The sequence below is a fragment of a genome, unplaced genomic scaffold, assembly GCF_019419815.1.
Source record: "Pyrus x bretschneideri cultivar Hongxiangsu unplaced genomic scaffold, Pyrus_bretschneideri_v1 Contig2, whole genome shotgun sequence".
In the NCBI taxonomy this organism is placed as follows: Eukaryota; Viridiplantae; Streptophyta; class Magnoliopsida; order Rosales; family Rosaceae; genus Pyrus; species Pyrus x bretschneideri.
In genome coordinates, this window is record NW_025999501.1 from 14,062,765 (window position 1) to 14,123,917 (window position 61,153).

The 61,153-nt window shown below is 37.7% G+C and overlaps 5 protein-coding genes, 1 long non-coding RNA gene and 1 other non-coding gene across 8 annotated transcripts; 4 read left to right on the forward strand and 3 right to left on the reverse strand.

Moving 5' to 3' along the window:
• Window positions 1–8,529: 8,529 nt before the first annotated feature.
• On the forward strand, window positions 8,530–11,065 carry LOC103963575. 2 transcript variants are annotated; one of them, XM_009376406.2, is made up of 2 exons: window positions 8,530–8,833; window positions 9,258–11,065. In XM_009376406.2, the coding sequence occupies exon 2, from the start codon at window positions 9,388–9,390 to the stop codon at window positions 10,891–10,893; it is 1,506 nt and encodes a 501-aa protein (XP_009374681.2). In that variant the 5' UTR covers window positions 8,530–8,833; window positions 9,258–9,387; the 3' UTR covers window positions 10,894–11,065. The 2 variants fall into 2 exon arrangements, with proteins under 2 accessions (XP_009374681.2, XP_009374680.2); XM_009376405.3 differs by having other exon boundaries at window positions 8,695–8,833; window positions 9,372–11,065.
• A 4,797-nt stretch (window positions 11,066–15,862) lies between these two features.
• Window positions 15,863–18,683, reverse strand: LOC103963573 (heat shock 70 kDa protein 1). The gene is made up of 2 exons (XM_009376403.3): window positions 18,392–18,683; window positions 15,863–17,783 (listed from the first exon to the last, which is right to left on the reverse strand). Exons 1-2 carry the CDS (start codon window positions 18,603–18,605, stop codon window positions 16,054–16,056), a joined length of 1,944 nt encoding a protein of 647 aa, XP_009374678.1. The 5' UTR covers window positions 18,606–18,683; the 3' UTR covers window positions 15,863–16,053.
• An 18,730-nt stretch (window positions 18,684–37,413) lies between these two features.
• LOC103963596 lies at window positions 37,414–41,284 on the forward strand. The gene is made up of 3 exons (XM_009376427.2): window positions 37,414–38,137; window positions 39,001–39,168; window positions 39,370–41,284. Exons 1-3 carry the CDS (start codon window positions 37,607–37,609, stop codon window positions 40,999–41,001), a joined length of 2,331 nt encoding a protein of 776 aa, XP_009374702.2. The 5' UTR covers window positions 37,414–37,606; the 3' UTR covers window positions 41,002–41,284.
• A 589-nt stretch (window positions 41,285–41,873) lies between these two features.
• On the reverse strand, window positions 41,874–42,142 carry LOC103963572 (dolichyl-diphosphooligosaccharide--protein glycosyltransferase subunit 4A). The gene has a single exon (XM_018651473.2). The coding sequence runs from the start codon at window positions 42,140–42,142 to the stop codon at window positions 42,020–42,022; it is 123 nt and encodes a 40-aa protein (XP_018506989.1). The 3' UTR covers window positions 41,874–42,019.
• Window positions 42,143–43,361: 1,219 nt separating this feature from the next.
• Window positions 43,362–43,433, reverse strand: TRNAH-GUG. The gene has a single exon. It is a non-coding gene; the product is annotated as a tRNA-His (tRNA).
• Window positions 43,434–43,578: 145 nt separating this feature from the next.
• LOC103963570 lies at window positions 43,579–45,898 on the forward strand. The gene is made up of 2 exons (XR_669749.3): window positions 43,579–43,934; window positions 45,632–45,898. It is a non-coding gene; the product is annotated as an uncharacterized LOC103963570 (long non-coding RNA).
• A 2,271-nt stretch (window positions 45,899–48,169) lies between these two features.
• LOC103963569 (histone H4) lies at window positions 48,170–48,669 on the forward strand. Its single transcript, XM_009376400.3, has one exon. It carries the CDS (start codon window positions 48,243–48,245, stop codon window positions 48,552–48,554), a length of 312 nt encoding a protein of 103 aa, XP_009374675.1. The 5' UTR covers window positions 48,170–48,242; the 3' UTR covers window positions 48,555–48,669.
• Window positions 48,670–61,153: the final 12,484 nt, after the last annotated feature.

Sequence of the window (61,153 nt, forward strand, 5' to 3'; positions counted from 1 at the left end):
GACAAATGATGTTCGAGTCTAATAATACAATGTTATATGATAATTTCTCCTCACATGACATTATATGGTTGATTAAAACATTATATAAAGGTATTGGGTGACAAATGATGTTCGAGTCTAATAATACAATGTTATATGATAATTTCTCCTCACATGACATTATATGGTTGATTGAAACATTATATAAAGGTATTGGGTTTGATGTACAAAGTTGGTAAAAATACGGGTGTTTCCTCAATTAAAAACTTCTGAAAGACGTGTGCCATTGAACTATGGCTAGGGGTAGGCTAAAATATTTTTAGCCTTTTTGGGCCCCACTAAGGATTACTTTCAAAGTGTGGGATACCTCAGACTTTAGAGAACACACACATCCCCACAACAAAAACAACACCACCACATATGTAATGGGTTACTTGTACTTAGGGTTGGGTTGGATTCTGTAACCGAACCAAAATTCTTATTCTAAAAAACGAATCGAAATTTTCAATTCAATCAAATTGTATACTGATACCAAACCAAAATTTTTAGGATTATGAAATTTGGTAATACCAAAAAAAAAAAATTCGGTTTTGAGGAAATTCTGACCCCGATTCGACCATCAAAAACTTAATTTCAACTTTTACAATTTCTAAGACATTGAATTGAAAGTGGAAAATGGAGTTGAGGTGAGGTTCCTCCCAAATTTGTTTCGTTAGGAAGGTGGAGGAAGAGGTTGGAGATTGAGAGAGAAATAGAAGTGTGCCAGTGGGGCACCGGTGGTGTTATCTAACAATGTAGTAGACGAATGGTGATGGTTGGCTGTTGTTTAGAACGAGAGGAGAAAGGTGACGAAGTAGTGGTGGTGGTTAGTAAGGTATTGTCTAAGTCTGATTCGATTTCACATCGAAAAGATGAGAGACTCGAGAGAGAAGACTCATCTTCAGACTGATAGTTGAGATTTAATCTTAACCAATCCGACAAATATTATTATTTAGAATAATCTATATTGTATAACAAAAATTTAAATAAATATATTTAATTTTTGGTTCGGTTCAAGATAACTGCAAATATAGCCAGAAGGTCCTGATCTCCGTACCGAATTTTCGAAAAATTTTCGGTATCAATTCCCGAACAGTTCAACTGGTTTAGATATTCAATTTGGGATTTTACAGGTCGGATTCGTATTCCGGTACAACAATCCGGGCCCTACTTGTACAAGTTGTAGTACGTAAATCCTTCTCTGACCACGTGGGATGTAATTATTATAAGCTGTACATTATTGCACTTGCACAACTGATGTATTGGCTTGCGTCTTTGATTTTGACTCCAAAAGAGAAGCTGAGAAAAAGAAAAGGAAAAAAAAGAAAGAAGAAAAGAGTGCAGATGAGCTGTACGATAATTCGACGCGAGTATCAAAATTTTAGACCCTAAAGAAATGAAAATGTAGAGGACTATCCTGTTTTAATACTATATACTATATAAAATATATAGTTTATGTGGTGAGCATATGAGGAAACTGTGTTTGCTTGTCACCATTAGCTTTTTACACTTGGGACTTAATGGACCAAGTCATTATTGCTCATGTGGGACAAATGCAATTGTCGAATATTTGTTTTATCAAATGTGATCCCATCAGTAAGATCGACTTACATGACTGTATACATAATTATTATAACGTTTTACTTTTATATCATTGATACGACATTAACAAATAATAATATTTACACTAAGATGGTAGGGAGTGTGCTAAGTTTTACAATATGGGCTGTCATAATAATGTGGTTCAACTCTGCTTTTGGCACAAATCAAACCTAAGATTTCTCACTTATAAATCATTTGACATTATGCAAAGAGAAATTTACATATGTCGTTTTATTATTGAGATGTCACAATAACAACGTAACACGTGTTGTGTCAGTTGTGCTGCACACTAAAACGATTTATACAAAAGACATTGAATTGCTTCACATAACGAATCACATAATGAACATTTTAAAATGCTAATAACAGTCCATTTTAAATGTATAAACTGCAATAGAGATATTAGAGGGAGAAGCTATATCTTTTGTTCTATTAAGCACAACAAAAGCTGAAAATTATTGAATGTGTGCACAAACCACAACATTGAACATTAAATAAAGAAGCAATACCGCTTTGTTGATTTTTTTTTGTTGGGGGGGGGGGGGGGGGGGGGGGGCGGTGGAAGCAATACCACTTTGTTGATTTTTTTTTTTTTTTGGGGGGTGGGGGGGCGCGGAGAAGGAGTGGGGAGGGATGATAGATTTTTGGGCGTTTAGGGAGTGCGGGGAGGTCCCTCAAAGACTAAATGAGTCAAGAGCTTTAATAATATAACAACGAGTGCATTTTTGCTCCATCATTTTGTGTGGGATATGCTAATGAGAGTGAACTTTATTTCTCCACATTTACTAGGAATCTGCTCATAGATTAGTAAAACTAGTGCTCTTCTTAACATACATACATGTTACGGTATTTGAATTCTAAACTCGCAATTGAAATCGTTCATTACGTAAATAACATAATATTTAGTACAAAGACATTTAATTATGCAAATAATAGGAATTCTTATGCGGGGGACAAATCTTGTGTGGTGTGCGAGATAAATCTTGTGTGATTTGAGTGTGATGTTAGTGGATGGTCGATCAATTGTATTGTGTTAGCCACCCAATGTATAGTGCACGTTCTAGTTTATTCATGTTTAAAAGATTAGTTATCTTGGAATTTATTTTTCTATGTAATTGGGGGAATGATTAGTTAAATGTTGTTTTAACTAGGAGGTGATTAAGTGAAAGGCAATTTACATGGAACGAGTATAATGACAAATGATGTTCGAGTCTAATAATACAATGTTATATGAATATTTCTCCTCACATGATGTTATATTGTTGATTAAAACATTATATAATGCTATTGGGTTTGATGTACAAAGTTGGCAAAAATACGGGTGATTTCCTGGTTAAAAACTTCTGAAAGACGTGTGCCATATGACTATGGCTAAGGGGTAGGCTAAAATATTTTTAGCATTTTCGGGCCCCACTAAAGATTACTTTTCAAAGTGTGGAATACCTCAAACTTCGGAGAACACACACACCCCACAACAACAATAACAACAAAAACAACAACACCACATATGTAATGGGGAGCTTGTACTTAGGGTTGGGTTGGATTCTGTAACCAAACCAAAATTCTTATTCTAATAACCGAATCAAAATTTTAAATTCAATCAAATTGTATACCGATACCAAACCAAAATTTTTAGGATTCTGAAATTTGGTAATACCAAAAAAATTAATTTGGTTTTGAGGAAATTCTAACCCCGATTCGACCATCAAAAACCTAATTTCAAATTTTACAATTTCTAATACATATTGAATTGAAAGTGGAAAATGGAGTTGAGGTGAGGTTCCTCCCAAACCCAAATTTGTTTCGTTAGGAAGGTGGAGGAAGAGGTTGGAGATTGAGAGAGAAACAGAGGTGTGCCAGTGGTGCACCGGTGGTGTTCTATCTAACAATGGAGTAGATGAGTGGTGATGGTTGGCCGTTGTTTAGAACGAGAGGAGAAATGCGATCCAATAGTGGTGGTGGCTAATAAGGTATCGTTTCAGTCTGGTTCGATTCCACATTGAAAAGATGAGATACTCGAGAGAGAAAACTCATCTTCAAACTTTAAGATAAGACTTCAAAGTAATAGTTGAGATTTAATCCCAATCAATCCAATGACTATTATTATTTAAAATTATCTATATTGTTTAACAAAAATTTTTATATATATATATATATATTAATTTTCGGCTCGGTTCAGGATAATTGCAAATATGGCGAGGAGGTCGTCATCTCCGGACCGAAACAGTTCAATTGGCTTAGATATTCAATTTGGGATTTTACAAGTCGGATTCGTATTCCGGTACAAAAATCCGGGCCCTACTTGTACAAATTGTAGTACGTAAATCCTTCTCTGACAAAGTGGGATGTAATTATTAATTTATTATGAGCTTTACATTATTGCACTTGCTCAACCAATGTATTGGCTTGCGTCTTTGATTTTGACTCCAAAAGAGAAGCTGAGAAAAAGAAAAAGAAAAATATATATAAAAAAAAAAAAAAAGAAGAAAAGGTGCAGATGAGGTGTATGATAACTGGACGCGAGTAAATAAATAAAAATGTAGAGGACTATCCTGTACTAATACTATATACGATGAAAATATATAGTTTATGTGGTAAGCATATGAGGAAACCGTGTTTGCTTGTCGCCATTAGCTTTTTACACTTTGGACTTAATGGACCAAAGTCATTATTGTTCATGTGGGACAATGCAATTGTCGAATATTTGTTTTATCAAATGTGATTCTATCAGTAAAATCGACTTACATGACATGTATATATAATTATTATAACGTTTTACTTTTATATCACTGATACGACATTAACAAGTAATAATATTTACATTAAGGCTTTAGGGAGTGTGCTAAGTTTTACAATAGGGGTGGTCATAATAATATGGTTCAACTCTGCCTTTGGCACAAATCGAATCTAAAACTTCTCACTTACAAGTCATTCGACATTATGCAAAGGGAAATTTACATATGTCGTTTTATTATTGAGATGTCACAACGATAATGTAACACGTGTTGTGTCAGTTGTGCTGCCTACTAAAACGATTTATACAAGAGACATTGAATTGCTTCACATAATGAACATTTTAAAATGTTAATAACTGTCCATTTTTTTTAAATGTGAATAATTGAAGAAACCTTATCCATTTTAAACTGCACTAGAGATATTAGAGAGAGAAGCTATATCTTTTGTTCCATTAAGATCATCTCCAATGGTTGACCTAAAAGCCAAATTTTTTGGTCCGAAAAATTTAGCTTTTAGCCCAGAAACAACTTTTTTGCTCCAACCGTTCTAGCCTAAAATTTTAGCCCGGGATTATTAAATAATGAACTTATGCTATTTTTTTTGTTAAATTAATTCTTAAAAAAAAAAAATGTAGACTATCGTAAATTAATTTTATGAACATTTTAATCTAAAAAAAATTAAATTCCGATAAATATTGGATGGAGTCCACTCCAATTTCTGGGCTAAATTTTGGGGGGAATTTGGCATTGGTTTAGCATTTAGCATTTAGCTCAAAATTTCCCCTTGGATTGGAGTGGGTTTGGGGGGAAATTTTGGGAGGTAACTTGACTTTTAGCCTACCATTAGAGTTGGTTTAAGCACAACAAAAGCTGAAAATTATTGAATGTGCGCACAAACCACAACATTGAACATTATATAAAGAAGCAATACCACTTTATTGATTGGGTGGGAATGGGATGATGGATTTTTGGGCGTTTAGGGAGTGCGGGGAGGTCCCTCAAAGACTAAATGAGTCGAGAGCTTTAATAATATAACAAGGAGTACATTTTTGCTCATTACCATTTAGTGTGGTGTATGCTCACTATTCTATTTATCACCGTTAGATGAGTTTGAATTTTGAGATTTGTACTTATCCACTACACGAATCTCGAAATTCAAACTTATCTAACGGTGATAAATAGAATAGTGAGCATACATTATACTAAATAGTGGTGAGCAAAAATGCTCTCATATAACAAGAGAGAGCAGCCATAGCCACAGTTTACTCAGCTACCCAGTAAATTAATTACTCATCATTTCCATCTCTTGACAAACGTACAGAGTGTTTGGTACAACTACAACATCATCAACAAATTTTAATTTATTTTGAATAAAGAGCATTATAATATATATATATATATATATATATATATATATATATATTAAAATTAAGAGAGTTCTTTCAAACTAGCTTTAAATAAGAAAATGTCCTTTTACTACAATGGTGGGAAGGGGTTGGGCCTTTACATGATGGTGTAAGTTTGAATTCCTTCGGTGACTAATCTAATATCTAATCTAACAAAATCTATCATTTGACCACAAAAAAAAAAAAACCTAGATTTAAAGAAAAAATAGAATAAAGCATGACTGATTGCAAAACAATGAGCATATATACCACAAGCAATTCGTTGAAAGTCGAGTTTAATGGGAATTACAAGATTAAAGGGATCAATAGAGTTGTTAAATTTCGTGTGACACAAAGATCATTTAAAAAAAAAACTAATAAAAAGGACTTAAAAACTTTGAGTTTTAACGATAAGGACAAAATGGGGGTGTGATATCCAGACACCCCATTTTACTTTTCACACACATTTTTAAGTTTCGACCGTCGGATCGGATGAATTGAAAAAGATAAGCGGACAAAAATTATCAAGGGGTGTGTGAATAGCACACCCCGACAAAATAAAAAGTAAAGTGAATAGTATTATGATTGACTTTTTAGTGTAAAAATATGTTTTTTCGTTAAAATAAACAGTACCGGAAGTTTTTCGTTAAAATTTCCTTTAAAAAATTATTAAACAAAGTCAAGCTAATAGAACATGACAGTGTTGCCCTTATGCATTCCAAAGAGAACCATATCATCATACCAACTAAACTCATAGTCCCTTACTGACTAAACCAGAAACTGGCACAATCCTAGAGCTTTCTTGCCTTGCAGCTTAAAACTCATATCAAAGGTGACAATTGGAGCCAAAACCTTTGGCTACTTTCATGACGACAATTATGAACCAAAATAAATTAAGATGAAGGGTAGAGATTTAATCATAAAACGTCAACAACCAAGTATTGTATGGTTATACACTTTTTATTTTCTCCAATCATAATTTTTGGTTTTGGATGTGGATGTTTTAAGGTTAGGTTCTCCATTCATAATTTTTTTAATTCATGAATTCTTTTTAATGTTGCTTGACATCATCTAATCAAAGATTTGTTTAATTAATTATAAGAAAATAAAAAAGTATTTATTGATGAAATGGATAAATCTTCAATTAATGGGACTTCGTTACTTAATGGTTTGGTTATGGGAATACCCAATGGTAAATTGGAGATTATAAATAGATATGTATTATTTTTCATGGTTGTGGCTTTATGGGAATGTATATGACATGTTCCTATCCGATATGAACAGTTGGCTAGTCAGGAGGTACTATGTTTTTCTTTTTCAAAACTGCATTTGCTGTCATGTAATAATAAATATTTGTGAACAAAAAAAAAATAGTAAATGTTTGATAAATTATAGTGCTAAAAGTATTTTTAGTAAAAAAAAAAAAAAAGGGGGTAAGATTGGCAGCATGAAAGTTTCATTAATTGATACTGTTTACCTGCCTCTAAAGAAAAAAGCGTTTTTTTGAGAAGCATGTGTTGAGCTGTATCTTATTTTTGCTGTTTTGGACCCATAATTTTGGGAAAGAAATTTTTTTTTTTTTTTTTCATTTACTTAACACAATTAGAACCTCAACTTTTTAAAAAGCTGCTTTTAAAAAAAAATTTAATTAATCCCAAACAGGCTGTTTTCATTTGCTAACAATTGTAATCCTTAATTTAAATGAAAATAACTTTCAAAATAAAATGGGTAGTATTGTAAATTAGTTAAAAGCAAGTGTCAAAAGAGAAAGATAGAGATAAGAATTGAATGATGAGAAGGGGGAATAATACAAGTCAAGTCAACACTTGCTTTTGTGAAATTTAGTGTTTCTTATTATGACAGCATGCTTAATTTATTTTTTTATTTGGTAAAAGTTATCTTACTAAACTGGTGCAATTATACAAGCATATGAAATTGGTCTATTCCATCAAGTTGTTTGGATTGACCAATAAACATGGATGTTGCCAAAATTTGTTAGACCAATGTGCTCGTTTTCTGCACCTAAATGTAGATTCTTCTTTTTGCGGTTTAACTTGTAAATTAAATACAAACCTTTTATAAGCAATAGGATAATTTAACCCACAAAGGAAGATTCAAACACCGGTGCAAAAATACGCTACTGTAACTAACTTTACTAAATGTAAGTAGCTTGTAACTTAGTTGGGTAATAGCATTCATTCATACACCCGAGGTTCATTTTGTCAAAAAAAAAAAAAAAAAAAACTTAACTTGACTAAACTCAAAATACTGAATAAATAATAATAAAAGAATAATACTGGGTCAGCTAAATTTGTACTCTAATGAATGTGTCACCACTCAATTTTACACTAAATCAAGTGGCTTTTTACCACAATAAAAAAAGTGTTGAGTTATTACATGACGACCTAGATTTAAACTTCGTCGAAAACTAATCTAATATCTAATTTAACAAAATTTATCGTTTAATAAAAAATTAATTATAATAAAAATTTATATAATGTACATAGCACCACCCCAAAATATTTGAGTTAACTAACAAAAAATAGAACATAATAAAATTAGGTCAATAGTTGGATTCTTTGGTAGATAATAACAAAAATTATAAATTCTGATTTAATTCGGTGAATTCACAGTCCAAACCAAAGGTACAAAATTCGGACCCCAAAAAAAAAAAAAAGAAAAAAAAATCCCGGAGGGTACAAACAAACACCTTCACGGCGGTAACGGCAGCCCAAACGGGTGACAGCTAGTGGGGGCGTTAACCCACCACCTCGTATAAGTAGACGCTCCGGCACGTTTCTGATTTCGCTTTCTAACTCTCAAATCCCATTTCCCACCCCCAAACCCTAAATCCCAAATCCAATTTTAGCCCTCTTTCTTTCACCCTCCACGCATGTCTCTGTATTTTCGGACGCCAAATTAACCCAAAATTTTAATTAAATTTTCAATTAAAAATTAGAGAGAAATTAAAGATAATTAAAACTGGAATAAGGAAAGAGCAAACATGGTAGTTGATGATATGCTGGAGATGAGCATCATGGTCGCCTCTGGAGGTTCCACTTGCTTCCGCTTCCCCGATGCTTATCCCAAAAGGTAATCTCTTTCAAGATCCCTCCTTCGATTTTCTGCTTCTGGGTTTTCTGGATTTGTAGCTTTTTGGGGATACAATTTGTGCTTTTTAGGTGGGTTTTTGCTTTTTTAGATTTTTTTTTATTTTAAAAATTCATGGATTTGATGGTTATGATTCAGTGTCTCCCACCTGGGTCTGGTGGAATTCAGGAGATTCTTGGGCTAGAGTTGGGTACAGTTTTTCTATAGCGTTTTTAGAAATATCTCTCCCTCCATAGTTAGTGATTGAAATAAATTATCTACTGTAATTTCTTCTGATTGATTTTTTCTTCAGAAATTTTATTTATTTTTATAAATGATTTATTGGGGGATATTGAATCTTGTTTTATATTGTTGAACATTTGATGTGGGTGTGTGAGGAATTTCTTATCTGGTTTGATAAATCTAGGGTTTTGATGGAGGGGAGATATAGTGGGGATTGATTGATGTGATGAAGTTCTTTCTTTGAATTGTTTTTGGAAAAATGGAAATATTCAATCCACCAGCAACAATCCCCACCCAGGAGTTGTTCAGCTGAAATGGGAGATTCTCTGCTCACGGCCCTGTCAATGGAGAATCACCACCCGTCCACGTTATTGTCCATGGATTCCAGCGCTTCCTCTCACGACGAATTGGATTTGGAGATGAATCGACAGATCATACTTTCCCGCCCCCCTGATATCAACTTGCCCCTGTCAGCCGAGCGCAGCCCACCTCCGCCTTCGTGGAATTCAGACGCTTGTGATATTCTAGATGTTGGGCTTGGTCCCCAGGTGTATGAGACCGAGACTTTGCTGACGATCCCCAAGGCTGGACGGAAATGCGCCAAGCGAGTAGACAGCATATGGGGCGCTTGGTTCTTCTTCAGTTTTTACTTCAAGCCCGCATTGAATGAGAAGTCAAAGGCCAAAATTGTCCGGGACAGCAACGGGGTTTCTGGGTTTGATAAATCTGATCTCAAGCTCGATGTTTTCATGGTGCAGCATGACATGGAGAACATGTACATGTGGGTTTTCAAGGAGAGGCCTGAGAATGCGTTGGGGAAGATGCAGCTAAGGAGCTACATGAATGGGCATTCCCGCCAAGGGGAGCGTCCATTTCCATTTAGTGTCGACAAGGGTTTTGTTCGATCTCACAGGATGCAGCGGAAGCATTATCGGGGTCTTTCAAACCCCCAGTGTGTGCATGGGATTGAGCTTGTTCGGACACCTAATTTGATTGCTCTTGATGAAGAAGACCGTAAAAGGTGGATGGAGCTGACTGGGAGGGATGTGAACTTCACAATTCCTACAGAAGCGGGCGATTTTAGTTCGTGGAGAAACCTTCCGAATACAGATTTTGAGCTTGAGAGGCCACCAGCTCCAATAAAGAGCGCGCCCAATTCCCACTCAAAGAAACTTCTGAATGGATCTGGGCTCAATTTGTCTACCCAGTCATCTAACAGCAACAATTCTGATGGAATGGACCTATCTCCTGTCAGCAAGAGGAGGAAGGAGTTATTCCCCCACGGGAATGATGATGATTGCTACCTGGCTGTTAATCCTCTGTCTGATCGAATCCCGGATACGGAAACCCACCCAAATGAGGTGCAATGGCCAAATCAATTTAGTGGCGTAATGAAGAATGTCTACGGGCCTGTTACAGCTTCCAAAACAATCTACGAGGATGATGCAGGTTATTTAATCATCATCAGCTTACCCTTTGTGGATCTTCAGAGGGTGAAAGTTTCTTGGAGGAATACTCTTACTCAAGGCATCATTAAGGTATCTTGTATAAGCACGTCCCGCTTGCCGTACATCAAGAGACATGATCGGACTTTCATGCTTACGGATCCAGCCTCTGAGCATTGTCCCCCAGGAGAGTTTGTCAGAGAGATCCCGCTTGCCACCCGCATTCCTGAAGACGCTAACATAGAAGCTTACTACGACGGGCCAGGTTCTGTGCTTGAGATTATGGTTCCAAAACTCCGCGCCGGGCCAGAAGAACACGAGGTTCGTGTTTGCCTCCGCCCTCACCTCGGGGGCAACGATCTTATGTTGACTTGAGATTAGGCATTCATAGAGATCTGTAAGGGTTTATTGTCATGGTTGGTGCATTGTTCTACTAACTTTTGTACCGTAAAGTGTATTGCATGAAGGAAAACAAAAATGTGCTTCTCACATTTGTCTTTTCAGTTTTTGCTACTAATCTATGCATCTGGTTATGGATTGACTCTCATTATTTTCTTAATTTGTATACATGTGTCACAAAATTCTTGATTTTGATTTAAACTGTAGATAAATTTGCCTTGTGGATACATTAAATATGATTTGTTTTCTTCCTTCTCACCTTCGTAGCTTGTGGCAGCGGCTTGTAACACTCAGTGTGGTTGTATGAGCTGGTTCTTTATTGAAAGGGCATGATGCCAGTGATTAGATCACATAATTCAATTTATATCGAGAAATTGGATGAAACGATCATTTTTTTTTTTTTTTAATTCTAGTTGTCTAAATATTCAATTATTAGGACGATGTTGATATTATATATGATTAGTTCAATAATTGAAATTTAATTTATGATTATTTTTTCAGATATTTCATTTATTTTTATGAACCGAAGCGGGGCAGGGTTGAATCTCAAAAAATAGAGATCAATTCGTTCATACTGCCGTGGTTGGATCTTAGAGTAATGTTATGCCAAGAGTGGTTTGAACAGTCATACTTGGGAGAATAGATTATGCAATTTTGTCATATTTAATTGATAAAAATCCACTAGCTGAGTAGCAGTTGGCAACAACTACACAAGGGATTCTTACGTCTTTGGCCCTTAACTTTTTCCTCGTTTGTTTAATCAACACTTGCATAAAAACAAAAAACAAAAAAAAAAACTTTGAAGCAGGACATGTGTCATGGTTACAAGAGTCGGACTTATTGTTAGAGGGAAAGAATGAAATACTCGATATACACTCTTAATAACTTAAGTTACAAATTATTTTTTGTAAAATTTAACGACCTGAATTACAAACCGTTCTTAACAAAGTCGAAACTCGAAACGGAAGGACGTATTAAGGTTTTAACTCCTTCACGCCAGTGGGACTGTAGTGGAATTTGGAAAGACTAAAAGCTACTCCATCTCTAGTGTCTTTGCGAGTGTGTGGCAATGGCTTTTGCTTTATGATTAGAATAAAAATTGTGGAAGTCGTAATCTGGTTGGGACAAAATATCTAAGAAGCTGGTAATTGAGCATGTCATAAGAGAGGAGATATTTTGAGGAAGGCGACGTGGCATTAGGGTTTATGATTCATTGGATATTTCCAAAAAGATGTCGGTTGTGGGAATATTCCACTTTATTCGCCAAAAGCACAAGGGATTTGTGTTCTTTTCGGTTCACGGTGGTGGTGTTGTTAGAGAAATTGGGTCAAAGGTGATTAACCAGGAACAAAATAGTTACTGTCAAATAAGTAGGCATCGAATCTTGCAATTCGATGATAGTATTAAGTAACCAAACTCGTCAATTAGCTCACAATTTAGTACTACGTTTTTTTCAATATTAGAAGAGATTTTAAGTTTGAATTTCAATCCTATGACTTTATTCGGACCCTTATCTTTTTTATTCTAGTACAATGAAAGAAAAAATAAAATCAAGCACACCATTTTTAAGAGTTTATTGGATCGTATAAGATGCAAATCGTATTAATAATCATGCGTACTTTAATAAACTGTCTATCAACCTCAAAGTGTTACATTACATTACGTGCAATATCGTCATGTCACTTGTATTTTCACCATAAATTCGTAACCTTTTTTTTTCCGTTATTGAGTTCCAAATTAAGCAGTAAATTCATATTGTTTGAGAGGGTTGCATTTGATTATTACAAAAATTGCTGAAGGGCCAGTCAGTCAAAGGGGAGTCGGCGCCTCGGCGGAGGGAAGGAATAGGAAAGGGTGGAGGCAGAGAAGGAGAAGAGGTCAATGTTGGCGTCTGGCCTTTTTGAAGCGCCACCTTGGCGGTTGTTGCTTGTTGCTTCAAATGTCGTTCATGCCAATTTTGATGAGCTGATATTTATATGAATAATGTTAGATAAATTAAATTTGTAGATAAAAATTTATAAATTAAATGACTTAGAAGTTGATGATTAGATTATTATTTAAACGTTGATAAATATACTCATTTTTTATTGATGATATGTCATTTAGAGCATCTGTAAATAAGGTGTCAAAAGATAAATGACAAATGTAAATTTGATGGCTGACATGATAATGTCAAATTTTCTATTTTTCCAACCAATATATTTTTTTTGTTATAAATGATATTTCATTTGCTCTAAAAAAAATGATATTTCTAGAACCCATTTTAAAAAGAAATCAATTAAAATAAGTTTTCAAGATCTATAATTAGTGCATTATTGAGATCCACACAATAAAATAATTAAATTATTTGACATTACATTTTCTCATATATCAAATTTGACATATGAAAATTAATATCTCAATCCTATATGGATTGACATATCAGTTAGAGCTTACATCTACCTTCAAATTTGATTACATAGCATTCCACTTATGATTTGACATTTCCTTTGAAGATTGTCTTAGTTTGCAAAGTTTGTCTACAAATTTAGTCTCTTTGACGTTACTCAATTTATATTTCCACTTTTCCAAGTTCAGACAGAGTATCCTCACTTTGCTTAACACGTAAATATTCCATGTCATCTGGTTCAGTAAGGAATAATCACCTACTTTATCCTTGCAAAGGGATGGAGAAAGTCTCTCTCCATCTTCATGTGGGAAGATTGATTATTTGAGGCCATAGTAAGGACATCTTCGGCGGCGAAGGCTAAAGAGCGCGGAAGGCCATGTTGTGGTTTACCAATATATCATTCACAACGTATAATCTCGGCTATAGTTTTTCTAATCTCTAGCAGTGCAAAATTATGCACCAAATTTTTTTTTTTTTTTTGTCAAACAAGATTACTTTCGTTAAAAACTAGCATACGGCTCAAAAAGAGCTAGCTAAACAACAACAGATAAAGTAAAAAGCCCAAGCAAAAGAAGAGCAGCAACCCAAGATACATCATGAAGCACACACAAACATAGGCACCGAAGGCAGAAAAAACAAACAATAGAGAAACCCTAATCTGAAACCAAGCCTCGGAGAAAGTTAAACTCCAAACTGAGAAAGTAGACACCAGATTTAAGTCCCCTTCACGAGCTCCTGCAAATATATATATATATATAAACAAAGTACCTTATGGTTAGAAAGTGAAGCTAAGGGCTATGTAAAATACCTTTACTGTGGCGGAGGCTGCAAAACGCTTTGGTCTCGATGAGGATCCGGCATGCCGGTTGGGGGAGGAAGTATGGAAGAGAAATGGATCTGATGTCCAATTTCTGTTTGAAGTTGCAGATCTGAGCGCAGGATCGGGTGGGGATGGAATTACTAATGGGGAAGAAGGAAGAAAAAGTAAATAACATAAAGCAATAAAAGGAGGTGAAAAACGCTGGATAAGTGACATTAAGCCAAAATATGAGACAAGATTAGGGGTAATTGAGACCAAACACAAAGAAAATTGAGATAAAACTTAGAGGAGAATCGAAATAAAAGAAAAAGGAAGAAAATTGCAAAGGGGGAAGGAAGAGAGGGTGGGATGTTGTGAAGGGGAAGGGAAAAAGGAGATGAGAGGGGGAGGAAAATAGGGTAAGGGCAGAGGAGAAGGGTGGGAAAGGTGGGAAGGAAGAGGAAAAGAGCGAGGGAGTAGCGGGTTGCCGACTACCCTGAGCAAGAGTAAAGGGCGGTGATTGAAATTTTAATCTAGGTTGGGTTTTTGCAGTAGCACAGAAAGGGTTTAGGTTCTTGTTATTTGTTCAATGTAGCATTCTAGTTATATATTAATAATTGTTGTATTTAGAGAGAGAGATGGAAGAAAGAGATAGGAAGTTCGTGTAGGATCCACAAAATACTTTTGTTCGAGGTTAAATGTAGCCCACTGAGTGGTACAAGTAATAAGTCTTGTATGCTGATTAGGATAAGGAGTTTACCTGAAACAAAGGAGTCACGAATTTAAACAATTTGAAGAAAGCTAAGGTTTCACTTTAAAATTAATTGATACTCAATTCTCAGATGTAGGGTTCTCCACACGTCGACGTAGTTATTTAATCCCAATGCGTGAGGCATATTAAGTTATGTGGGAGGACGTTACTTGGTTGGGCTCAACATAAGGACAATATGCACACACAAAAATAGGCTTCACCTTGAAACTAATCAATAATAACATCTTCAACAATATTAGTTAGTTTTTTTGTTATTGTAACTAGCTAAATGACCAAAATGTTAATTTGGCTAGCCATCATTCCCAAAAATACTCGTTATTTTAGGTTAAGTTGAAACATTTTAATATTATTTTTTCTAAACTTACCAACCCAAGCCCTTTTTTCTCTTGAAGCCACAAACAGTGCATTTTTATACCATTTTTTTTATGTTTAGCAAAAAATAACTTTCTCCATCTTCCTAGCCAAATCTAACCGGTTGTTGTTTACAAAGTTAAAATAACCAATCATTTAGCTAGCTTGCTAGAGCTTGATTTTCTAAATTTTTCGATCAAATAACCAAAATATCTCATTTAATTAAGTGACTCGACTCTTTAATCTTTAAAGTCAATCAAAAGTTTGTGTCTATATAAAATTCAAACTCTTAACAAAATTATGAAGAAGCAATACAACTAACTAATGGGGCCGGAAATCATTTTGCTACGTGAAATAAGAAATCGAAGTGCTGGCAAAGGGCCCCACTCCAGGCACGACACACTTACACACCCCAACCCCACGTGGATTGCTGTCCTTAACATGCTGCCGTTGACTCACCTCTCCTAGTCTATTTCCATATCTTGTTCCTAACTTTCTAGATAACACTCTCACGCCGTGACAGACGGTTTAGAAAACTTTCTGGATTCGAGGATCCAAAAACCGTTTTCCGTTTTCAAAAACAGCAATCTTGTTACTAGAAAATACCTCAAAGATTAGGAAAACAAAGAGCGTGTTAGGCAAATGAAAACTTCTTTAAAACTGGCTAAAAAATATAGTTTAGGCCCGGGTGCCTATATAAATTGAAATTTGAAAAAGGGCTTGATCTATAATTTCAAGGCCCAAATAAAAACATTAATAAAAAAAAAGTGTCCAAAACACCTAAATAATCCCAATAAACGACATGAGAACCCTTGCAGCAGAAACTTAGTCGACCTCCTCGATCTTGGGGCCTGGGCCGCTGGCACTGGGAGGAGCATCATCGTCAACTGGACCGGCACCGTCGCCTCCAGCTCCCTGGTACATCTTCGCAATGATTGGGTTGCAGATGCTCTCCAACTCCTTCATCTTGTCTTCGAACTCATCCGCTTCCGCCAGCTGGTTGCTGTCCAACCACTGGATGGCAGTCTCGATCGAGTCCTCTATCTTCTTCTTGTCGGCCGGCGGCAGCTTGGCGCCAATCTTCTCGTCCTTGATGGTGTTCCTCATGTTGTAGGCGTAATTCTCCAAGGCATTCTTGGCCTCCACCTTCTTCTTGTGCTCTTCGTCCTCCGACTTGTACTTCTCCGCCTCCTGAACCATCTTCTCAATCTCCTCCTTGGACAGCCTGCCCTTGTCGTTTGTGATTGTGATCTTGTTCTTCTGTCCGGTGGTCTTGTCCTCCGCAGAGACATTCAAGATACCGTTAGCGTCAATGTCGAAGCAGACGGTGATCTGGGGTACTCCTCTGGGTGCAGGTGGGATTCCGGAGAGCTCGAATTTTCCGAGCAAGTTGTTGTCCCTGGTTCTGGTTCTCTCTCCTTCGTACACCTGGATCAAGACTCCGGGCTGGTTGTCGGAGTAGGTTGAGAAGACCTGTTCCTTCTTGGTGGGGATGGTGGTGTTTCTCGGGATCAAAACAGTCATGACACCTCCGGCGGTTTCCAATCCTTGGGAAAGAGGGGTGACATCCAACAGAAGAAGGTCCTGAACCTTCTCGTTGCCCTCTCCGCTGAGAATGGCAGCCTGGACGGCAGCACCATAGGCGACGGCCTCATCAGGGTTGATGCTCTTGCAGAGCTCCTTGCCGTTGAAGAAGTCCTGGAGAAGCTGCTGCACCTTGGGAATACGGGTGGATCCTCCGACAAGCACAACATCATGGACGCTGCTCTTATCCATCTTGGCATCTCTCAAACACTTCTCGACTGGCTCCATACACTTCCTGAAGAGATCCATGTTCAACTCCTCGAATCTGGCACGGGTGATGGTGGAGTAGAAATCAATACCCTCATAAAGGGAGTCGATTTCGATGGTGGTCTGCGCGGTGGAAGAAAGGGTTCTCTTCGCCCTTTCACAGGATGTCCTCAACCTCCTGAGTGCTCTGGGGTTGCCACTGATATCCTTCTTGTTCTTCCTCTTGAACTCCTGAACGAAGTGGTTCACCATTCTGTTGTCAAAATCTTCACCTCCCAAATGGGTGTCACCGGCTGTGGCCTTGACCTCGAAGATACCCTCCTCAATGGTGAGAAGAGACACATCGAAGGTACCACCTCCAAGATCGAAGATCAAGACATTCTTCTCACCAACGCTGGTGGCCTTCTTGTCAAGACCATAAGCAATGGCGGCAGCGGTGGGCTCATTGATGATACGAAGGACATTGATTCCGGCAATAACTCCGGCATCCTTGGTGGCCTGACGCTGGGAGTCGTTAAAGTAGGCAGGGACTGTGACAACGGCGTTCTTGATGGTGCTGCCAAGGTAGGCCTCGGCGATCTCACGCATCTTGATGAGGACCATGGAGGAGATTTCCTCAGCGGCGAAGAGCTTGTCTTCTCCCTTGTAGGAGACTCCAATCATGGGCTTCTCACCGGGGCCAGAGGTAACCTTGAATGGCCACAACTTCATGTCGCTCTGGACAGAGGCATCGGTAACTCTACGACCAATCAACCGCTTAGCATCTGCAATTTTAACAAATCAAAGATTAGCAAATCATATCAGCCACAAAATACTTATTTCACAATCAACATACACATGTTATTTAAAAACAAATCACTGTAATCATACAATTAAAACAATTATTCAAAAAGTTAATCCATACAATACTAATCCATGTTTTAACAGATCAATCATATTACAATGAAAATATTTGCACATAAACCCAATTTACATTAATCAAAACTTGCTTGAGCATCACAAAGAACTACAATTTTCAAATAAAATTCAAATTTTCGAGAAAATAATCATTGTAATCATACTTATACAGAACTAAGATGCTGTTTCATAAGATCTAACATGCAAATTACAAAATTTCCAATTCGCAGATCCAAATCGTTAGCTACAGATCCAATCTAAATCAGCAACCATAAACCTCTACCACAAATCAAATCTATGCATTTTACAAAGCCAATGAACGAAAAGGAATCCAATGACATCCACAGATCTAAATACTGGAAAAAAATACAGATCTATATGCTAATATATAAAATACAGATCCAGGAACTAGCCAACAAAACAATACAGATCTATAATCTACTGAAAGAGACACAACAAGGAGCTCAGATCTTACCGAAGACGGTGTTAATGGGGTTCATGGCGACTTGATTCTTGGCGGCATCTCCGATCAACCGCTCGGTATCAGTGAAAGCGACGTACGACGGGGTGGTTCTGTTACCCTGGTCGTTGGCAATGATCTCAACACGGTCGTGTTGCCAGACACCGACGCATGAGTAAGTGGTACCAAGATCGATTCCGATGGCCGGACCTTCTCCTTTGCCGGCCATTGTAGCTATCTAGGGTTTGTTTGGATCGAAAAAATGAAGAGAGCTAGAATAATGCGGCCCTTACGGTTCTGCAGTGTGAATGAGAGGAAGTGGAGCATCCACAAGGTTTATATAGAGTTGTGGGGTTCGAATTCCAGAATGTTCTATAACCCTACAGTTTTGGAGCCGTGGGATGTGAGGACGATGGACGGCTGGGATTGTTTTCCCGTTGAGATTGAAGACTCGTGGTCAACTTTGATTGAGCTTGCGCTCCCCAAATACGCGTGGCTGCGGTGGGTTAATCGGCTGCCTCTTATTGGGCTCTTTGTGTTCCCACACTGCTCCAAGCCTCCAACCTTCGCCTTCACGTTTACGCTTAGGAGGTTCCCACTCTGATTTTTCTTAGTCTAGAAACAAAGAATCTCAATGAATGAAAAAGACCCAATACAATAACATCAAACTAGCCCAATAGTGTGGAATAGACAAAGTTCATCCAATAAAAAGGTGGAAAATAAAAAAGAAACCCTAATCCTCAACCCGAAAAGACCAACTATTCAACAAGCAACAAGAAAAAAGCCGCAATCAAATTTTACCACCAAAACTACCACACCAAAGAAAAAGCCAAAAGATCTAAAGCACCAAGCAGAACCAAACACGAAGGCAAACGAGAAGGGGATGTACTAATGGGGCATCTAAAACTCCATCGCTTTGGACAAGCCACAACACGCTTGGCCCTACTCCACATTTGAACCTGATTAGCGGTGGTGATTAATTGCATCGGCACCAAAAAAATCTTTTAACCCCTGAATTATCGATTCTCCAATCACTTTTCTTAATTAAATGACGTTTCCTTCTTTTAAGTCTCCCGCATCTAAAATAACATCAAATTCGCCCTTCCGTTATTCACCTCTTGTTGGAAAGAACTCAACCTCGAGTTCTTTTCAAATAGAAGTTCATCTTAAACAAACATTTTATCTTGTGTGCTATGGGCATAAACGTCACCATGGATGGACAAAAAATAACTTGGACTTGAATTCTCTATGAATAAAAATTGATCACCCATGAAAACCAAATCGTATACCTTTGTGCTATGGAACCAAGAATCCTTGTATTTTGGTGGTATAATCAAGAATATAACTCCATAAATAAGTTTGGCATGAGCATCCTGGTACCTGTTTTCTAACTTGGTTGAACCTTCATGGCTTTGGAACTCGCTTTCTTTAGTTACTATAGGATGTTGGTCCGTTTGATCTGACGCAGGCTACACTACCCTTCAATTTCCAAGCCACTACCTTCACTTGACGGGCTTTAGCGATCTCTGCATTGGCAAAGAACTTTTCACACTCAGCAAACCAATCCAAGAAATCTTGAATGGACAAATTCTCATTGAAGTTGGAAATTTCAATTTTCTTGATCTCGTCTCATTCGTTTACGGGTGGATGGGGAACTTCTTCATTTTTGAAATCTGAATCTCGCCCATTAGGATTAAGAGGATCTTCAGAGGCTACACACTCTTATCTTCGAACCAGCCTACATACACCAAGTTGAATAACTCGTCGCTCGCCTTGTACAACAGGCCAACGATCATCTACTTGATTTCATCAACGGAAATCCTCAACTTATAATGTGCTGCTCCAGTGGGTTATAATGTACTGCAATCCTCAGCTTATGTGATAATTATGTTTTACATTACATGTTATGCCTTTTGCATGCAAAAAGCCATTCTGTTAATTGAGTTCACGTCCCAACATCATGACGACTAGGCACTCAGAGCGAGAAACTCACATAGGGTTTTTTGTAGAGGGGTTAAAAGGTAACCAACCCTTCTCACTATTTCATATTTTTGATGAATCAGGCTTCTTGTTGCAATATCTCGTCCTGGATATCTTTTTTAAATTGTTTAAAGAAAATTATCTCCATAAGTGATCTCTATCAACTGTTTACAATAACATATCTCTTGCATTTGCACAACCTGGAATGCCCTTCTTAAGTTGAATTAGCCGAAAATGGCGGTTGCAAATTGATGAGCAGTAGATGGACTTCACCTAGTGTATGATCCATGCCGTATGTATAGTTGGGTAAACGTACTCCCTCCTTTTCCTCACCCCCTCCAGCTCTCATCATGAAAATGAGATTGACATCAATGTTAAGGCTGAAGGCTGATACAGAGGAGTTATTCTTGCAAGATTTAACTGCTTGATACCTGAGTATACTGGAGGTGACTCTATTTAAACTAAAAACTTTTCTTACTTAGTTCCCTACTCTATTTCTTTCCTACAAGTTTTTAACTTCCATTTACTCTTAAAAGGCCGATACACAAAAATGAGGGGAAAATTCTCTCTGCAACGTCTCTTCCACCCTAGCCTACGCCGGTGTGTTGGCCATGGTGGTCATTTTGAATGTTTAGCCTGTTGAAGTTTCAAAAGAAATTATGAAAACAAGAAAAGAAAGAGAGAATGAGGAGATAGATAAGTGGTTTCAAACAAAGAACTTAGGGGGTGCAAGCTCAACAGTTTTCTTTTGGTTTTACATTCAAATCTCCCTTCAAAATTAAATACATAGTTACATATGCATTGCTACAAACATTTAGATTATTCCTGGCCCTACATGTAGCTGATAACAAGGGACATTTTTTACTTAACACTGTTGCTGCATCCGAAAAATGCAGTTTCTCATGAGCAAGATCAATCAAAAGTACTGCTCAGAGTTTTATTGAATATACGAAGTAAATATAGAAGATGAGGGTCCACAAGCCCCTCACTCATCCATACAAGAAGAGCATTCAGAATACAAGTCCCGCCATAGTCCTCTTGGCGCTCGGGCAACTCTGGCTTTATTAGTATCAAGTAGTCACAAGCATATTGATATAGGTGGGACTGAACTTTTCAAATCTTGTGATAGTGACAATATGTCTATTAAAGATACTAATGCTCATATGAATGAAACAAGACTTCAGATGCTAGAAAAACTAGTTCAGCGGTTCTGAGAGGTTTTGAAATTCGAAATAGTGATACTTAAAAGATGATATCTTCATAATCTCTCATGATTGTTTCCTGTTTCATCATGATTTCCAGATTTCCCTGTATTATTAAAACATTCCCTTTATGTATTACTTGTATATTAATTATATTTGTAAATCAAGTCATTGTACACTATTTAAATCAATGATAATGCACCCTCCAGATTATCGAGGGATTGAGCCAAATTACCTTCTCTTACTTTTGCTGCATTATCTGCAATTCTTACTTTGGATTATCTTCTATGGTATCTCAGAGCCAGTGACTAACGTTTTTTTTTTTTTTTTTTCAAATCCTCCCTACCCTTCTCCATGGATGCCTCATCCAATTTGACCATTTCTTCTTCTGATGTATTCCCCTCTGTTTCTCATGCGATCTCCATCAAGCTTGACTCTTCAAATTATTCTCTTTGGTTGGCTCAGTTGCTTCCTGTTCTTCATAGTCGCCAATTGCTGGCTTTTGTTGATGGTACTTTCATCTGCCCTTTGCAGTTCTTGTCCAACAATACCAGCAAAGCTTCTACCAAACCCAACCCTGCGTATGCAGAATGGGTTCAAAAAGACCATCTTGTTCTTTCCTAGATCAATGGCTCTCTTGGTCACCAGGCCCTCACCACCACTGCTTGTCATTCCACTGCCTGTGCCGTTTGGGTTGCTCTTTAGTAGTTTTTTGCTTCTACGAACCAAAGTTGCATTCTTCAGCTTCATACTGTTTTTTTCAGACCAAACGAGGTGATTCTTCAATATCTGATTTTCTTGATAAGATCAATTGGCCCTTGCTGACACACCTGTTTCTGTCGATGACATGGTGCCGGTTGTCATGTCTAATGTCGGCCCCAAATTTGAAAACACTGTTGCCGCTGCTCAGGCCCATGACAAACCCATCTCCCTTCCTGATCTTAAGGCTCTTTTTCTCGCTGCTGAACGCCACCTGATCCTCATGTTTCGCTCGACTCCAGTGTTTCAGTCCTTGTCGCCTCCCGCGACTCCTCTGCCTCTCGTGGCCGCTCATTTTCTTATTGTGGCAGTGATCGCGGCTCTGGCCGTTTCTCCCATGGGCGTGGTCATCACCCGCATGATGGGCCTCGCAACAATGGTAGTGATGACTATCGTGGTTATCGTGGTGTTGGTGGTTTCCGCGATCGTGGTGGTGGTTGTCCTCAGCAAGATGGCTCTTGATTCCGTGGATCCAACAATGCTTCTGGGTTTCTTGGCTCAGCCCCATCTCATGGTTCCTCCCAACCTCGCTGCCAGATTTACAATACTTTTGGCCATGGTGCTCCTGACTGTGCTCAACACCTCAATTTGGCTTATGAAGGTCGTCCTCCTTCTTCCCGTCTTACTACCTTGACGACTCAACACTCCCAGCCTTGGCTCCTTGATTACCAACAACCTTAATAATTTATCTTAGTCCTGTGACTATCGTCGTGCTGATTCCGTCGGTGGTGTCGTTGGAGCTTCACAATGTTCTTCATAGTCTGGATAATAGTTCTTCCATTCTCTCCCATGATAATATTTCTTTTGAGCTTCACAATGTTCTTCATAGTCCGGATGCTTCTACTTTTGTGTTGTCTGCTAATCGATTTATGTTGGATAACAATTGTTATATTACATTGTTTCCTACTTGTTTCTATATTCAGGATATGGAGACGGGGACGATCCTTTTTTCGGCAAGAGTAGCAATGGCTTTTATCCCTTTTCCTCTTCATCACCGTCTGCTCATGGTCGTGCTGCTTTCCTTGGTGTTTGTGTTGGTAGTGATGTTTGGCCCTCTTATTTAGGCCATCCATCTTATTTCATTTTGAAGTTGCTTTTCTCTAGGCATTCCAATAAGTTGCCTATCTTTGGCAACCACAATCTAAATACTTTTATGTGTCATTCTTGTCCATTAGGCAAAAGTGTTAAGTTACCTTTTTCTGCATCTTTGTCTGTTACTCATGCTCCTCTTGACCTTATTCACTTAGATGTTTGGAGTGCCTTTAATAAATCAGTTAGTGGTTTTCAATATTATGTTCTCTTTGTTGATAATTTTTCTCGTTATTTTTGGATTTATCCCATGAAATTAAAATCTGAAGTCTTTCGTATTTTTACTCACTTTAAGGCCTTGGTTGAAAATCAATTCTCCACTAAAATTAAGATGTTTCAGTCTAATGGTGGCGGCAAATACACTAGTCAACAATTCGAGAATTTTTTCCTTCACAATGGTATTCATCATCGTCTCTCTTGCCCTCACCATCCCGAGCAAAATGGTTTGGCGGAACGCAAACACCGTCACATTGTTGACACTAGGCTTACTTTAATGGCTCATGCGTTGATGCCTCCTACCTATTGGGTTGAGGCCATGCACACCGCGATTTATCTTATTAATCGGCTTCCCTTTAAAGTCCTTGGTTTTACGTCTCCTTATCAAAAGTTGTTTCATAAAGAACCTGATTATAGTTTTTTAAAGACCTTTGGGTGTGCATGTTTTCCCTACCTTAGGCCCTATCATAATAATAAACTGCAATTTCGTTCTACTAAATGTATTTTTCTTGGTTACTCTCTCAATCATCAAGGTTATCGGTGCTTAGACATCTTTACCAATCGCATCTTTTTATCACCCCATGTTGTGTTTGATGAAGTTAATTTTCCTTTCAAGGATATCTCTAGCTCTCTTGTCCCATCCCCCCGGCCTCGTTTCCTCCTCCTGTTTTAGAGATCACTGGGCCTCTCCTAAGTGCCCCCCGACCGTCTAACAGCCAACCGGTGGTTGTGTCCCCCTCTTTGGAGACTCCTTAATCCGGCCCATCATCAAGCCCACTACAACCGGCCCTCCAGGTCTACTCATGTGACCCTCATAGGCGGGTTCTTTCTTTTGCACAGGCAGCGGCCCAATTTGCCACTCCCAGTCCCATGTATGCCGCTGCCTCTACAGCCCAATCTGATGCGCCTCCCGGGGCCCCTTCTAATGCTGCCATACTTGCCGTGCCTTCTAATTCCCATGGTATGCTCACCAGGTCCAAAACGGCTTCTCTTAAGCCTCCTATATATGCTTTTTTCTGCTATTTTTCCCTTTTCTAACGGCCCTGTTGAGCTTACATGTTTTAGCCAAGCAAATAAATTCCCTTAATGGCGTACTGCGATGGCCGATGAATTTAATGCACTTCAACGTGTTGGTACTTGGACTCTTGTTCCTCGTACTGCTTCGATGAATATTTTGCCAAACAAATGGGTGTTTCGTATTAAACAACATTATGATGGGTCTATTCAATGGTATAAGGCTCATTTGGTAGCCAATGGCTTTCATCAGCAACCCGACCTTGATTATGGTGAAACTTTTAGCCCTATTGTCAATCACTCTACTATTCAGTTAATTTTGGCTCTTTCAATTCAGTTTAAATGGCATGTTCGTCAGTTGGATGTTCAGAATGCTTTCCTCCGTGTTTCTTTGTCTGAGGAGGTCTATATGCACCAACCTCGTGGCTTTGTTGATCCACAATTTCCTCATCATGTGTGCCACCTCCGTCGTTCTTTATATGGGCTCAAGTAGGCGCCCCGTGTATAGTTCCAGTGCTTTTCCACTCATTTGGAAAATTTGGGTTTTACTCCATCTACAGCAGATCACTCGCTTTTTACCTATATTCATGGCCTTACTCGTATTTATCTCTTAATTTATGTTGATGATATTTTGGTCACCGGGAATAATCCCTCTTATATTGATACACACATTAAGAATTTGGTTTTACGCTTTTCTATGAAGAACCTTGGGCCGGTTCATTATTTTTTAGGCATGGAGGTGGTTCGCACTTCATCCGGTCTCTTTCTTTCCTAACATAAGTATACTACTGACCTTCTTCACCGCACCAAGATGCATGGTGCCAAGCCAGTTCCTACTCCTGCCGTCAGTGGGCGACGGCTTAGCCTTCAAGATGGTGACCCTCTGCCGGATTCTACTGAATACCGTAGTGTTGTTGGCGCTCTTCAATACTTGACTCTCACTCGTCCCGACATCAACTTCGCCGTCAATCAAGTCTGCCAGTTTCTTCACTAGCCGACTTCTACTCATTGGGCCACCGTCAAATGCATTCTTCATTACCTTGTTGGCATTCCTACTCACGGTCTTACCTACAAGCCTGGTTCCTTTCGCCTTACGACCTTTTCCGATGCCGATTGTGCCGGAGATCCGGATGATGGGCGTTCAACCGGGGGCTATTGTTTGTATCTGGGGTCCAATCTTGTCTCCTGGAGTGCCAAGAAACAAACTGGGGTCTCTCGGTCAAGAACTGAAGTCGAGTATCATCAACTTGCAATTACTGCTGCCACCATTTCCTGGTTTCGTATGTTGTTCCGTGATCTCCAGTTTCCTCTGCATTGTCCTACTTTATTTTGTGACTATCAGTGCTATCTCCCTTGCTTCCAACCCGATGTTTCATGCTCGCACTCAGCACGTTGAGGTGGATTACCATTATGTTCGTGAGAAGGTTGTTCGCAAGGAGATTGATGTGCGCTATCTTTCTATTCATGAACAGATTGTTGACATCTTCACCAAGGGTCTTTCTCGTCCTCATTTTCGACTTCTGGTTTCCAAGCTTCCTGTACTCGATTGTACAGTCAGCTTGCAGGGGCGTAAAGGATGATATCTTCATAATCTCTCAGGATTGTTTCCTGTTTCATCATGATTTCCAGATTTCCCTGTATTATTAAAACATTCCCTTTATGTATCATTTGTATATTAATTATACTTGTAAATCAAGTCATTGTACACTATTTTAATCAATGATAAAGCACCCTCCAGATTATCGAGGGATTGAGCCAAATTACCTTCTCTTACTTTTGCTGCCTTATCTGCAATTCCTGCTTTGGATTATCTTTTAATACTGTTGTGCTAGGATAGCACCAAACCACGCGGAACCAAATCAAGCTAACCCACAGAAATTTATCAAATGAAATGCAAGAACAATATAGAAAATAACACCAAGATTTTAACGAGGTTCCTCCACAGTCAGTGTAACTGGAGTACGTCCTCGGAGCAGTAGGAGCTCACCCAATAATCCACTATCAACCAAATGGGAGTTTACAAAGTGTTGGCAATCTCACAACCCAAAAGCCCAATACACCCAATAGCTCTCACACACCAAAGAAACAAATAGAGAAAGAAATATAATGAATAATTTCTTCTCTATACATATAGCTCAAAGCTATTACAACAACAACTACTTTGGTGGATGATTACTAACCAATTAAAGCAACAACTTGTTCTTCTTTTTGAACTCTCTGCAAGACTGCAACTCTCTGATTTTTCTTCTCTATTTTACTGCAAAGGCAAATGAGCTCACTGCTCTCTTGTTTTCTCCCTTGCTCTATCTAACTCTCCCTACAAACCGAAATGAGCTCTCACGGGTGTTAAAGACAACCAAAACTTTTTCCTTTTTCTTTTCCCTTTTTTTTTCTCCCCAAAACAAGGAATGTGTTGTCCACTTTTTTTCTTTTGTTTTGTTTAATCACCTAAAGTTTTCTTGGACATTTGTCCACTTGGCCACATAATCCAACAATCTCCACCTTGGCCAAGTTCCGAAAATGCCATGATAAGCCAACCAACACGATCAACACAAAAAACACTCCCAATCACTAGCAAGAGAACAACTAATGCCGAGCCAAATGCTCCAAAACTCCTACTGCTCAACGCCTTCTTTATATAGGCAAAATGTGAGCCAAGTTCAAACAATGAACACACTTGGCTACACCAACAACCTTAGTCAACATATCAGCGGGGTTGTCTTTAGTTGGAATCTTCTGGAGAATGATTTCTCCTTCACCAACAACTTCACGAACAAAGTGATAACGCACATCTATGTGCTTGGTCCTCGCATGATGAACCTGATACTTAGCCAAATAAATGGCACTCTAACTATCACAATGCACCTCCACCTGCTTCTGATCAACCCCTAAATCTCTAATCAGTCCATGTATCCAAATGGCCTCCTTTATAGCTTCAGCAACTGCCATATATTCAGCCTCTGTAGTAGACAAGGCAACAGACGACTGCAAAATGGACCTCCAACAAACTGGCCCTTTAGCCATAGTAAATACATAGCCTGTAGTAGACTTCCTTCCATCCAGATCACCTGCATAATCTGAATCAACATAACCAACAGCAAAATGACCAATACCAGAGTCATCCCTCTCAAAGCATAAACCAACATCTCGAGTACCATGGAGATACCTCAATATCCACTTAGCTGCATTCCAATGCTCTTTACCAGGATTATGCATATATCGACTCACCATGCCAACTGCATGAGCAATATCCGGTCTAGAGCATACCATTGCATACATCAAACTACCAACCAAATTTGCATATGGTATATTTTTCATTTGTAGCTTCTCTTGATCAGTTTTAGGACATTGTAGAGAACTCAATTTAAAATGAGGAGCCAAAGGGGTACTAACCGGTTTGGTTGAGTCATGAACTCCAAACTTCTGAATCAACTTCTCAAGGTAGTGACTTTGATTCAAGCATACCAAACCTTTCTCTCTGTCTCTAGTGATCTCCATGCCAAGGATCTTCTTTGCTTCACCAAGATCCTTCATCTCGAACTCATTTTTCATTTGCTTCTTCAATTTCTCAATCTCTTCAACATTCTTTGAGGCAATCAACATATCATCAACATATATCAACAAATAAATGAAAGACTCATCTTGCAACTTCTTGAAGTACACACAATGATCATATTGACTTCTAGAATAATTTTGGCCTCTCATAAATTTATCAAACCTCAAATACCATTGTCTTGGAGATTGCTTCAAGCCATAAAGTGATTTTTTCAACTTGCAAAACAAATTTTCTTTCCCTTTCACCATATACCCATCCGGTTGACACATATAAATCTCTTCATTCAAATCACCATGCAGGAAAGCTGTCTTCACATCAAGTTGCACAAGTTCAAGATCATATTGTGCAACAAGAGCTAACATAATGCGAATTGAGGAGTGCTTCACAACTGGAGAAAAGATTTCATTGTAGTCAATGCCCTCCTTTTGTGCATACCCTTTTGCAACTAATCTTGCTTTGAATCTGACATTGCTTTTCTCATCAACATCTTCCTTCTTGGCATACACCCATTTGCAACCAATAGCTTTCTTACCCTTAGGCAATTTAGCTAACTCCCAAGTCTTGTTCTTCAAGAGAGAATTCATCTCATCACCCATGGCATTGTACCACTTCTCCTTCTCCTCACTCTCAATGGCTTCCTCAAAATTGGATGGAATCTCATCAGTGATAATAGGAAGAGCAAAAGCAACATAGTCACTATACCGAGCTGGCTTGGTAATATTTCTCTTTCCTCTGTTCTTGGCAATAGACTCTTGAGGTGAAACTTGCTCTTCAACTTGAATAGAATCTTCAAGTTCAACTTCTTCAACATCCTCATGGTCTCCCACTTCTTCACTTGTAGTGGCTTCGACCTCAGCGGAAATAGGACTTGAAGTACCAGAGGCAACTTTCTTAAGCTCCACCTGTTGGACATCTTTCACATTCTTTTTAGAGTCTCTGAACATATTTTCTTCATCAAATGTCACATCTCTGCTGATTACAAGTTTTTTCATCTCCGGGCACCATAACCTGTAACCTTTGACACCACTACTAAAACCAAGAAAGATAGCCTTTTTGGCTCTAGGATCAAGTTTATTTTCAGTTACATGAAAATAAGCAGGTGAACCAAAAATACGAATATAATCATAATCAGTAGAAGGTTTTCCAGTCCATACCTCCATTGGCGTCTTACCCTGAACAGCAGCTGAGGGTAATCGGTTGATGATGTGACATGCATAAGTAACTGCCTCTCCCCAAAACGACTTGCTCAAACCCGACTGAGACAACATGCATCTAACCTTCTCAAGCAAGGTTCGATTCAATCTTTCTGCAACTCCATTTTGTTGTGGAGTTCCCCGGACACTAAAATGTCTCACAATCCCTTCCTCTTTGCAAACTTTAAAGAAAGGGTCGGATGTGTATTCACCACCATTATCCGATCTCAAAATCTTAATCTTTCTCCCAGTCTGGTTCTCAACCATTTTCTTCCAACCCAAGAAAATGCTCAACACCTCACTCTTGTGCTTCATAGTGTAGACCCAAGACCTTCTTGAATAATCATCAACAAAGGTCACGAACCAATGTCTACCACTCAAAGAGGGAGTCTTTGTAGGACCCCAAACATCCGAATGCACATAATCAAGAATGCCCTTCGTCTGATGTACAGCAGTACCAAACTTCACTCTAGTTTGCTTCCCCAAGACACAATGCTCACAGAAATCAAGCTTACAAGTCGTGGCACCTTTTAGAAGACCTTGTTTCACAAGCCCTTGTAAAGCTTTCTCACCGGCATGGCCTAATCTCATATGCCACAATCTAGTAGTATCAGAATCGGATGTGCCCATATTTTCTGAGACTACAGATGCTTCACCTGTCACAGTGCTTCCTTGCAATAAATACAAATGGCCACATCGAGGAGCTTTCATCACAACAAGTGCACCATAAGTCACCTTCAATGTATGCCCATCTGAATGAAACCTGAAGCCCTTGGCTTCCAAAGTTCCCAAAGAAATAAGATTTTTCTTCAAATTCGGTACATACCGAACACCTGTCAACTCTTTAACCATGCCATCATGCAACTTCAAACGAACTGTACCAATCCCTTTTGTTGTGCAAGGATTGTCATCTCCCATGAACACAACACCGCCATCAAACTCTTTCAAGCTTGAAAACCAATCCTTGTGAGGAGTCATATGATGAGTACAACCCGTATCCAACACCCACTTAGTAGCACAATCAAATGATGAGGTAGTGGTTAAAGCAAAATCAGAAAAATCTGTTTCAACTTCAGCAACATTAGCTTCATAACTTTCTTTACCTTTGGCCTTCAACTTAGGACAATCTTTCTTCCAATGGCCCTTATTACGACAAAAGGCACATTCATCCCTTTCCAAAGGTTTTCTACCTTTAGAGTTTCCTCTAGGTCGAGACTGTGATTTTCTTCTACTAGAAGATGATCTTCTCTCCGATGATCTACCTCTAACAAATAAAGCTTCAGAGGTACTATCATGATTTTTATCTTTATGCCTCATTTCATAATTCATCAAGGCATTTGACACATCTTCAAATTTCACAGTTTCTTTACCATGCATAATAGTGGTAACAAAATGCTCATAAGAGTCCGGCAAAGAATTCAACAATATTAAGGCCTTATCTTCATCCTTAATATCCTCATCTAAATTTAACAAGTCGGCAATCAACTTATTAAAAGCATCAAGGTATCTAATCATTTTTGTACCTTCTTTGTATTGGAAGCGGTAGAGCTTTTTCTTCAAGTGTAGCCGGTTCTCTGCACTCTTCGTCATATACTTGTCTTCTAATTTTTGCCACAACACACTTGCTAATGTCTCGCGCATCACAAAATACTTCTGAGTTTTTGCAAGGCACAACCGAATTGAAGAGCAAGCACACAAATTTAATTTCTCCCATTCCGACTTCGACATAGTTTCCGGCTTCTCTCCCAAAGCGGCAAGTAGATCTTGTTGAGCCAACACATCTTTGACCTCACATTGCCACATCCCAAAGTTGTTTGTGCCATCAAACTTTTCAACTTCAAACTTTGCATTTTGCACCGTAGTTCTTGCAAATCCGGAGCTGCTTCCAAAAGGATTCTCATCTTGCCTGTCTGACATTTTTGGCAATTAGACAGTACCCAAGAGCAACCAGTGCTCTGATACCAATTGTTGTGCTAGGATAGCACCAAACCACGCGGAACCAAATCAAGCTAACCCACAGAAATTTATCAAATGAAATGCAAGAACAATATAGAAAATAACACCAAGATTTTAACGAGGTTCCTCCACAGTCAGTGTAACTGGAGTACGTCCTCGGAGCAGTAGGAGCTCACCCAATAATCCACTATCAACCAAATGGGAGTTTACAAAGTGTTGGCAATCTCACAACCCAAAAGCCCAATACACCCAATAGCTCTCACACACCAAAGAAACAAATAGAGAAAGAAATATAATGAATAATTTCTTCTCTATACATATAGCTCAAAGCTATTACAACAACAACTACTTTGGTGGATGATTACTAACCAATTAAAGCAACAACTTGTTCTTCTTTTTGGACTCTCTGCAAGACTGCAACTCTCTGATTTTTCTTCTCTATTTTTCTGCAAAGGCAAATGAGCTCACTGCTCTCTTGTTTTCTCCCTTGCTCTATCTAACTCTCCCTACAAACCGAAATGAGCTCTCACGGGTGTTAAAGACAACCAAAACTTTTTCCTTTTTCTTTTCCCTTTTTTTTCTCCCCAAAACAAGGAATGTGTTGTCCACTTTTTTTCTTTTGTTTTGTTTAATCACCTAAAGTTTTCTTGGACATTTGTCCACTTGGCCACATAATCCAACAAATACTCACGTAGGAAATTCTGCCGAAGAGATTAAGCCAAGGGCCTCAAGCAGTGTAAGAAGGTTGACACGCTCTGGAATCCAACAAGGAAAAGACAAATTAACTGTGACAGTTGAACAAGGGTTGGAAGAGAGCAAATCAGCTCATGCTGCAGTATCATTTTCTTCGGTAGGAAATGTCACCGTTCAGGAAAGCAATGTATTGAAAGAGAAGCATGATGCATAAAAAATAGAAGAAAGTAGTATTTTCGCCACTTCATGCCAAGGGTAAGATCCTTATCGAAGAAATTGATAAATAGCTGATGTCTGGTGATGCTGGAGCCATTCAAGATACATGTGTTCCAGTGAAGACTTATGGTAAAGAGTCTAAACTCTAAAGGCACTAAGTCAGCGGTTACAACCAACACGAGCAGGTCAACTCGTTCCACACATTCTTCTGAAGAGAATGTAACGGTTCCTGAAAACAATGGAAAGGAAGAGAAAAGTGGTGGATCAATGAAGAAAATAGCCGTCTCTCCTTCAGCTGACAAGGACAATAATGTGCCTGGTGAAGAAAGCAATAAAAAGCACATGTCTGGTGCTGTCACAAGATCTGGAAACCCTTGAAAAATTGAAGGTTATATATGTTTATATTCACATGTGCATGTATATATTTTCTGTCTGGTTATAATCATGTGTTATGTTACTCCGGTAGACCGTATAAAACATATCTGGTTTGCAGAACTCAAACATTTAACTCAGTTTTGTATTCTGGTTTTCGGCATTGGACAGTGTGTTAGAACTGACTTAAAAGTGTGTATTTGTCGTCCCTGATTGAATTTCCATTTATTTAAACTTAGGTCAAATCTATTTGATCACCTTGATTTAAGCAAATCATGTCTACTCTACGGTTTTCCTTTTTCTTTCTTGTTGCACGCCACAGTTACTGTCAAATCCCCTTTTAATTTCAGCATTCTAAGCTTAGAAGTATTTATTGTGCAGGAAATGTTTCAGGAAGTGATGGGAAAAGCCAAGGCCAGAAGAGGAAGTCTACTTCCTACTGCAAGCAAGAGCTGCGATTTTCTCCACCATTGAAGTTTCTCTCTCGGATTCGCTCAAGAAGTCTTCAACTATCTTTCTTCATCGGAATTACACAATCAAGTGACGCAGCCCTTGGGGACTGGAAGAAGGTAAAACTGTTCTGCCACTCTTCTGCCTTCTTTGCACAAGTTTAAAAGAGAGAATTCCCAACCCCCGGCGGGCGCAAAGCGGGGAACCTTGTTAGTTGGGGTCGTTCTTTTAATTCCATTTGAGCCCAACGAACCATGCTACGCTACAGTTGGGCAGTGTGAATGGTAACAAAATAAGAATAAGTTCAAGATAATACGACAAAGTGTATGGTGGATCCACAGACCGTCCAATAAACTTAGGAATAGGTTATGACTAAGATTGTAGGTTCTTTTGTGTTTAACTGACATTATGCGCAGCGTGGAACAGCTCGTATTAGCCAGTTACGGAGGTTTTGATTTGATCTGGCTTAGGAGCTAATTCGTTTAATTTTTGGGTATATTGGTAATATATTGGTCTATATTTCGAGGGCAATTAGGCATTTTACTTGTTATAAGTTTGTTTTCTTCTTAATCGTATGAAGTCACACGAAAGGGGACGAGTCACATCGAGTCGAATTTACACCAAATTTGACTCAGGCCCTATTGCCTCGGACTACTACCCATCTCTGATATTAACCCCATTGGGAATTCCAAGTTAGGAAGGTAACTAGGCATGTTTGCATGCATTGCTGAAACATGAATTTGTTTTATTAGACAAGATAAATGGAGTTCATGCATGCTTGCAGTTTGTACACTTTGTGAAAACTAGTCAATGGCTGTTGATTAAGTGAAATTTTATTTGAATGCCGGATTATGATTCACAACCTAACAACATACTAGGAGCTCTCACACTAGAAAAAGATGTCTTCATGTTAGGCATTCGTGTTGTAAAGTTGTCAATTACTAGAATTATGCCCAACTGCATGGTGATAGTAACATAATATGCTAGACTGTCTAGTAAAAAAATACACAAATGTATAAATAGACAGCTGTCGTTTCTTAGTAATCGTTGTAGTTGTTAGCTCATGAGTTGAATTTCCCTCTCAAATATTTACTTATTTATTTTCTTTTCCCAGCTCTTTGTTTTTTTATATTTTGTTGTCAAGGTCTCTTTCTTTTTCTTAATACCACAAAAGAAAAGGGATGATGCGATTGAAATGAAGATTTTAGTAAATGCTTCGAATATTTCGACCATATAAATCCAAGCAGTCATTATTTTCATTGGTTATAAATGAGAGCCAAACATAAAACCCACCCTTCTGGTATAAGGTGATTGTTTGCTATGGATGGACGGTTTGCTTTGTTATTTTTGTAAATGTAGTTGTGTAACCTAATTCTTTTGAGTCTAAACAAGGAGAAAATTTGTCTTGTAATCGGTACACATGATGAGACAGATAGATACAAGAAGATATATAGTCAGGGATAACTAAGAACGCTTCCTTGACAAGACATGTTAGCTTAGATATTGCCATATTGATATGGACTATATGGTAGGGAAAATACTAGTCAGTCATTCACAAGCGTCTCGGTGTTTATTAGCCGTTAATGCTTCTAGATTGTTTGTTTAGCTATTCATATTTCAGAATTTATGCTTTCACATACATCAACAATTGGCCACCGTCAAACGTGATAATATATTTATTGGGAAGTAATTTTTGCACATTTGGTGTTTATTTCTGACCTTTAGATTGAAGAAATTAAAGAAGAACTAAGAGACAAAAATAAACAAGGAAAGGAGAAAACGAGGTGCAGAAAATCATTTCCCTATCTATTTTGTCCCAATAATGGATTCTAAGAATCAACAAAAACCCAATTAAGATATGATCACAAACCTCCAAACAGTTACTTGGGAATGAAGCAGAACATGATACACATGCCCAAAATTGCAAGTTTGGTTATGACCCTAATCAACTAACCATTTTCTGTTAATAGACCTGTCATTAATGACTATGATCAGTCACTTAGGCCCGGCCTAATACGGTGATTAGTCACTTAATGACTATGGTTAACTTATCATAATCTACTTGCTGGTTCGTGGTTCACCCATTCCTTTCCTTTTTTACACAAAGCAGCTTCAACAGTACTCAAATATTTAACTTGTCCAGAAATGGTACACAAGAACTGATTCCAAAGGCATAAAATCTGGTATTCTGGAGCCGACCGGCACAATAATTAATGGGTTTGGTAACAGATTTACGGTTGTGATGAAAAGTATTCTCATTCCTGGTAAAATTACTTTACTGGTATCAAATGTTCAAGTCACTTGTACTTAGTCGATTACCTGGTAACAGATTTAGTGATTTCTTCATCAACTTTCTGTGTCTCAGGTTTAAATCTCTTCTAATGTAAATTAAAGTAGTAATAGTTTTTTGTATTAAAAAAATAAAAAATTTCAAAGTCACTTTCTTGGGATACAATTTAGGGTTATGTGCAGATAACTACGAAACTTTTAGTGGTAATTTCAAATTGGTCCTAACCTTTAAAATGTTCCAAATAACTATCTAAAGTTTTGAAAATTGACATCTATTAAGGGGATTAGAGAGGATCCTTGCCAAATCCTCTTTGTGAGGATCCCGGGGATCCTCCAATCACATCTGTTCATTGTGCATCGTGCGGCCAGTTTTCGTCAAGTACTATTTATATTCAATTTTAAATAAAAAAATTACAATGATTTTTTACCGTACGATATACGATGAACGGATGTGATTTGAGGATCCGGCGAGGATCCTCACTCTCAAGGGATGACATGAATGGATATTAAGCGTGGTTTGACTCTCAAGTCACCTATAGAGATTTGTATCTCCACACAATATACGATGAACGGATGTGATTTGAGGATCCGGCGAGGATCCTCACTCTTAAGGGATGACATGAACGGATATTAAGTGTGGTTTGACTCTCAAGTCACCTATAGAGATTTGTATCTCCAAATTGACGCCATGTAGCTAAGCAAATTTATGGTTTAACTTGGATAAAATGGGTCAATTTGGAGGATTAGAACTCCAAAGATGTCAATTAGTGAAAGCCAACTTTAGTATTTGTCCACCTCATCACTTAATGTTATTGATGTCAACACTTAATGTTGATAAAGTTCCTAGTAACTTATTAGTTGTCTAATTTTCAAAACGTTAGGTAGTTAATGTTTTGAAAGGTTGAGATTACTTTGGGATCACCCCAAAATGTTGAGTAGTTTTTGTACCTAACCCTATAATTTATAAACATATATTCATAAATTATTCATAACAAAAAAAAAAAGGAGTAAATCAAATTATTAAATAAGTAGTTCCTCAAATGTTGAGTTGTAGGAAAGGAACGATCACAAAGTCTCCATGGTCGATGCTTACGAAAACTGTAGGACAAATGGGCAGGAAAAAAAAAAATCCGAATTGACATATAAGATTCTAGTAGCTTAAATATAGATGGCAGATCCATGCTGCAATTAACCAAATATAAGCTTTAAAATGACAAACAAACTACACAAAGATACCACAAACTTCAATTTTGATTAGGAGATTTTAGTAGCTAATGATCTAGATTAAGCAAAATTTTAATATTTCTCACATGAAGGTAGGTATGTAAAACTTTATCTTTCTAATAAAAACTAAAATCTGTTTTCTCACTTTTCTGTCTTTAGTCTTTCTCCATTTTTTTATGCAACATATATTTACACTAAAGGAATGAGGATTATTTTTATTATAAACGATATTCTACACTTATTTATCCTAATTTTTTTTTAGGGTGGGAAGGAGGGGAGGATGGTTTCAACCCGTGACATAATAGGTTGAATAGAAAGAGCCTAACCACCAAAGCAATATTTTATTTTAAACTAATCTAAATTGAAGGGAGGGGGATTCAAACTCAGTACACATGGAAGGAACACATTCGGTCTAGCGAATGTGGCTACTCCCTCAGTACACATGGAAGAAACACATTCAATCTAGCGAATGTAGCTACTCCCACATATGCTTCCCCATAGTTCTTTTGGTAATTTTAAGTCGAAAAGAAGAAAACACAAATTTATAAAAAGAGCCTTAAGTTTTAAATTACTTTTCCAAGATTTTAAGGGCCAAATAGTGTGTGTTTTACTCACTTGGTCCTTTTGCCAACCCATCAATTGAAACATGATGTCACTCTAATGGCCTATTTCCTTTCTTTTAATTTATTTCAAAACTCTTATTTTCTCCAGTAGCAAAAAGATAAAATAAAAAAATAATATATATATATATGCCTGTGATTAAATGTTGAGTTAGGTCAAGCTTCTAGTATAAATATAATATACAAGTTGCTCCATGAGAACATCTATAATGTATGTATTCCTTCTCCTCCAAACCAGCCTTTCCTCTCGACCCTTCATGCATGCTCATCAGTCATCAGGTTGTAAGCAAAACCAACAAGCTTCCCAACACTTAGGGTAAAAACCCTTCCATCCGAATTCACACCATTAATTCCTTGTTTCACCAAGTGTCCGTGAGCATAAATTGTCTGTCTCCACGACAATGGGGGATTACCAAACCCAATCGCTGTGGCGGATGCGCCTAGGCTCCGCCCTTCGCACGGCTTTGGCATGCACCATTGTCGACTGCACCGTCCTCTATGGACCTCCACAACTTAAAAAGTACATAACCTACCCGTCCTTTTCGTACATGACCACAATCCTAATAGCCCCGGACGCAACGCTTGGGGACGTCATGAGAAGCTGTTGGCATGTGATCTTTGCCACGGCACAGGTACTTTTGTCTTCTGTGCTGACCCTTTGGCTGGTGGAGCCTAAAAACTTCACGGTGGAGATAGCGGTGGTGGCAGTTGCTCTGAGTGCTTTTGTGGTGGCATTGCCGGAGTCCACGCACTTGATGTCGAAGAGAATTGCGTTTGGGCAGTTTGTGAGTGTTTATGTTGGCACTGTGATTCATGGGGCACAAACTGGAGTTGTCATGCATCCACTTGGCGTTGCATCAAGCACTGTCCTTGGAGCTTTCGCTTCTGTTGTTGCTATGTTGTTTCCTTATCCTCGGCTATCTTACTATGAGGTAACTATCCTTTTTTTTTTTTTTTGGAACTCTTTACAAGTGTATTTTACTAAGTAATATTTTCTTGTCAAACTTACGTTGCTAGCTAAATAGAGAGGGTGGAGGTTGGGCGCCTAATCAATCTACTATACAGCCATCATTGTCTAACAGCTTCTATATATACTTATCAGTTAAAAACTACTAATTATTTGCATTTTATATGTCTAAACTGTAATAGTTTAGAGCTTTGACAACTGAACCAATCAGAATGAAGGAAATTATAATACATGCATCCCGCTAATTTTGGAAACACAAAGTTTACTACAAAACAGCGTCGTACGGCAGATGGCAGGTTGTTATATGTCGAGACTGCCGGAATGGAAACAACAATAAAAGCCCTTTGGTCTTGTCTAATTGTCTCTTAAACCCTAAAGAACAAGAAAACGATCCATGTAAGCCATTCGGGTTAGTTCAAGTGGTGAGAACGTGTAAGAAAACATATTAAAATTAGGTTACGTCAAAACTTTATTTTCCTTCCTTATTGATAAAGAAAAAGCAAATCTATGTAGTATCTAGCATTTGCATGCATGCAACGGATGATTAAAATAGTGTGTATGCTATCTCTTCTATAAGTTATAGTAATTTAGAATATCGTACTGTTAACATTTTTGTGGTAATTGATCATATCTCCCGCTTGATATGCTAAAAGATCTGTTTGGCTAACGATGTACAAATCGAATAAAACACCACACTGAAACAACAAGAACTACTTCTTCTAGCTAGATCACATTCCAGCCATACTGCAAATAGTAGGATTGTGCCTGCAAGGGAATAAGCACATTGTGCAAATTATGTAAACTGAAACGGAAATAATGCATTCACAGGTCAGTAAATCGTGGCGCATGTATGCCGGAAATGCTTCTCAGAGGTTAGCTCGCTTCGTTGAGGCCATCTCTTCCCGGGACAAGAGCGGAGCACTCGAACTCCTCTCTCAAGGACAATCTCTCTCTAAAGAAGCAGCTAAGCTTCTTCAAAGCATCAGTAATAATCTGGTAAGCTACTAATAACTCATAAAAGGACATTACTTTGCTTCTTCCTGTAAATTACAGTTTGACATAAATACAAAAATAGCTCATAAAAAGCACGAAACAAAAAAAATTTCTGCACTTTTCAAACTGTGATAGGCAATTAAGTTTGAGATTTGTGAATTAGCCCCGTAAGCAAATTAAAGGTTTTCGTTTCTTTGTAAGCAGGAAACGATGGTGTGGGAGAGACCACATATCAAATTTCTGAAACCAAATTATCTGGACTCAGGTGAAAGGTTGCAAGAAATTGAGGTTCCACTGAGGGGAATGGAAATAGCCTTATCTAGTTGCTCTTCACATCCTGTAAACCTAATTGATGAAGAGCTAAGACGCAATTTACAAAGTTCAGAAGTACAGGTTAGGCTAAGGCTTCTGCAAGCTAAGTACTCTTTGCCTTCCGATGCAACATTGGCTCCGGAGCCATACAGAGAAATCTTCGACAAGCCACTTTGGGCCGGAAAACCCACCACCAATAACCGTGAGAATCTTCCGGCTTTCTTCTTCTTGTACTGCATGGAACTCCTCCTAGAAAACCAACCCATTGCCCGGAATCCTGGAAACACTAGGAAACCTAACCAAGAACCGAGTGATTCGCAAAATCAACAGTGGTGGAACTTCAAAAGTGTTTGGAGAAACATAATCCCAAGTACCAGGAGTATAATTTTTGCTCTCAAGTGCTCACTTGCATTAGGCCTTGCTGTGTTATTCGGCCTGTTGTATAACAAGGAAAACGGGTACTGGTCAGGCCTCACCATTGCCATCAGCTTTGTAACAGGACGGCAAGCAACATTCACAGTTACAAATGCTCGAGTTCAAGGAACGGCACTGGGATCGATCTACGGAATCATATGGTTATTTATTTTCCAAAGACTTGAGAAATTCAAGCTCGTACCACTCATACCTTGGATCTTTTTTTGCCATTTTCTTAGGCATAGCAGGATGTATGGCCAAGCTGGTGGGATCTCGGCAGCCATTGGAGCATTACTTATCTTGGGTAGGGAAAACTATGGTCCTCCAAGTGAATTTGCATTTACAAGAATGATAGAGGCATCCATTGGACTGCTTTGTTTCCTTTTTGTAGAGATTGTCTTTTATCCGATGAGAGCAGCGACCCTAGCAAAAAATAAGCTCTCACAAAGCATGGAGGCGCTTCGAGATTGTATCGGAGTAAATCTTTGTGTACCAGCTTCCACAGGATTGAGGGAAAAGCGGAGGAAGCTCAAGTCCCATATGAAAGAACTAGAAACATTCATCCAAGAAGCTGAAACAGAGCCTAATTGCTGGTTCTTGCCCTTCCAGCGTGCCGGTTACAATCGGGTGCTAGGATCTTTATCAAAAATCGCTGATCTTTTACTATTTGTGGCCTATAAGACGGAGTTTCTCGCACAAGTAGAGCAGAACTTTGGAGGTGTTTGGGAGGAACTAAGGCAACAAATGAATGCTGATCTAGAGCTGCTAAAGGTTTGCCTTGAGGAGGCGTCTTCGATCAAGCCCATGCCGGTATCCGAGACAATGTCGGAAAGTGATTACCACGACAGTGAATTGGGCAAACCACCAAGGGGATTTGCGACTTTGGGTTGTGCTGATGATAAAGAGGTTGAGACTATTGTGAGTAGTTTTCTTCAACATTTGCAGGAAGTGGCTGACAAGGTACATACTAGTGACATTGAAGAGAAACAGAAGAGCCAAATGATTCTTTGTTTGACTAGCCTGGGATTCTGCATTTCAAGCGTGATGAGAGAAGCAATGGAGATGAAGAAAGAATTGAAAAAACTAGTCAAATTGAATGCGCCTACATAGTGTTTAAGATTTTGGCTCGTCAGAGACTCACAATTAGTGTCCTATTTTGTTTATGTTATAGTAAGAAAATTAAAGGTGTACCGATTATTTTAATAAAAGGACTAGGAAAGAATCAAAGTTTTCTTGTACAATTAGATTGGGAATCCTATACGATAATTTGGAAAAGGAAAGAAAGTGTTCTTTAGAGTAAGAAACTAATCATAAAATAGCCACCCTATACTTAAAAATAGGGTGTGGCAAGGCTATGGAAAGTGTGTGAAGCTAGAGACAACCGCTGGAAAGAGAAAGACAGCGCGTGAAAGAGAGGGATTAGTTCTAGGGTTTGCAAAAATACTGTAACTCTATTGTTAATCAAAGAAACCGTGGTTTCTCTACTCAAGAAAATCACAACTGGATATAGGCAAAAGTTCCGCCAAACCAATATAATTCTTGTGTATTTCTAGTTATTCTCCAATTTGCTAAGTTTAGTCTCTTGCGGGATACGTCAAAGAGCAACATCAAGAGGAGAGTCAGAATTATAACACATAGCTCCTATGAGAGATGGTTAACTTTAATAATACATCTAACTAATTGGCAAATGCTATTAGATTTGTCAATCTTCAATTGACCTCAGTACACATTGTAATTTGGCTAGATCATATCCATAACCATGAATCCTAATCCTCCTGAACAATGCACCAAAAAGAATTTTCTTTTCGGTGAACCCTAAAAATATGCTTTTCGCACTTTCTACGAACAATAGATCACTTGATTCATTACCACAGCCGATGGGAACTTTCAAAACACAATCCGAACACAGACAACACCCTTCATAATGCAAAGGTGTGGAAAATTAAATATGAAGCACAGATAAAACAGAGAAGAAAGTAATGTGTATAACAGAACATAGTCATATTGTATAACGTAAATCAAGCTGCATCCGGTCTGAAATAGTTCACGCTACAAATTAATAGGATATCTCCATTAGTCGCAAGAAAATTGCATCTCTATTGCAAATACATAAAAAAGAAACAGATCATTAGTTGCCTTCATATTTTGGGTCGGCCATCACATAATGATACGCTATTACCAGTACAAATATGAAGATGCCGAGAAAATTGGCAAAGAAGCCCAGGTCCTGATCATCCATCATCTGTAACATCAAAACGAAAAAAACTAGAAAGTTTAGCAGAACAATTCAGTGTTCCTCAATATCATGTGAAATACTTGTTAAAATAGGTTTCCTACACACACTTGTCAGATGACGGAATAGGGGTGAAGGAAGGATGACGGAATAAATGTGAAAGGAATGTGTAGGGAATGACACAACAAATGAAAACTAAAACCCAAAAACTGTAAAAAAAATTTAAGTTGTTTTCACTTTCAAGTTTTCGTTTTCAGATAATCTCCTTTATTTCTCCATCATCGCTCCCATCACCTCCCTTCATCCTTCTCGCGCCTCATTTCTCCCACATACTTTTCCTCTATCTAAAGCACAAAAAATGAAAACTAGAAGACCAAAAATGAAATGGTTATCAAAACGTGCCCTAGTTGACCCTACAAAAAGATCACATCTAAATGAAGTTCAAACTCAAAAACTATCAACCAGAAAACAAGCAACATCGCAGAAACGATTGAAATCAACAAATAAAGCATATAGAGGAAATCGGGTTGTGTTTATAACTTGTATATTAATCGGAAACGTTAAGTGTTCCAAGAAAACAGAAAATCATACCCAACTAAACCTTTCATGCATCCAACTCATATTACTACATCTATTCGTCCCCAATTGTTTTCCTTTGGCAACATTTCGTAGATCATAAAACACCCATTACACTTAAATTCTCGACGCAAATGTATACGTAGCGATTAAAAATTCTTATGCTTCCTTTGAGTTACCCTTCATTCCTCACAATTACACTAGCAAAACAATGCTTGAATTTCGTATCCGTATTCAGCTAAGCATCCAATTTCAAAACCCAAATACATCAAAACTTGATTCTTTCAAAGAATTCAAATTTTCGACTTAAAATACAAAACCCATAACCAAATTAATAATTAAAAAAATTCCAAATGACTCGGTCCAGAATATAGATCTACAAAATGGATAAGCAAAGAATTTGGAACTGGAATCATGAATTTCGAGATCTTACGGATCGAAGTGATCATAATCCGAAGAATTGAGAAACAGGACGAGAATCTTACAGTTTTTGGAGTCGATTACTCAGTCAATGACGAAGCTTGAGCCTTCTGAAACTAGCGAAAACTGTTTGTGCTGTGCGTCGAGGAGAGACACAAACTGATATATCACAGTGATGAAACGGCGTCGTATTGCGTGTCGGTATTGAAAAATAAAAGAGGGAAAATAAAAAGAAAGCAAGTGTGGCTGCTGGGATTCGAGCCCAGGTCTCCACGGCCACAACGTGGAATTCTTACCACTAAACTACAGCCACAAGTTGATAAGTTGTTTACAGATATTAATTTGTAGGTATACCAAAGGGGCTAATTTTTTCCAATTTCTTTTGGTCTAGAGCGTCAACACGCGTAGTTTTGTTTTGTAATTTTCTTTCGTTAGCACTACAAGACCACCTCGTCGAATCAGGTAATTTGGGTTTGTCATGTCAATCCTAGACCTGGCATTTTTCATCCGACTCGATCCTACCCGTTAAAATTAATATTCAGATTGGTGATAAACGGGTCGAGTGGTTAATGGGTTAACGGGTTAACTCGTTAATCACCCGTTAAATAACAGGTCATTTTGGATGAACCCGTGAAACCCGTTAAGGTCCGTTATTGAGGACTTTTGTGTAATTTCAACAGTCCTAATAGAAAACCCTCAGGGCTCAGGTTCCTCACGTCTCTCTCTCGCACTGTCGCACGGCTTTGCTCTTTGAGACTGAGAGATCACTCATCGGCCATCGTTGTGCTCCTTCCCTTCCGGCTCCACCACTCTGGTAAGCTCCGATTCCCTTCCACAATTCCACCTCTTCTTTCATGCGTAAGAATATACATACTGAAATTTGTTCATGGGTTGTGCTCCTTCCCTTCCACCTTTGGTTTTCTTTCTTTTTTTTTTTTTTGGTTGTGTTTTGGATATGGGTTTTGTGTAAAATTTGTTCATAAGTATATTCTCCAATTAAAATTTTCATTTTTGGGTAATTTTGGAGCTGTTAATTTACCTATTTCTTCACATCGATTAAAAGTAATGGATGACGAAAGAAGAAATGTTTTGCGATTCGTTAAGGCTCATGAAGTTAAAAGTATTGATTGCAATTCGTTAATGCCGAGGTGTGTAATTCGTTAAGGCTCATGTTTTGCAGATCCGAGGCTCATGAAGTTAAAAGTATTGAGTTTGCTTTGTTTTGGTTGGTTTTTGGATTGGAATTGGGTTGTTGTTGTTGTTTGGTTTTACTGAAATTGATACGAACAACATAAGTTACTACTCAATGCTCAGTAAGTTTCTATATCTGCGCTGTGTAGGCATCTTGCTCTGCTGCTCATACTTATATATTTCCTTCTATTTTTCTCCTGGCCTTCGAAATGTTTCCCTTTTAGGCGCTTCTTATATTCATAGGTGCTTACTGCTTAGTAATTAATTTGATTGAGACTTGAGACTTTGGTGTGAATTACCCAGACTTGAGACTCTGGATGTTTATTACATAGAACTTTAGTAATTAATTTGAAGTCATGCTTTATATTTGCACTGTCTCGTGATTGTGGATCGAGAACTGGCAATGGCACTTATCAACACAGAGTACACACACTTACCTACACTTACACACATTTTATACACATACACAGTACACGCACATGCAATGTCACACGAACACTGTCATGTACACAACACATACAATATATACTCACACGCTTACGCCTTTTTTTATCACTTGGAAGATTTTGTTGTTTTTCCTCAGCAATACAATAAACGCTTACGCACTTATGCAGCACATGCACTCACACACACAGTACACACATTGTTGTTTTTCCTTATTTGATTATTGGGATGCCAAACTTTAAGAATTTGTGTTTAATTTGATTCTTTGGTATACTCAGTTAATTAAGGCTGTTCTTAACTTTTTGTTTCCTGATTGAATTTGTTTTGATTCAATTGGGTTTGTGAGCTAAATTGCAAAGAGAGGGGGGGTTTGGTTTCTAAATGGCTTTTATGGGTTGTGTATGAGGCTAGAGGATTTGAACTAAACCACGCAATGGACATTCATAATAATGTGCAAGTAGGTATTGCATATACACTTAATGGTTTGCATTGCTTGCTGTTTTTGCATAATGGTTTCATTATGTGCTTAGGTTGGTTTAAAACCCAGGTTCTGTGAGTTTAGCGGTTTAATTGGGGGAATGAAAAATTAAAGTTGGCCTTTCATTGAAGATGGTTAAACAATTGGAGTTTGTTTAGCTTTAGAGAAAAAGGGTGCTGACTTGGAAGAACTCACCAAAGAAATTTTTGACATGAGCCTTAACGAAAACTCGGGACAATGCTCCAATACTATTAGTCTTGATTAAGCATGGTATGTATTTAACTTGTTCTTTTAAAGATATTTTTCTGTGATGTTTAATGATTAGGATGGATTGTGCAAGATTAATGCTTACTTTTATTGTGACAAGCTTCTTACTAATGGAAATTTCACTTGTCAAGGAAATTTTCACTTAAGGTGAATGTTGAAGGCAAAAAAGAAGCAGAGGATGCAATGCAAGAAGAAGGTTGGCAAAAAAGCAGCAGAGAATGCAATCATGCAATGCAAGAAGAAATAGAGCCACTGTAGACTCTGCAGTGAGACATTGATTGAGACTCGAGAAAGAGAATTACTATGTTTTATTTAAACAATTTCCTGATCTATGTTAAGATTTGGAGACGCATGTAATGGATCTGTGTTTTAATTTAATCAGTTGTTATCCATTTTAATTGGCCTATTAATCAACTTGATGTTCAAAATGTGTTTCTACATGGTTCTTTGAGTGAGGAAGTTTATATGCGGCAACCCCTTGGTTTGTTGATCAGCAATGCTCGTTGCAACCATGGGTCGTGGTTGTAGTTGTTTCATTAGTTCTTGAGGCAAAGTAAACATGACAGACATAAACATGTTTTGTGACATTCCCAATCTTGTATTCTTGTGCATCGTGATAAAGCTCCAGGTGTTCATCAAATCACTCCATGACTTGCATATGCACACAAACCAAATGAAGGAAGGAGGTGGCTAGCACAAGCACTAGGATGCTAAGAATAGATCTAATTGATTTGGATGAAATTTGTGTAAAAAAAAAAAAAGAAAAAAAGAAAAAAAAAAAAGGTTAACGGGTGAAATAGGTTGAAATGGGTGATCCGTTAGCTTAACGGATTAGGTTCAGGTGACCCATTAGCTTAAAGGGTCGGGTTCAACCCGAAACCCAATAAACCCGACCACTTTACAGGTCTAGTCAATCCCATGATCGTCACACTAAACTTTGACTTGTTAAAGTTATAATCACTTTTGAGATTTGAGTTTCGACTTTTCTCTATTTATTCACGAGATTTTTCGACTATATGGGAGAAGAAGAGAGAAACACCAAAAAATAACTAATTTAGCTCTAGCAATACCAAAACAATCATTCACCAAAGAAGAATCCACCTCCACAATCAGATGAGAAAAGTTTCTTGTTTTAGCCATCTTCAAACCATAGTGCAAAGCAGAGAAATTCCCGAACCACTTTCATAAAACCAATAATCTAATTATCATGCCAATCCCTAATTAACCCTTTACTTTCAATTAGCCCATTGGAATTAGATCTGACAATTTCGTGCACGGCTTATTAATTTGACACAAATGATACGAAAATAATGGGTTTTTTGTCAACACGTTAACTAGTCGGATCGTTATCAGGTCACCCATTAAGAATCGGTTAATAACGAGTTCTTAATAGGTCCACTCGCAGATAACTTGTTGAGAAAAAATGTTAGTTTCGTAAGTTTGAACCATTAAAAATACCTTCTACAGCCATCCATGTCGTTGGATTTTTTTTATACCCTCTCACTCTATAACTCTCTAGGCCAGAGTCCGGCCTCCCAATGCCAAATTTGTTTGTATTCTCTCCATCTAGACTCTCGATGCTCGCTCTCTCTCTCCGATGGCCATCTCTTTGTCTATGTTCAAGCCACTACAGCGACCACATGCGTACCTAATCTCGCAATCCAAGGCACCGCTGCACTAATGAATCATGACCACCACCACCAACTCTGAATAATTGTGTATTATTCATACATTGATCTAATATCATTCTCGTACGTGAAAATTAAGTAAATATGCCCTCACTAATTCTGCTCGACCCTTAGTTAATATCAGGTAGACTAATTGCTAGTCCTGTAGATTGACGAGAATGTACTTGAACCATGACCCTTTTATTTATTTATTAACTAGGGTTAATGATTCAAACAATGAACCTTCTTCAACATTAGAAAGAGCTACTATTAGGCTATCTCCAACTTAAGGATCTAAAATTTCAAAATTTAGCCGTGTATTTTCAGTTATTCATCTATACATATGAGGTTAATAATTTAACGGTAAGAAACCTATAATTTTCATCCTCAATTTATAATTTTTTAAACTTTTGTATTTATTGAATTTTTTTAGCTAATTTGGAATTAGTTTTTATATGATCTTTCTGGTTGATGATTGAATTATTATTTAAACATTGATTAACGTGTTTATTTTCTATTGGTGACACATCATTTAGTTTACAAATTGTTCAAGACAAATTGTCCGACCTCAATCTCGAAAATTTAATTTTTTTGTTAAACCATTTTCAAACATCAATTGGAAGGATAATTTCATGTTTGTGCTAAGTGATTAGTTAATTAGTTCATTCACGACGCAAAAAAAAAGCTCAATCCGAGTCGCCCCGATTATGTAGACGCAGTTAACGCTTAAATCCAACGGTTCACAGTCATATCTGTCGAAAAAACACAAAACTCGCCACATCATCGATCCTCGTGAACCCATAATCCGCACACCAGTCTTCTACTCCCCGCCAGTCGTCGATCCAAACACAATCCACGGTCGCCCCTCACCCAAACCCACGCACGGATCGCAACTCTCAACCGTCGATTGTGCCCAATCCGAACCCAAAATCTCACGTAAACAAACACAAAACCCACGTTTCACTCCCAAACCTCTCTCTATATAAACACCCCAGCTTCCCTCTCGTTCCCCGCAAACACCTGCACGCCGAATTTACTCGACCCCAAATCAAAACCCTAATTTCATATCGGAGCAATGACGGGACGCGGCAAGGGAGGCAAGGGGCTGGGAAAGGGAGGAGCCAAGAGGCACAGGAAGGTGCTGAGGGACAACATCCAGGGCATCACCAAGCCCGCCATCCGCCGTCTGGCTCGCCGTGGTGGCGTCAAGCGTATCAGTGGCCTCATCTACGAGGAGACCCGTGGAGTGCTCAAGATCTTCTTGGAGAATGTGATCCGTGACGCTGTGACCTACACTGAGCACGCCAGGAGGAAGACTGTGACGGCGATGGACGTCGTCTACGCGCTCAAGAGGCAGGGCAGGACTCTCTACGGGTTTGGGGGTTAGGTTATTAAGGTTTCGGATTGGGGATTTTGTAAATGGGTTGGTTGGTGTGTAGAATTAGGTATGGAAGTGCTTCAATTTTATGTTTTGAATGGAAAATCTACTTGTTTTCACTTGATTTTGCTGGTTAATTATTATTCATCTTATATTTGTGTTAATTGTGATCTATTTTGTTTTCGACGAAGAACAATTTTGTTCCAAGTTTATCAAATAATTTACGGAATTCAGATACACGAATGCCCCACTCTGTTAACAGGGTTAAGGTTATGGAATGGACTTGTCTCGGAAGTTAGTCGGGCTCCCTTTGAACCCTATTTGTCAATGCTATGTTAGAAGCATGTCTAGTGGGTTTGGTGAATTTTGGTCAAATGGGTACTATTTGTTTCTTTGTTAAATAATAGAAATGTTAAACTAGGGAGTGATGAAATTTGAATATGCGATGTTAGATTAGATATTAAATTAGGAAGTTGATAGAATTTAAATTTGCAGATTAGATTTTAATTAAAGAATCGACAGAATTCAAATATGCAAGAGTTAACACTCATCCGTTAGAGGGCTATTTGCGCAATGCATGTACAACTGAAGTCTAGTTTTCTGGAGAAACCGTTTGAGCTTGAGCAAACATCTACAATTAATGCTTTGTGAATTTCTTTTGCGGTGCGACGCATTTGTATTTTCTTATAAATGGATTGATTCATTCTAGGCCTTGTCAGAAGTGTTTCTGTTCATTTTGCGTCTACTTTGATGTTAGAGTAGTTTTAAACTGATGTAGATCAATGGCAGTCCAAGGCGCAAATCAAACTATAAGAGTGAGTTTATAAGAGTGAGTTTGTTGTGTTGGACTATTTCGGACTCGATTAATTTTAAGGATTAAATTAAATTGGTTTAGACTAGATTAAGTTAAACTAATTCAATGAAACATTTGGTGTAGTATCGGATCAAGAACTAAAAACAATAACAAATTCTAATAATATATTATTTAATTCACTATAATTATTATTTTATATTATTAATTTAGGTTTATTATTATTTTATTCACTTTTGTCTATATTTTTCTTCTCTAGAAACCTCTGTAGTGCTTTCCTATTCCTTTTCTGTTCATTTCCCTCACCCTTCATAAGTTTCTTCGTCCTAATCCCTCTTTTTCTTTGTCCCTCTCCCTTCTCATCTCCACCTTTTTATTCCTATTTTTCTTCGTTCATCTTCCTTGTTTCTTTTTCTAATTTTTCTAAGACTCAATTGGCAAATCAGAATCCATACTTCTCCGGTGTCAACGACGAAGGTCTGCTATTAGGGAGTCTGGAGTGCATGTGTAATTAGAACAACTCTTGTGCATGTGTGAATGGACGACTGCTGTGCTTTTCATACGGACATCGAATTTTTTATTTTTTTTTTGGTGTCAAATTTGGGTTTGGATTTGGTTTTGAGAATGGAAAGAGTGTATAATTTTTTTCCTTTGTTGTTTTCAAATTTTGAGGGATTTAAGTTTGAAAATGGTATATGAGAGGGGCGAAGTAGAGCAGTAGGTAAATGGGATTTGGGTTTCGAATTTTGCGAGGAACAAGTAGGAAGAGGAAGAGAGGGAGAGGGGGGGGGGGGGGGGAGGCGAAGCAAGGAGTTGGACTTAGTAATCGGGCTGATTTCAGGGGTTCTTGCTAAGACCCTTTAGCGAAGCTGTTAGTCTTGGTTAGTCGGGGCAAGTCTCATTAAAGCTTATCCCGGCATGGAACAGACACATCATTGCATTCCCACTTAATCTAATCCTGTCTAGTGAATGCTAGCGAGTGCAAACAAAAGCACCCTAAGAGAAGAACAAAGTGTTCCAAATTTGGGCTCTAATGTCTGTTTTGGGCCATGACCCAAAATTTCTACAAGAACAATGATACAATCGCTCACCCCTTTTGTGGCATACATGCATTACTTTGTTATCTTTCATTTTTTTTGGCTCCAAAAACAACCAACCACCATCTAAAGAAAAACCTCGAGTATAACTAGGCGTAAGCATAATACCAGCCAGCCCGTTTAAAACTCACTGGTACAGTTATAGGTAACGTTTAAATAAATAAACAGATATGGATATATCTGTTTAACCGTAAAACTTAAATGGATGATTGTGGATATTACCTGTGATTGCAAATGGTTACTCATTTAACCGTTTCTTTTAACATTTATAAAATAAAAAAAAAACTATCTAACTTCTCTCCCAAACTCCATATTTAACTATTTATTTTAGTATATGTTTGTAAGAAAAATTCAGACATTTGTATATATTTCAAAAGTTCAAATGAAGCGGCATGGTGCATGGCCAATTTAAGATGTTATATTCAATTAGGATTTTGTGAGAGTTCCACAAAATTTAAATCTATGGAATATGAGAGAGTTTGAGAAAGAAAAAAAAATGAATTCCCTAGAGATTTTGAGTGAATTAATTACAAATTCAAGAGAATTCACATGAATTGTGAAAGAATTCTTTACATTGGCCTAGAGAATTTCAGAGAATTTGATGAACAATTTCCTTTCCTTTACAAAGCCAAAATTAGTTTCATCCTACAGATACCAGATCGCAATACGACGTTCACATGCAATGTTTTCAACTAGCTATCAAAGTGAAATTAAATGTTTGCATCCAAAATCTTGAAAGTTAAGGCTTACAAAATAAACTAGCTATCAAGGTTTTTCAAACACAAATTGCGTACTCCAATCTGTAAAAACAATTAATTCTCTATTTCTCATCTTTGAATGCTATCACTCACAGCATATGTCCACATATTTGTAGCTATACTAGCTCTCCATGCATTAGCAATCTGTCGTTGTTGCTCTTAAGTTCGATTACCTAGTTCATCATCATTTTCTTCATCTTCATGTTTGATTGGAAATTCATCAGAACGACACTCCTTGCGAAGAAAGTTGTGCAATCCTGCATAAGCTAACGCTAACTGTGCTTGTGTTTTAATTGGAAATGGAGGTGTGGACTTAAAATCATGAATCGAGATTTAAATACACCAAATATCCTCTCCACTACGTTTCTCAAGGAAGCATGTCGAAGATTGAGCAACTCATTCACATTTACGGGGTCACAATCGTTAACAGCAAAATCTTGGAGATGATATCGAACATCTCAAAATGAAGCTAAAAATTAATGACGATTTGCAAATCCACAATCCACTAGAAAAAAAAATAACCTAAAATTAAAACACATAAAGTTATTATTTATGGTACGTCCTAATGTAAATAAATAAATGAATATGAACAATGTGGCACTGTAAGTTTGTTCCTCCTTGATACAACATCATATAACAGTTTGAAGTCATGAGCTGAACCCTCCCATCTGTTAAGAATATCTATGAATTCCAAATCAAAGTTACAAGCAGCTAATACATTTTGTGATATTTTACCATGACAATCACGATAGCTAGCTACTTCGAGTCATGATACCATTGCTGGTATATGTGTTCTATCAATAGCTCCAACACAATCATAAAATAATTATAAGAGTTGATACATAGCTAAGAATATGTTTATGAAACCAGTTTAATCAGGACATTGTTAAGATAAGTACAAATTACTAACCTTAAAATCAGGGTAAAATCTTGTACTTTCTCTTATTTTAGTTGGCATCGTGGATCCAAGTTGGATTATCAAATCTGATGCAATTATGTTCAAGGCCTTCAGAACGTTGTTGAAATTTTTGTTTGTTGTAAAATGTGACCGTCGAAATGTGTCCTGATAAGCTTATATTTATATATATTTTATATCAAATTCACTTGTCTTTTCTTAGTTAGTTCCTTATATTTTTGAGTAATTTACTTTGTTTTTGTGTTTTGTAGGATTTGTCAAGTAAAGAAAAGACAAATAACACAAGTGGAATTTTAAGTAATAAATTCGTCAAAACTGCCTATGCAGGTCACTTGACTTTGGAAGAAATTTGTGGATAGCTCAGAATGAATTAGAGAATGAGCCTTATATGCTTAGAAAGCTACGGATGTCTATTTTTTGGAGCATTTCGCGGATTGTTAATATCAATTTTCTAGAAAAAGTTATGGTCGTTCTAACACTAAAAGGTTCTCAAGAGGCTGAGCAGTTTGTAACTGAAAGCATCGAAAGCAATAAATCCCATAAAACTAGCAGCCAAAACTGATGCAACCAAGAACAAGCCAGCTAACACCTATTCAAATATCAGAGGAAATGAAAAATTAACTGAGTAATGGGCTTACAATTGTTTTAGCATTTCCTCTCACTTATTATCATCACTAAATGGCTGTTAGTGGGGTGAGTTATGGAGAAAAAACTGTGGCAGCATAAAAGAAGAAAAGGGCTACAGGTTGCAGCAGCAAAGAGGAAAAAAAAAGTGTGAAAAAAAGATAGAAAAAAAGGAAGGAAAGCAAGGAAAAAAGGCAAAGCTGCTACGTTGAGGAAGGAAGGAAAGGAAAGAGGAAATCTTGGCATTCTCCTCTCTCGGTTTTATCTTCTCAAACTCATGTCTTTCTTTTGGTTTAATTTGAGAATTATGTGTAACTAATTTTTAGTAGTTAGGGGCTGTTTTGAAGCCCCTAATATGATTGCAAGTTTGTTATGACATTTCGTTTGAATTACTTTTACGAATGGATGAAAATTGGTTCACTACTTGTCTCATTGATGAACTCTTTTCGTTCTTAATGATTTCTACTTGTTAAATCTATGAACACACCATTCGAGATTGCATGTTAGGGACTAATTTAAGTTGAAAACGTCATTCTCTTAACATACTACATAAGAAAGAGTAATAGGTTGAGTTCTAACATTGAGCCAACTTGTGCATCTTCATCCAAAAATGAAAGGAATTTGAATGAAACATAACATGTTTGCATGATTATTTGGTGGTGGATAGCAATTCCCCTAACTCGTTTTTCTTAATTTGTGAACTACTTAAAAATTTGTCTCTGTCTTGTTTTTGTTCGATTTAATTTAAATACCAAATCAACTCCAAAAATCCCAAAAATTTGGGAAGTATAGCTCTGTGTGTGTAGTATATGCATATAAAATTTCGTAGACTTTAGATAAGTGTAAGTTGGTCTAATAATTATTTTTCGGTGGCTGGTCAGTAGGGACAAGGGACAACAACCCAGTTTTTGTGACATTCTAAGTAGTTAGATAAAACAATCTTCTGCAGGAAAAACCCTTATTTTCATATGCTACAATTGATAAATCTTATTGTTATTAAGGAAAATTAATAGGATATTTGTGTGCTACTTTGTGGTGTGCTTTTAATCCTATCAAATTTTTGGCGCCGTGTCGCTGGGGATTGTTATTTCTAATTACTTATTTTTTATTGTTTTCTTTTCTTGTCTAATTAGTGTTTTTGTTTTTATTTCAGGTACTCTTCGTAGTATATGCATACTCGAAGGTCCAAGAGCATTGATCTAGCTTCCTACGATCCTGAGGTTGAACGAACATTTCGAAAGCTTCAAGGAACAATCAAGTAGAAGCGTGCATCGGTGTCTTTACCACCATCTTCTCCACCACATTTGAGTTCGGAAGAGGAGGAAGAACCACAAGAAGGCATGGCTGATAATCGTACTCTGAAGGAGTTGGCAACGCCTAATACAGATCAACAACCATTGTGCATCACATATCCAAATGCAGAAGGAGGATTTGAGCTTAAGTCCGGCATGATTCACTACTTGCCTAAGTTCCATGGCTTCTCAATAGAGGATGCCAACAAGCATCTCATGGAGTTTCATGTGGTATGCTCGGGAATGAGACCAGCCAATGTGGATGAGGAGCAAATCAAGTTGAGGGCATTCCCATTTACATTAGAAGCTAAGGCAAATGAGTGGCTTTATAATTTACCTCCAGGATCAATGAACACATGGAACCAGGTGAAGCAAGCATTCTTGGAGCAATATTTTCTGGCCACAAAAGCTGCAAGCATAAGGAAAGACATATGTGCAATCCGACAACAACATGGAGAGCCCTTTGGAGATTACTATGAGCGATTCACACATTTGGTTGCATCTTGTCCTAATCATCAAATTTCAGAGCATCTTTTAATACAATATTTTTATGAAGGATTGTGTGGTACTGATCGTGTAATGCTTGATGCAGCAAATGGATGAGCATTCATGGACAAGACACCAACAAATGCTAAGGCATTATTAAAGAACATTGCTGGCAACACACGACAATTTGGAGGGAGAGATAAGCTACCTCTTAAGAAAGTTAACGAGGTAAGTGCTAACTCTAGTATTGAATTACAATTAGCTAACTTGACTAATCTTGTGCAACAGGTTATGGTGGCTCCAAAACAGGTGTGTGGTGTATGTTCAATAATGGGACATGCCACATATATGTGCCTTTCGTTAATGGATCAAGGTGGTCTTGAGCAAGCCAATGTGTTAGGAGGGTTTCAGGGGCAATAAAGACAAAAGTATGATTCATACTCCAACAACTATAATGTAGGGTGGCGCGATCATCCACACTTAAAGTGGAACAATCAAGACAACGGACAACAATTTGTTCCTAACAACTATAACCATCCACCTGACTTCTTTCAAGCAAGACTGCATGCACCATTTCAGCCTCAATAACAACAAGCTCCAAGTAAGTCTCTTGAGGATTTAATTGCTTCTTTAGCTAACTCTACTCAATCTCATCAACAGAAAATAGACAAAGCAATTGAAAACCTTGAGCGCCAAATGAGTCAGTTAGCAAGTTTGATGGGGTAACAACACCAACCAGGAAGGTTGCCTAGCCAAACCGTGGTGAATCCAAATGCAGAGCAGATGAATGTTGTGATTTTAAGGAGTGGAAAAGAAGTTTTTGAGCAGCCAAGGATGCAAAAGAGGACTAGAAAAGATACAAATGAGCAAGGGGAGCAATAAACCAAAAATCTTGAGCAAGATGAGGCTTCAACAGAAACTGAAAAGTCTCATAAAGATACAGAATTGAACAAAAAAGATTCTGATAAGGTAAGTAAAGAAGTTCAAAATTCATTTAACTCATGTGTCCCTATTCTTTTTCCTCGTAGGTTTATGAAGTCTAACAAAGAGCAAACTGATAAGGAAATCTTGGATACTTTCTGAAAAGTCCAAGTGAACTTACCTCTTTTAGATGTCATAAAACAAGTGCCCAAGTATGCAAAGTTCCTTAAAGAGCTTTGTACGAATAAGAGAAGATTCAATGATCAAGAAACTGTGGCATTAAGCAAGGAAGTATCAGTTGTTTTGCAGAGAAAGCTACCACCAAAGTTGAAGGATGTCGGTAGCTTTACCATTCCATGTGTAATTAGAGGAAAAGAGTTTGGGAGAACATTGTGTGATCTGGGGGCATCCATCAATCTGATGCCATATTCAGTGTATGAATCACTAAACCTTGGAGACTTGAAGGAAACAAAGGTAGTAATCCAGTTGGCAGATCGTTCAAATAGATATCCCAAAGGCCTATTGGAGGATGTACTTGTGTAAGTGAATGAACTTATTTTTCCCGCTGATTTTTTTGTTCTTGAGATGGAACATGACCCTATGCCTACTGCACTTCCTCTTATATTGGGAAGACCGTTCCTTAGAACAGCGCGTACAAAGATTGATGTCTATGATGGTACTTTAACCATGGAAATTGATGGAGAAAGCGTCAAGTTCAAAATCTTCGATGCTATGAGGTACCCTAGTGATTTTGAATCTTGTTTGTCTATTAATGCGTTTGACTATTTTGTGCAGGATTGTTTTAATGAAGGTGTGGGACAAGACAATTTAGAGAAGGCGTTAGTGCATTGCATTACACATGGAAAACTTAATTATTCTGAGCACATTGAAAAAGAATTAATCCAGACAGTGGCAACCATTGAGTCTCTTTTACCAATTCGTGGTAAGTCTTCTTCCTATTTTATTTCTCTTCCTACTTCTAACGAAAACATTCTTCCTTATGTGATTCAGGCACCCAAATTGGAGCTTAAACCGATTCCTGAACATTTGAAGTATGCATTTTTGGGAGAGGATGAAACATTATCGATCATCATATCATCATAACTCACAGCAGAAGAAGGGGAGAAACTAATCCAGGTACTGAAGGATCACAAAACTGCCATAGCTTGGAGCATTGCAAATACCAAGGTATAAATCCAGCTACATGTATGCATAAGATTCTGCTGGATGAAGGTGCAAAACCTACAAGGGAAGCTCAACGTCGTTTGAACCCACTCATGATAGAGGTCGTCAAGAAAGAGGTTATTAAGCTTTTTGATGTTGGCATCATATATCCTATCTCGGACAGCAAGTGGGTGAGCCTTGTTCAAGTAGTTCCGAAGCGATCTGGAGTCACAGTTGTTAAGAATGAAGCTAGTGAGCTAGTGCCTACACGTGTGCAAAATAGTTAGAGAGTCTATACAAAGTATCAGAAGATAAACAGCACCACACGCAAGGATCACTTTCCAGTTCCATTCATTGATCAAATGTTAGAAAGGTTAGCTGGTCATTCTCATTATTGCTTTCTTGATGGCTATTCTGGATATAATCAAATTGCAGTTGCTCCAGAAGATTAAGAAAAGACGACTTTCACATGTCCATTTGGCACATTTGCATACAGGAGGATGCTGTTTGGATTTTGCAAGGCCACATTTCAAAGGTGTATGGTAAGTATCTTTTCTGATATGATTGAGAAAATAATTGAAGTGTTCATGGATGATTTTTCAGTTTATGGTGATTCTTTTGATACATGTCTACATAATCTGTCCCTAGTTTTAAAACGTTGTTAAGAAACTAATCTGGTCTTAAATTGGAAAAAATGTCATTTCATGGTTTCACATGGATTAGTTCTAGGGCATATCATATCTGAAAATGGAATTGAAGTTGATAAATCTAAAATAGAACTTGTTAGTTCTTTACCCCTCCCTACTACTGTCAGGGAGGTTCGTTCTTTTCTTGGACATACAGCTTTCTACCATAGGTTTATGAAGGACTTCTTAATGATTTCTAGACCCTTGTGCCGTTTGCTTCAAAAGAATGCAACATTTGATATGAATGAAGAGTGTGTGGTAGCATTCAACAAACTTAAGGAGTTGTTATCCATGGTTCCTGTGATCATGCCACCAGATTGGAATTTACCTTTTGAGTTAATGTGCGATGCTTCAGATTATGTTGTCGGTGCAGTTCTAGTACAGCGTGTCAACAAAGTGCCACATGTCATCTATTATGCATCACAAACACTCAATGATGCACAGTTGAATTATTCAACAACAGAGAAAAAGCTTCTAGCTGTTGTATTTGCTTTAGAAAAATTTTAGATCTTATCTGATTGGAACTAAAGTTATTGTGTTTTCTGACCATGCAGCTTTGAAGTATTTACTCACAAAAAAAGATGCAAAACCGCAACTCATTCGATGGATACTTCTGCTTCATGAGTTTGACTTGGAGATCAAGGATAAGAAAGGGAGTGAGAATGTTGTAGCAGATCATCTTAGCAGACTTGTGCACTCAAACATAGAGGAAGATTTCATCCCTTTACGTGAGAGTTTTCTGGATAAGCAATTGTTTTCATTAAAGGTTACTGACCCTTGGTATGCAGATATTATCAATTACAAGGTCACCAAAAAGATTCCGGATGATTTTATACGTGCTTAGAAAGATAAGCTTGTCAAAACTGCCAAATATTACGAGTGGGATGATCCTTATTTGTGGAAATATTGCCCTGATCAATTGATTAGAAGGTGTGTCCCTAAATCTGAGTTTAAATCTATTATAACCTTTTGTCATTCTTATGCATGTGGCGGCCATTTTGGAGCAAAGAGGACATCCCTTAAGGTGTTAGAGAGTGGTTTTTATTGGCCTAGTTTGTTTAAGGATGCTTACGAGTTTTGTGCAACATGTGATCGTTATCAACGAACATGTAACTTGGGCCCAAGAAATCAAATGCCACAAACCTCTATTTTGATTGTTGAGATCTTTGATGTGTGAGGCATTGATTTCATGTGACCTTTTCCATCTTCAAATGGTTTTCTTTACATTTTATTGGCTATGGATTATGTTTCTAAATGGGTGGAAGCGAAAGCCACCAAAACTAATGATTCAAAAATTGTTTCAAATTTTATTAAGACTAACATCTTTGCAAGATTTGGGACATCTAGAGCAATCATTAACGATGGAGGGAGTCATTTTTGCAATAGAACATTTGAAGCGTTGCTTAAGAAGTACAATATTACACATAAGGTGTCTGCACCTTATCATCCGCAAACTAGTGGTCAAGCAGAAGTATCAAACCATGAGGTGAAACAAATTTTGGAGAAAACTGTGAGTCCTAGTAGGAAGGATTGGAGCATGCGCTTGAACGATGCATTGTGGGCTTATAGGACTGCTTATAAGACTCCTATTGGAATGTCCCATTTTCGATTAGTTTATGGGAAACCATGCCGTCTTCCAGTAGAATTAGAACACAAAGCTTATTGTGCGATCAAAGCCTACAACATGGACGTGAGTGTTGCCAGACAGTAGAGGAAGCTTCAATTGAATAAGTTAGATGAAATCTGGAATGATGCATACGAGTCTAGTAGAATATACAAGGAGAAATCAAAGGCATTTCATGACAAGATGATATTAAGGAAGAGCTTTACCATTGGACAAAAAGTTCTTCTATTTAATTCTCGCCTTCGGTTATTTCCAGGTAAGCTTCGTTCTCGATGGGTTGGTCCGTTTGTTATAACTAATATTTTTCCTCATGGTGCAGTGGAAATGCAAAGTGCAAAGACCAGAAACATGTTCAAAGTAAATGGACATAGACTCAAACCATATTACGAGTCTTTTGCGGAGCATGATGTGGAGGTTGTACCTCTCCAAGAACCAGCTTCCCTTGAATGATTACTCTTGGTACCGTCCGGCTGCGAATGTAAAAGCAAGCGCTTATTGGGAGGCAGCCCAATATTTCTATTCATTCTCTTTTTATGTCATTTTCAATTTTTCGTTTATTTTTTTTTCTTCTTAGTTTTCTTGCGTGCTAAACTGAATTATTTCTTTTCTTTGTAGGAATCTTTGATTATGTCCACCCTTGGAGTTGATTGTAGAATTGAAGTTTGGGGGTCATCACTTGATTTTATTGCAAATTGGGGAATTTTTCAGTCCCAATGCTTTATTTTGTTTCTTATATTTTATTTTATTTTATTTTATTTTATGGATTATTGTGTTTTATGACATTGGGGACAATGTCCAGTTTAAGTTTGGGGGTAAGAATTGAAAAGTTGACCAAATTGAAAATTTTCGTCCCTTTGACTAAGAATTGGCTTCATTTGTTTCCTTGTTGTTGTTGTTTTTTTTTGTTTTTTTTTTGTTTTCTTAAATAGTTTTGTTGACTCTAAAAAAATAAAAAATTAAAAACAATAAAAAATAAAAAGAGAGAAAATTCTAAAAATGAAAAATTCAAAAATAGTCTTATTTTCTTTATTGTTTTGAATTAGATTTTTGTTAGTTTCCCGATGCAATGATATAACTGGATTGAATTTGAACCACGGTGATCAAGAACTTAGTAAGCATGTATTGTGTGGAAATTCCTTATTCTCTTGTTAGCTTTATACATGTTTAATCATCTTTGAAAAACCAAGAGCACATAGCCTTGTTGATGTGAAATTAAAGCATGATTTAAAGCTTCATATGTGAACATAGTGACCATATACAACCTATGTGAGTTTTTGAGCCTATTGAAAGTGTGTGCATTTTTCATACACTCCTATTCTTTCATGTGTGATGAACTTATGTGACTTACATCTTTAGAACTTGCGTAACGATCTTTCAAAATGTTTGTCATTGATTGCATGAACTTGAAAAGGATAGAGGCATTAGGTTTATCACCATGGCCCAAATAAGCATGTTCCCTAAAGAAAAATGATATCATTAGATTGCCAATTTGAGCAGTATATGTTAAGCTTTTTATTTCTTATCACCAGATATGTCTGCCCTTATGCCTTAAACATTTTTCTTTACCCTTTCCAAGCTAGCTAGTGAACAATGTGAGATTGTCTTATGAGAAATGTTTGTGAAGTACTTTGAAGGAGTTTGGCAAAAGAATAAGTGTGGGGGTATTTCATGTTTGTATTTAGTTATGTGCGAAAATTGGTTTATTAAAAAAAAAAAAAAAAGAAAAAAAAAAAAGAAGAAGAAGAATAAAAAAAAAAAAAAAAAATTGTATACAAAGCAAATAAAAAAGTTTAGGGGTGTGATTGGAGGTATTAGTAGAGTGGTTGGAGAGCTTGAGTTCTTATAAATCTCAACAAGAGAATTGCTTGCAATGTAGCTTGGAACTTGTGTTTACCTATCTTTCCATTTCTATAACCCTCTCCCTAAGCCTCATTACAACCAATAAAAGTCCTCTTGATTTTAGTTTTGCAATTATGATTGTGGAGATGAGATCTTTATGCAAGCTTGTGGTAGATCTTTCACATTGGATTCTTTGAGCGAAACACGTTAAACTAAACATATGTGTGATTGAGTGTACGTCCCGTGAGAAGGTCACTAGTTTGCATGTGGTGTTTTAAAACAAAACTTGAAATTGCATTAGCATGGCTATTACACACAATACACTTCAAGGATGATTAAAAGGTAGTTGTTAACATTTGCATAAGGAAGATGAGCTTGGATTAGCTTGTT

Coding starts and splice junctions, on each gene's coding strand:
- LOC103963575 (XM_009376405.3), top strand. CDS start 8,745: ATGGTAGTTGATGATATGCTGGAGATGAGCATCATGGTCGCCTCTGGA. Junction 8,834..9,371: donor CCCGATGCTTATCCCAAAAG/GTAATCTCTTTC, acceptor ATCCCCACCCAG/GAGTTGTTCAGCTGAAATGG.
- LOC103963573 (XM_009376403.3), bottom strand. CDS start 18,605: ATGGCCGGCAAAGGAGAAGGTCCGGCCATCGGAATCGATCTTGGTACC. Junction 17,784..18,391: donor CCCCATTAACACCGTCTTCG/GTAAGATCTGAG, acceptor TTAAAATTGCAG/ATGCTAAGCGGTTGATTGGT.
- LOC103963596 (XM_009376427.2), top strand. CDS start 37,607: ATGGGGGATTACCAAACCCAATCGCTGTGGCGGATGCGCCTAGGCTCC. Junction 38,138..39,000: donor CTCGGCTATCTTACTATGAG/GTAACTATCCTT, acceptor ATGCATTCACAG/GTCAGTAAATCGTGGCGCAT. Junction 39,169..39,369: donor AAAGCATCAGTAATAATCTG/GTAAGCTACTAA, acceptor CTTTGTAAGCAG/GAAACGATGGTGTGGGAGAG.
- LOC103963572 (XM_018651473.2), bottom strand. CDS start 42,142: ATGTTACAGATGATGGATGATCAGGACCTGGGCTTCTTTGCCAATTTT.
- LOC103963569 (XM_009376400.3), top strand. CDS start 48,243: ATGACGGGACGCGGCAAGGGAGGCAAGGGGCTGGGAAAGGGAGGAGCC.